Here is a 70,921-nt window from a genome sequence, read left to right on the forward strand (position 1 = left end):
CGACATTGTTTTCCTGGCTATTTAGTTGGTTAGACTGTGAAGAGGAGTACTACGAGGAAGAAGAGTACGACGCCGAATACGTAAACTAGGACGCACTCCCAGTTAGTCGCATGTAGGGTTAAGGCGCGACTTGGGCGTCCACGACGTCTGTGCCAAGTTATTTCCGCTGCTTGTTGTTGAACTAGCGCCTTCATGGCTTATGATGTAAGTCTTGTAAGACTTTAAATTCGATATTGTAATGGATGATGTATTCTGCTATCGGTTCGGTTATGTGTTCACGATGCACTGATCATGGGATCATGAATATGGATACATAACAGGAGTCTCGGGCTAGTAAGTCCGGGGCACCACATGCTACCTCAGCGACGTGGGCTTCTTCAACCGAGAGTGAGGCATCTTCCTAGACGACGAGGAGGATGACGAAGAAGGGGACCAGAACGACAACCCTGTTCGACGACGGCAGGGCGCATGCTCTTCCCGTCAGCGTGAACCGGAGGTCCAACCACCGGACCTCCTGAAGGAAGAGGCGATCGAGCTGGCCATCACCCAGAGCCATCTGGACGAGCTCGTCCAACAGCAAGGTCTCGCTATCTACCCGCGGGACTCCGCGCTGGCTCACGGAAGCCCGGTGACCCCTGGTAATAGCGTGGCGCGCGCTCCTACACCTCCCGAGCCTACGCCGTGGCCACAACCTCCTCAGGCGCCAACACTGTTAGCATCACAACCGACTCTATACTGGCCGTGGCCTTGGGCGCCTCTAGTCTTTGTCAACCTCGTCGACGTCCATAGGACGAAATTATTTTAAGTTTTTTCTGTTTTTTTGGCACTGCTTGAGATGCCCTCCAACGGCCCGACGCAAACGGACACGGACACCGTTTTGGACAGTGCGACCAAAATATGCGTCTGCACCCAGACCCAGCGGTGCGGCACATAGTGATCGGCATGTCCGCCGAGACGCAAATGAGGCCCAAATATGCGCCGCTTTGCGTCTGCGCGGACGCTGCGCGGTCGCGCCGAGTGACCTTGTATTCCAATCCGGCCATGCACGTTAGGGACAATGAAATCAACTGTGCGGATTTGCTTCCTCCTCTCCTTCTTTGCAGCCCTCGAGCGACGCTGCCACCCCACCCTCACCCCTCCACACCACCATAGTACCCGACGTCTGTTCGGGCCTCGCCGCGTCGGAGTACAGGATTGGAGTCGGGGTAGAATCTCCGTCCCCTTGACCGCATCTGTCGCATCTTTGGTGGCAACATATCTGCTGGGTGCACCGACCGTTCTCGTTGCCCAGGACCTGTTCAATCAATTGGGCTGGTAGGTTCCCAAATTCATTTTTGGGCACCATTGTAGGCCACCATTGATCCGTTGTTGGTGCCCATGCAGATCGACATGTGGTAGTTGCTCGACAACTTCCGCGTTTAGTTCATTGACTCCTCCTACTCCTCCAACGTGGAGTCCGCCAAGACGATGAAGGTCATGGCTTTTGTGGCCTCCATCTTCCAGGAGCACAATGACATGCAGATGTCGGTATACTAGGGCTCTGTGAAGGGCCACAAAAGAAACATGCCGCGCGACAAAGTCGGTGGGCACCTCCGGCTCTACGAAGACTACTTCGACCGCACCAATCCGGTGTTCCTAGAAATGTTATCCCGGCGACGCTACCAGATGTCAAGAGACATGTTGATGGTCATTCTACGGGGTGTCATAGACTACGACCGTACTTCTAATGCATACCCGATACCACAGGCGTGCTAGGGTTCACCTCCTACCAAAAATGTCCCACATCTATTTGCATGTTATCGTAGGAATTGTTGCTGATATCTTTGATGAGTATCTGCGAATGGGAGAGAGCACCTGCCTTGACTATATGTACCAATTTTTCCGAGTCGTGATTGTCGTGTTCGAAGAATATTACTTGAGGGAGCAAACTATTGAGGAGACAAGACGATTGTTGTCTATCAACGATGCTAGAGGGTTACCGGGCATGATTGGCAATATAGATTGCATGCAATGAGAGTGTAAGAACTGTCCATTTGGATGTCAGTGTCAGTTTAGAGGCCATTCTAAGAGATGCATTGTCGCGGCCATTCTAAGAGATGCACTGTCATTCTTGAGGCAGTCATATCGCAATATTTTGTGGATTTGTCATTCATTCTTTAGCATGAACGGTTCCAACTCAATGTGCTGCACCGCTCTTCGGTTTTCAACCGGCTTATGGAAGGCAAAGCTCCTTAGGTGAACTACAAGATCAATCGAAATGAATATGACAAGTCATATTATTTTGCTGATGGCATCTAGCCTGGGCAACACTGGTGAAGACTGTCCGTAATCCAAACACGAAAAAAACGAAGAGGTTTGCTAAGATGCAAGAAGAAGCGATCAGGAAAGATGTGGAGCGGGGATTTGGTGTGCTCCAAACTCCGTGGACAATTGTTCGTCACCTAGCTATAAGTCGCTGAAGACCATGCATGAGGTGACGACCTGTTGTGTGATCATGCACAATATGATCGTTGAGGATGAGCGTCCTGATAACCGCAATGAGCAATTATGTGATTTCTAGGGTGAGCTGATTGCGCCAAGCATTGTGGCATCAAATTGGCAGTAGTATCTTCATATAAATGTTAAAGTCACTGACAACAACATGTTCAAACGTCTTCAGTCGGCAGGCTGGCCATGTAGACATTGAGTAGTCATCAATATCACCTCATTTTCATGCAGACTTTAAATATTTAGATGTAATGTACTTTAAACCTGATTTTTTTTTATGTTTAAACGTTAACTTTTATGTCCGGTGCATAAATACGTCGGACGGCTGGACACCTCCGTACGCAAACGGACACGCGGTTAAACTAATCATTTTCCCATCGCGGGCTGATGCAAACAAATCTCGCGTGTAGCCACTTTAGACGTCTGATTTACATATGCTCGTTGAAAATGTTCTAGCCGAAATGGGTCCGAGATGATATGTTCACTCTACTTGCGATGGCCCATGTCTCCACGCGCGCACGCAAAGCTAGCTTGTTCCCTCTCCCTCTGGACGACAGAGACCAAACAGACCCGTCCCATTGCGCATGTATGCATGCATGGGATCTCGTTTCGCTCGTCCACTCCCACTGAAGCTTCCTATCAAACCTCTGCGACCTACCTACCTTCGAGTCAGAGGCCTACGAGTCGATCGAGAGAGGCGGGCCGATCCCTCACATCAGACTGGCAGCCGAGAGCATCTTGGTACTAGTAGCACAGAGTAAAAGAGTGGATAGCAAATGGAATATTGCATGCATGCACGCACCCCTGGAAGGGTTGGATGGAATGTTTCAGGCAGCAGCGGTGCAGGCCCCAGATGCTTCTTGCCAAAGCCTATCTACCGGCCGTCATCATGATATCTCATTACCCAGAGAGAAAGAGAGGTGCTGGATCAGATCAAAGAGCATATCCCTTGTTTGCAGCTCCAGCCATGCCCTGCGAGCTGCAACTCAAAAGTTTGTGCAGAGACCTACTAATAGCTGTTATCTCTCTTCATGTGATTAGACAGTGCATGCCCTCTAATCACTTTGACACAAAGGCAGCTATACTATAGGTAGTGTGTATGCTAGTAGCTAGGAATACTTGTAAATAGCTCAAGGACAGAAAGAACATACAGAAACTGCAAGCATCGACAAGGAAAGGGGAACAGTCAACATTTGTGTTTTTACCTCTTGGTGGATGAAATGCTGGGATCTGAGATGTGTTCCAAAGTCCACCCAGTCCCTGACATGTCACAAGCCTCTGGCATTGCAAAGAGAATAAGAGATGGAGGGTCGGGGTTGAGTGGAGTTCAAGGAAGAGAAAGGTAGGATAGGAGGGGAGCACACTCAAAGAGACATGGGTCCAACGGGGCGTGGATGTATGGTGGTACCATAATAATGCCAGTTGACAAAGTGTTAGATAAAGCTAACCGAGGATTAATTAGCCATGCAAGGCATGCATGCGAACAGTTGAGGCAGACAGATCCACTCGTCTATGTTTCTTGATTGCTCAGTCTTGTAGGAGTACATGACATTCTAGTTCTGTGTTTTTTCTTATTCTTGTGCTTTACGAATCATGCGAATCAAAGAGTCCCAAAGAAGACATGGTTTTGCATCCTTTTCTCTACTTCTACGTTTTTCCAAGTATGCAAATCAAAGAGACTAGGGCTTATTTGATCACATGATTCTTAGAATACATGAATAGAAAAACTGTGGGATTAGAATGTCATGTCTAGTTGAGGAGTCGAAACCAACATATTTTTGTAAGCAGTATCTGACGCATAGAGAAAAAACGAATTGTAAAATCAGGTTTCAGTGGATGAAATTTTTTCCTTGAAAAAATGTGTGATGCAATTCTATAAGAAAAAAAATCATATGCATTCTTAAGAATTCAATCCTACGAATCAAACGGTACACATATGAAAAATTCCAAAACCTTTAAATCAAACGAGCCCTTAGTTTTGTCCGAAGGAATTTTCACCTAGGCCAACGGGTTACCTCATACGTTCGTCAAACAATTCCATGCTGTTTTCAGATTAGACATCTCAGATCTGTCGCATCATAAGAAAAAAAGATACAAAGTAGTAGTGATTAAAGTCTGCAAGGAGCCTTTGGCATATGCCATAGCTTTCCATGGATAATAACCGGCTGATGCGTTGATTCTTAGGAGATGGCCTGTTAGGTTCAAGCCTGAAAGTGCTCTAAGACAAGTTGTGGCATACTATCACACACCCTGAAATTCTCCCGTGGTATCCTGGTTGATGGCACACGCAAAAACCTATTAAATTGTTCAGCTCCTGACGACACACCGTATCGTGCAGAAGTCAAACACGTATCTTTTCTGATCATATTCTTCAAGGCTCCAAAGTCAAAGGTCCAAGTATGCCAAAAATACAAATGCCAATGAGATCATGGAGACTCGGAAGGGATATTGGCTGATATGATGCATGGTCTTTGTTATTTAAAGGAAAATGAATGGCATCACAGGAGAAACTAGGTCTGCATGATAGATTGGTAGGAGGAGAGATCCACCCCAACCAGAAGGACATACCTCCTCAAGTGCTCCAAAAGTGAGCTTTTTGCATCGTGCCTTTCATTGTCTACCCTCTTTCGTAGCATGTACATTTTCAAGCCTGAACTCAGCGTAGGACCCCTGGTGTTGTTACTGTTGTAGTAGGTTAATCATGTTCACTAAGCAATAAGTGTACCTGGTACAAAGATACTTACATTCAAGTAAAATTTTGTACAACAAGAACGGAGAAAACTAAGTGAGGAACTTGCAATGCTTGCTAGCCAGCAATGGAATTCTCATTCAAATGGATCTTGAGTGACTCGGAAAGATAAAAGATCAGATCACTAGTTCACCTCGGACTAACTAAAGTGAAGGTTACTCTGAACAATCACAAACAAATGACGGAGCTTACCTGGAAGCGGCTCATAAGATACACAATCAAACACAATTATGTGCATGGCTAGATTTCATCTGGGATCTTGGTCAACAAAGAACAAAGCCGTAACCGTTGGAGCTCCTCTCTCTCGCGACGCCGTCCGGCGCGACGGCGCCTCGCTGCTCTCCAACGGCGCTCCCCGTCGATCCCCTGTGTCTGGCCACTTCCCTCCACCGCCTCCCACCCTTCCACCGGGTCTTCCCCCAACCTTGGTGGCCCACTCAGCTACAACCTCCAGGCGCTCCGTTTCAGGATCTGCATCTGCGATGGCGGCTCCTCCACGCGCCCTCCGACCGCCGGCGTGCGGCGGTTGGGCACCTCACCGGCTTCGGAGCGTGGTCGTCAGAAGCTCCCCCCTCGACGAGCCTTCACGCAAGGAGAGCGAGGCCATCTGCGCCTCCCTGTCTGCATGGCGTCGCGCAACGTCTTCGCCCGTCCGGGCTTCTTCTTCCGCTCCGGTTGGGATCCTCCGCGCCCCGTCCACTGCGGGAGCTCCAACGAGACAAGGGCCACGCAAATCCGTGCGTTTCATCCTGCCTGCGCCATCGTCTGACCGCGCCCTTGGGGCCCACCAACGCGGTTCGAACCGCCAAGACGCCTCATCTTCTACACGCCTCTCGGCACGCCAGGATCCGGCCGACACCGCCTCGGAAGATGGTTGGACGCTAGTTATGTCCCGCCGCGCGCGACGGGAAGCCCGAAGGGTCGCCGGTCCACTCAACGGCAGTCTTCGCCGCCTCGACTCCCCAACCCGTGGCGCCGTCCGCCCAGCTCCCCCGTCTACAAAAGCTGTGGCCAGGGTTTGCCACCGATGCAGCTCTCCTCACCATCTGGTCGCCTCCTGTTCTCGCCCACGTTGTCGTCGCCCCCAACCTCGCCCACGTCCGTCTAGCAGGCCACGACTGAAGAGTGCTCCCCGCCCTCCTCCGACAGTCATGTCCTTCCTCGGTCATCCTTCCACGCGCGAGGAGGAGGACACCTGCTTCATCGCGACTTCATACGACCTCGACCGCGAGCGTTTGGATTGGGAGAGCACCGCCATTGTGGCATGGGTCATCGCGGCGCCGTCAGGGATGGATCGCTCCGATGTTGAGGATGTATTCCGTCGCAAGTTTCGCCTTCGCGCCTCTGAGCTGATGGTGAGCGCTCACTTCCCGGAGCAATTCCTTGTGAAGTTCTCCTCCGTCGAGATACGGGAGGAGGTCATGCGCACGGAGCGCTGCAACTTCAAGATGGATGGCCTCGACGTCCACTTTCGACCTTGGCGTGCTGTCTCTCATGCCTACAATGCCGACCTACACTTCCGCGTCCATGTGGTCGTCGACGGCCTTCCCCCTTTCGCTTGGAGGCCGGAGGTGGTGGACCAACTTGTGGGACGCAAGTGCGCCGTCCAACGCCTCGATGATGGCTTTACTACTATGGAGGACACCTCCTCCTTCGGTCTATGGGCATGGACGCCTTCTCCCCACCGCATCCCCAAGGTACTATGGTGCACGCTTGTGAACAAGGGTGCGGGCGGCCTCTCCTCCAAGGTCCGCATCGAGGAGGATCGCCCGGATCAGTGGAAGAGGGGAGTCTCTTTCCGTGTCCTTCTTCACGTGGACTGCGTCGAGGACTACACTGCCGCACCGATCCTCGACGGTGGCGAGCCGATCTCCAGCTTCAAGCCAACCGTGCACTCCTTGCCGCGTTGCCATTTGGGTACCATCGACGGTCGGCCTGTGGATGTGGGTTTGGGTTCCATCCTGCCGGCCCCCATCCCAGCCTTGGGTGAGCTCGGCCCGACCTTCAATCAGCGCCTTGACGACAGCGACCGCCGCGAACGGGCACGCTCGGCTGCCACGGAAGACCTCATCAGCACACGTCGCTCTCGCCCCTGGGAGGATGATAGACGTGCGCCGAGTCGCTCCCTTTCCAGGGCCAGGACACATCGTCGCTCTCGCTCTGCGGAGTCTAAGGATCGCCGCCGAAGCCGCTCTCGCATGGAATCTCGCTGCGATGATAGGCAGCTGCGCAAACGCCACCACCGGGAGGACGACGACGACGAAGATCGAACGGAACCTCGCCGCGAGTCCTCACGCCGCTCCTCTTCCCGCTCCCTCCGCGCCAAGTTTGCAGGACATCATCGCGGCAGCAGAGAGGGACGCTCCTACGGGCATGGGGCCGACGGTTCTACTGGCCGTCGCGACGGCTACCGACGTCACTTCGTCAAAAAACATGGTGCCGCAGCCGAGCCCCTGGTTCGGCCGAAGCTCCCCTCCATCATCACATGCGACATGGACGGCAAGGATTGGTCTTCCACCCTCAAGGAGTTGCCGCCGGCTTTTGCCCGGGGGTTCTCGCGTCTGGCCTCGCCCCCCCCCCCCCCCCCCCTCAAGTGCTGCAGCAGCCGTCCCACCCCAGCTCCTGGACGGATGATGGGCTTGACAACGCAGCGACGCCCCCTTCTTCGCCTCCCCGTCAAGCATCCCCTTCCCCGACGCTTTCTCCGGTCGTGGTGCCGGACTCTTGGGAAGACGCTGAGGACGTCCTCCCTCAGGCTTCCGATGCCCCTGTGTTTGAAGTTGGAGCTCCTGCCGGCTCCGGCAACTTGTTTGCGCCTCCTCAAGTGCCGCTCCTTCCGTGCCCTACACCGGCTCCGCCTCGGCGCAAGCAGCCAGAGGTCCAGCCCTCTTCTGAGTTAAGGCGCAGCGCCCGTTTGAGCAACAAACCGAGGATGCATGCTTTAGATAAAGCCGTCCAAGTTCTTAACACAAAGATGGGTGTCTCCGATGCTGGTTTCCCTCTGATGGATGCTAGGAAGCTTACATCGACAAGTTTAAAACGCCGCTCCCGAACACGGCGATCGAGGCCCTCGCCAAGCTTTTCAAGCTTAACATCCGCAGCATGGCTGAAGCCGACGAGTCGCTCATCGCCATGGGAGGCCCAGGAGGGTGCGAGGCGGAGGCCCTTGACGTGTCTGTTTAGTTTGGTTGCTTCAGCTGCGTTTGCTTCATTCTTGTCTTCTTTATTGGACAAGTTCCTGTTTTTCGTCTTTGTAGTGCTGCTACCCCGCCTTTTTTATCTTCACTATGATCGGTCCGGACATCTCCATCGCTGATTGGAACACCCGTGGACTTAATGATCAAGCCCGTAAAGACACTGTTCACGCCTTCCTCGCTGATACCCGCTGTCATATTGCTTGCATTCAAGAGACCAAGCTTGATCACATCGACCAACAAACGGCTTCTTATATCGGCGGATTTAGGCTTCGATCCTTCGCCCATCGGCCGGCTATTGGCATTCGAGGCGGCATCCTCTTGCTATGGGACGAAGATCATGTGGAGGTCTCCAACGTCCACCTCGGCTCCTTCTTGATCTCGGCCAACATCTCCATCTGGGCTTGCGGCACCACCTTCAAGCTTACTACTGTTTATGGTCCTACAGACCACGCCGAAAAAGAAGCCTTCCTCAACGAGACCATCGCAGCCAAGCCCTCAGACGACTCCAAATGGCTCATCATTGGAGATTTCAATCTCATCTACAAAGCGGAAGATAAGAACAACAGCAACCTCAACTTCCGCCTTATGGGTCTGTTCAGAAGAGCCCTCACTACATGTCAGCTCAAGGAGCTGAAGCTGCAAAACCGCAAGTTTACCTGGAGCAATGAGAGGCAATCTCCAACTCTTGTGCGCCTCGACCGGGCTTTCTGTAATACGGCATGGGACCTTATGTTCGAGAATCATGTGCTTTTTGCCCTGTCTTCGTCTCTGTCCCGATCTTTGCCCTCTCCTGCTGTCCAACCAGAGTGGTCCGCGGAAATCGCCTGTTTTTCGCTTTGAGTCCTTCTGGATCAAGATGCCGGGGTTTATGGAGGTCGTTAAACAAGCTTGGTCTGCGCCCTCATCTCATACTCAGCCGACCCATATCATCAGCCACAAGCTTAAGACCACGGCTCAAGGGCTCAGATCTTGGAGCAAGAGTCTCTTCTCCGACAGCAAGCTTCAACTCCTTATGGCCCTGGACGTCATCCTTCAGCTGGATGTGGCTCAAGAATCCCGTGCTCTCTCCGAAGATGAATGTTGGCTCCGTGCCAATCTGAAACGTCGGGTAAAGGGACTTGCAGCGCTTGAAAGGTCCCGCAAGCGTCAAGCTTCCAGAATTCGTTACCTCCGCGACGGCGATGCCAACACCAAGTTCTTCCATCTACGGGTCAACGCGAGGAAGCGTAAAAACCACATCGCCAGACTTAAGCATAACTCCGGGTGGGCCGTGTCTCATGAAGACAAGGCTGGGCTGATCTTCGACCACTTCTCGCGCTCTCTCGGATGGCCTCCTCCTCGTTCTCTTGACTTCAACTGGGAAGTGTTGGACCCCCCAAACCACTCTCTGGAGGACCTCGGCCTACCTTTCTCTGAAGATGAAGTCAAGGCGGCTCTTGAGGACATGCCTGCCGATAAGGCCCCGGGCCCAGACGGTTTTTCCATCGCCTTCTTTCAATCCTGTTGGGATGTGGTTAAGAATGACCTTATGGCCGTGATCAACGCCTTCTCCGAGCTGTCGGCTTCTAGCTTTCACATCGTTAACACTGCCAACGTCGTGCTCCTGCCTAAGAAGGACGGTGCGGAAGCTATCTCTGACTTCAGACCCATCAGCCTCATCCACGCGGTCCCTAAGATCATTGCTAAAGCTATGGCACGCCGCCTCAGCCCGAAGATGAACGACATTGTTTCCCGAAGTCAGAGCCTTTCATCAAGACAAGAACTATCCATGATAATTTCATGTATGTCAGGAACACTGCCCGTCGGCTGCACCGTACAAGAACTCCTTCCCTCCTCATCAAACTAGACATTGCCAAGGCTTTCGACACGGTCCGTTGGGACTATATGCTGGACCTCCTTCAACGCCTTGGTTTTCCTCAGAGGTGGAGAGCCCTGCTAGTGACTCTTTTCTCCACGGCCTCTTCTAGGATTATCCTTAACGGAATCCCTGGGGAAGACATCTTGCATGGTCGTGGCCTTCGTCAGGGCGATCCTCTCTCGCCTCTCCTTTTCGACATCGCCATCGACCCTCTTCAGAGACTGCTGGATAAGGCGACAGAATCGGGCGTGCTCTCTGCTTTGCCAGGTGGCTTTCAGGGCCCCAGAGTCTCTCTCTATGCGGATGATGCTGCCATCTTCCTTTCGCCCACGAGGCACGATGTCGAAGGCTTGGCTAACATTCTGCAAAGTTTTGGGGAAGTCTCTGGCCTTGTGACCAATGTGACCAAGAGCTCCATCGCCCCCATCCAATGCGCCAGCTTAAACCTGGAGGAGGTCTTAACTGATTTCCCGGCTGCCACAACCCCCTTCCCCATCAAGTACCTAGGGTTGCCCCTCTCCCTTGGAAGACTTAGGCGGGTGGACCTCCAACCCTATATCGACAAGGCGGTTTCTCGCCTAAACCCGTGGAAGGGGAAGTTCCTAAATCGCGCCGGTTGTACGGCGCTTGTTAAGTCCGTGCTCTCCTCCATGCCAATCTTTTTGCTGACAGCTTTAAAGGCGGACAAAGGCATCCTCAAGGCCTTTGCTAAGATCAGTCGCGGCATGCTCTGGGCTTGTAAGGAGGTGGTTAGCGGAGGGAGATGCAAAGTCAACTGGCAAAAGGTCTGCCGCCCCAAGGAACTCGGCGGGTTGGGGGTTCTAGACATGGAGAAGTTCTCTCGGGCCCTTAGGCTCCGTTGGCTTTGGTATGAGTGGACGGCTCCTGAGAAACCTTGGGTGGGTACTGAAACCCCCAACGACGCTTCCGACCGGGACCTCTTCAACGCGGCTACCCGTGTCACCATCGGGAATGGGGCTAAGGCCTCCTTCTGGTCCTCTTCTTGGCTTCACGGTGCCCCTCCAAAAGACCTGGCCCCCCTTATCTTCAAGGTCTCCAGGAGGAAAAATCGAACGGTCCAAGATGCCCTCACTGATTATAACTGGATCTCGGACATCGCGGTCGAGGCCTTCACTGTCGATCACCTGGACCAATATGTCCGCCTCTGGGTTCTCCTAGCAGATGTTCAGCTCCACCCAGACAGGAAGGACTCCATTACTTGGTCTTTGACCCCAAACGGCTGCTACTCCGCCAGCTCCGCCTATAAGGTCCAGTTCCTTGCCTCCTTGCCATGCCAGTTCGGACACATCGTTTGGAAGACCTGGGCTCCTCCAAAGTGCCGCTTCTTCGCCTGGCTTGCTGTACAAAATCGACTTTGGACCGCGGACCGCTTGGCTAAACGAGGTTGGCCACATCACCCCACCTGCTAGCTATGCCGCAATTCCCCAGAGACAGCCAGGCACTTGCTCTTTGAATGTCGTTTCTCCAGGCGCATCTGGACAGCCGCGGCTTCCTGGCTTTCCTGTCCGGATCTTCTCAGCAGCATTGGTGTAGGACGGCCCAAAGTTCTGGACTACTGGTTGGCCGCTTCGAAGACCACCACCTCCTCCCCTAAAGGTCTACGATCTGCCATTACTCTGATCGCTTGGGAGATCTGGAAGGAAAGGAATGAGAGGGTTTTCAACAATAAGTCCTCCTTGCCAGCGGTGGTCATGCTCAGGATCAGAGAAGAGGGGAAAGATTGGATCCTCGCCGGAGCTTCCCACTTGGCGGATCTTTTAGGCTAATCTTTTCCTTAGGTCCGGGGGGTGGGGGCTGTTTGCCCCCGTGTTTGTTTCCTTTTTTTATGTTTTCCATGGCTCTTGCCATAACCTTGTTTGCTTCTCCTATATCAATATAAGGCAAAAGCTTTTTGCCCGTTTCAAAAAAAAAAAGATACACAATCAGTACAAGAAAAAGCTCATCGCAAGATGCTAAGTGGCTACTCATAATTCAATATATTATCTAGCTTGGGGTCGATCTTATTAAAAGAAATATTAATGTTAAGCTTATAATGACAAGAATGTGGACAATCTTCTTCTTCTAAGGATACTGCTCAATCGATTGGCATGATGTGATCGGAGCATTTGCCTAATTTCTCCTTTTTTATCTTGTGAGAGTATTCTCATTTTTTGCCATATGCATTCAAACTTGAGATTTTAAACACTGAGAAGTGATTTCTTTTCCCTATAGTTTTGGCACCTCAACTGAATGGGCAGCACGATTATCACACTTAATGACGAGCTACTCGCCATCAAAGCAAAATTGGCATCGTTCCCTTAGCAGTTTCACAAGCAAACCTCTAGATAGTAAGTTGTGTTTCGAATAGCGATAGATCACCATTATCCCATTTGTTCCATCCGCTTTTACCAATTCAAATGTTTATTTAACCTGCTTTTGCATATTTTAAGGCTAATTTTCAACATAAGATTATAAAATAAGCACAACTCAACACAGTTCACCAAGCACATTCTCAGCCTTAATACTAGATCATAGCGAACAAGCAGGAAGATGGCTAAAAGGTACTCCACTTCACACAAAGCTATCCTTTCGGACATCGATATGTTTTGAAAACATAGCTTTGACTACTAATTTCCATCATAAGATATCTATACTTAAAGTATACATTACTCTAGCCGTTCCATAATTTTTGTCATGGTTTTAGTTAGCCATCGTACCCCTTCAAAGTCTAAGGGTGTGTTTGGTTGGTGCCTACACTAACCCTACCAAATGATTGGCAAGAGTTGGCTGCCAATATTTTGGTCAAGTAATCATGGGTGTGTTTGGTTGGTGCCTACACTAAGGGCATCTCCAATCGCGCGACCCAAACGGACGCGCTGGGCCGTCTGGTTTGGGACGTTTGGGTGGCCGAGCGGACACGCCGACAGTGGCCCGCGTCCGCGTGTCCGTTTGGGTCGCGCGCTGCGCCCAACACGCGGACGCAGCGCATAATCGAAGAAAAACGAAAACAAATTAAAAGTGGCAAATTTAAACGATTTGCCCTATTTTGGGCAAATTTGTACATAGCCCTATTTTGGGCAAATAACTAACAAAAGAAGCCCCTATATGGGCTTTAAAATTTAAACTAAAAACCCTCTATTAGGGTTTGGTCGGCGGCGCGGTGGCCGCCGGTGCGCCGCCTAGCCCCTGTGGGCGTCGTCGGCGACGTCGTCATTGTGGACGACGTCCCCGGGCGGCGAGGCGCTATTGTGGCTCGACCGTGCCGGGGACTCCGGCAACGGAGACCACAGGGCCTCCTCCCAGGCCGAGTGGGGGTCCGAAGCCACCCGAGGCTGCGGCGGCGCACGGAGCAGCGCCTCCTCCCTGAGGCGCTGCTGCCTCTCCTGCCAGGCGCGGCGCCTGGCCTCCCGGCGCCGCCGCTGCTCCGCGCGGCGCCTGGCCTCCTCCCGCCGCGCCGCCTCCTCCTCCTCCCGTCGCGCCTGGCGGGCCTGGGCGTAGAGCTCCTAGCCCTCCGCCTCCTCGACCTCCCGCCGGGCCGCCTCCTCCATCTCGGAGGTGCGAATGGCCGTATGGAGGTGCGGCCATTTCGCGTCCTCCTCCGCCGCTGAGATGAGCAGCGCGGCGCGGAGGTCTGGGTCCTCTTCCGAGGACTCGGGCTTGGGCTCGAGCAGCAGACGCGGCGGTTGCAGCAATGCCGCGCCGCCGCGGGCGGCCTCTCCGATGTGGAGGCCGCCTCGGTTTCCTCCCGCAGGCCGCAGCGCCGGCAGACGACGGCGGCTGCTGCTCACCTCGTCGTCGTTGGCTCCGGAAGCGAACCGTCGCTTGGCCATGGCGGCGGTTTCGCTGCGGGAGTGGAGTGGGGACTGGAGTGGAGGGCCAGATCCCCTCCAGTCCCCATTTAATAGCCTCCCTGGTCACCGACAGGTGGGCCCAAGGGAGACGAGGCGACCAACGCTCGGACGCGAGCGGACGGCGCGTGCCATCCGCGACCACGCAAACCTAGCCCAGATTTGGGCCGGGTTTGCGTCGTTCCGGACGCCGCGGCCGTCCGCTTTTGCGGTGCGTCCCCGCGTTGGGCCGCGTTTTTGTCCGACTCGACCCATCCGGACTCGCGCGAGCGCGGTTTGGGTCGCCCCGTTGGAGATGCCCTAACCCTACCAAATGATTGGCAAGAGTTGGCTGCCAATATTTTGGTCAAGGAATCATTAGCCTACGTTTAGCCAACTATTTGGCAAAAAAATATATGAGTAGAAGGGGTGGACATCTATTGTCAGCCAAACTTTTAGCTACAAACCAAACAATAACCAAAATTTGATAGGAAGCCAATTTTTTTGGCGAGGCTACTTGGAGGACCAAACCGAACACACCCCATTAGCCTACGTTTAGCCAACTATTTAGCAAAAAATATATGAGTAGAAGGGGTGGGCATCTGTTGGCAGCCAAAATTTTAGCTACAAACCAAACAATAAGCAAAATTTGATAGGCAGCTAATTTTTTTGAAAGGCTACTTGGAGAACCAAACCAAACACACCCTAAATTAGCCAGAAGCTGTCCAAATTGGAGGTGAAGGAACATCACAATTTACATAGGTGCTAGATAATAAATTCTCCCAGTGCAGGTCATGTCAAGTCTGTACAAACAGATTAGAGACAGCCCATGTATTCTGGTAGTACAATGTGGCCAAGTAGAGATGACAACCGATTTGATTGTTTGTCTCTCTGTGTTTGCAATTATTACTCCCTTTTCCATGTCTATCTATGTCCGTGTTCTTTCTACTCCCACCTTCCCTTCCCCCATTTTATTCTGTCACTCCGTGTAAGTCCAAGGCTAGTCCTACTACTCTCTCAAATATCAATATCACGAAGTGAGAGCAATGCAATGTACAAAGGCTCACCGGCTTTTATTGTGAAAATTACATATTGGCAAAAAGGGACACACAAACTAAAAGACAGTCAATGAACAAACTCAATCATGTAAAGAGTACTTTGTAGCGTGAACGACACCTTTAAGATTTTGAGTTTATACTTAACCAGTGTAAAAAGGTGATGAAATGGATGAAATTCTATCTGTTCCAACGTACATGCAAGCATGAATCACCTGACATTGACATCCGTAGCTTTCACCCCCAAACTTCTTGCTGAGTACATATATTAGAGCACAGAATATGTCGCCGCCTGACACATCTAAATGATTTCCCAAAGACACATTAGTCAGCAAGCTTTTGCATATATTTTTTAACAGGACTTCAGCAAGAAGCGAAGTTCTACCCCAAAAGGCAAGAAGCCAAGAAAACCAAATATATAAATAATGTCCCCATCAATAGATTTCTTGTTAACTTCCTGAAGTTGTCGGCCTGCCTTCTGCAAGACAGTTTGGGTAGGTTTAAGATTAGAGTCTCTAGCTCTATATTTTCTCTTTGATCACAATGCTTGCTCCTTTTAAGCAAACAAGTAGCAGTAGCTCAGCAGACCTTCCAGAATGGAAAGATGTAAAATGGAGCTACAGAAAATTGCAAATATGCACCTAGAAATCAACAGTACAAATAGGGAAAATATTAACAGCAGCCACGAGATATAAGCATTTCATCATTTCAAGGCCAGCAAAACATGGTCATATTCTACCATAGGTCTAATTCAGGGGAAAAGAGACAACGTACTTTATGTCTCATACAGAATTCAATTGTAATTTGGACCAACGGTCCGCAATGCTGAGTTGGCAGATATTGTACATTAAAGCTAAGGTGGAGCACCAAGAACAATACCGTTCTGTAAGATTAGATTGCAATCTTGACCACTAACTAGGGGCACCTACAGTAATCAGCAGAATATGCTACATGCCTAAGGCCTGGCCATCCATCAACCCTAAGGCACAGCATGTTGCAGTTTATGCAAGAAATGAACAAAGTGGTAGATTGCTAAAGTATCTCTCTACCAGTAGGCTCTACCTAAATGGATATAGAAAATGCTAATTCTAATTAAACTACACTACTTACTTCAAATGGTCCCACGAGAACAGAAGACCTATGGCTATGAACCCATATAAGCTACAGAATATATCCTTTCCTGCAGCCCCACAGGCAAAGGGCTGCATACACTAAACTCCTTGAAAAAGCACTAAGCTTTATACCTTCTATTTGTCGTTTTCAAATCACTAACACATATATTATCAGTCCTTGCATGCTATCAGTGACCAAAATAAAAACCCTAAGATGCTAACTACGAAACCAGTTAGAACGTTGATAAGTTCCATAGATTCCCTTATCCCCCACTAACTTTTTGTTAATCAGTTAATCTTTTCAGTCCACGTCGTAAACATACCAATCATCTTGCCTCTTCTATTTTTCTTGCCTGATCTTGATGCGTTCACCTTAGGTATAATGTGCAGAAGAAGTTAAAAGTTTCAATGGAGATTATTTGGTGGACCAAAGCAAGGAAGATCATGCCCAAGATGCTCTGGATCAAGCTGATTGTGACATTAAAATTTGTGGGGTTCAGTAGTGAGGAAGGAATAAAAAGGGAAAGGCCAGAAAAGAACAGCACTAACTGCATCGGGAAGACTGGAGTGCTCATAACCACCATATATCATCATGGATTTTATTAGAAGGCATCTTGTGATTATGAAAACTGCAAGAGTACACGCCAAAAGTGAGATCAACTACGGTGAATTCAAGTCTATTAACAGATGTTGTACCCCCGCCTCAGTTTAAAGTATGTTTCTTCTGTAAACTAATGAAATTTTGTGTCAGATACAAGACTAAAGGATCGCGAAAAAATAAATATAAGGCATAAAAACGGCAATATCAAACTGATACTTCAGATCAGACAATATGTCCTTCAGGTTATTAGTAGTCAATGGAACTCTAGGCACTGATAAACCAGCATCTTGTGATAAATGTACTTTTCAAGATTGCGGATGACGAGAGAGGAATGATGCGTTCTTGCATCACAATCCTGCAAACCCCATTCATTAGTGGCCTCTGTGCATGGAAGATTCCTCACATTTTCGAGCTTTCATACCTACTAGAAGTGGGCACCTAAGTTGATCATTAGGTCTATAATATAGCATATATTTAAGTTAACACTTGTCATTAAGAAAATGGAAACACTGAGGCATCACAGAAAGGGCCCATAAAGTGAAAGGCAATAAGAGTTCCAAGTATTAGCACAGTGGCTAATAAGCAAAAGTGGCATGTGGAATTTCAATGGCATTTTTGAAGATACATCAAAGTGAACAACTAGGGGCTAAATAAATTAAAGCAGGCAATATTATAACAGAAAGTGCTTTCTAATCGTGCCATTTCGTAATTCCCAAAGTTTGTTCCTTTCTTGTATTGCTTAGTCTTGACTACTGGTATGGTAAAGAGATAGCTATAAATCTTGTTAGTCAATGATGTACAGCCATAAAATCTTTCAAGATGCTCGGTTCAGCACAATCGGAACTCAATCACTAGCATAAGAGTCGTGCGTAATATTCTGAAAAAAATTATAGGAAAAAGCAAAGATGTCAGAATAATTTAGCTTTCAGGGTTGAGGTGCTATTAGATTTGTTCAAAAGAACAACAAACCCACTAACAAAATATATTTGAGTATAAGATCAAATGCATCTACGTCTAAGTACTACGAATGGTACACAGCACTGCAACTTGATGCTCTGGGCTTTCATGTGAAAATTTAGTGTATGAACAGCAATAAAATGTCCACGGGAATGGCAAAACAGACATATGTTGAGGATATTCGTTTGACTCATTTGATATATCTTAGTAGCATTTTGTTTTATGCTGAGAAAATTCATCTATGTACTCGATATCCATACTTGATAATAGAGATTACTTGAAAAAAGTGTGTTGGCAACAAGACAATGAAGCTCTGCATTATATTTGTCTTAGTTCCACTGCTACGGTCACGAACAAACAGCGTTGGCTTGCAACCAGAAAAAAAAAACTTAACTTAATATAGGAAACAAAAAATAACCATATGACATATTTTGCAGACCCATGGAGAGATGACCCCGCCAGTCAGGAAGTTAATTTTAGTGGATGGGAGGGGAGGTGGCAGATGGACCATCACCACCAACTCCAATATCTAAATGAGTAAAGAGAAAGATATACACCTTTCTGCTAGATCAGAACATGTCAAAAAAATGCAGTCAGGGTCAAGTATGGTTCTTGCCTTATGAATTGCCGAGTCTTTCTGCTACACACATGAACAAGAAACATAACCAAGAATATGGTAAAACGAGCCGCATTTTCAGGCAAATGTCAAAATCTACTGTTCTTTGCAAAAGAATAATCCATAATAACAGAAATTTCACTAAAAGATCCATTTCCAGTTAGTGATGCACTGAAAGCTGTAGGTTGTCATTGTTCTATAATCTAGTGAACTGTGGAACATTAACAATTAAAGAGAATCACATGCCATGCACATCCAATAAATCAATAGATACCATGATACACTTAGCCTAATTATTTACTGCCAAGAACTTATTCTTCAAGTAGTCACTGTACTGTTTTGACTGCAATGGGCAGGAAGTGGGGCCAATTTGTGCTTAACCAAAGGTTTATAGTGGTTATCTACTTATCTTCTACATTTTCTGCTCCATGGTTTTCTCAAGAACGCATATGGCATTCGTAGTAGTTGTGGATGTCAGAAAATGAGTCAGAAACTATACGAGGCATCCCTGCTGATATTATAATTCTAGATACAGGAGAAATCAACGATCACTAGCTCCATTCAGGTCAAGCACCCATCAGGAATCCTACATATGAATATGGAGTAAAGAAGTTACCATCTATAAGAAGTATGAATCCATCAAGACTAAGTTGATTAACCTCTACAGAAAAATAAAAGGAGACCCTAATAGACTGGCACTTGATTATTCCAATATACTCCCTGCTTGAACTCTAAAATGCACAGCAAAGGATGCAGGCGCACAAACCCTACATGATATCACTTACTTCACAAAAGTTGATCTTATCATACAATTGGGGTAAAAGGAAAGTAGGGAACGGGAGAAAAACTGCTAGCAATGAACATTTGGTGTGTTAGACCTCAGTGCCCATTAAGTTCAAAAGTAGTACACTCGTCCAGCAAGTATAATGTTTTCAAGAAGTGAAATGCGGCAAGTGTTGGATATTGATGCAGGAAAAGAAGGAGTAATCACTAAGCGCCTATTATTTTCTTTTCAAGCTGATCGTCCTAGTTTACCTTTCATTCTCCCAACCTACTTTACTGGAAGAAACATTTTTTCTAATGGACAGTTACCATTTAGGTACAAGTATAACAAAGTATCTCAGACAACATATACACGAAGCTAACCCTATATATAAGAATTGCTTAACCAAAACTTCGCATGCTTATATGCTCCATTGTTTTAAACTATGCGTGCTCACTAGACCAAAGGTTCAGGAAACAGCTGCACATTCCCTCTAAATTCTAACCTTCCCAAGAAATTTAGGAGCCAAAATTAGGAAACAAAACAGTCTGGATTTTTCAACTGAACTTTTCATACAAAAACATCCATGTTCAGATACCAATTCTTGCTCCCTGAACATTCAGACATCAGAAGCACAGGGGGCAATTAGCAGTACATTATTATTGCAACGACTCAGTGAACTAGAAGTGGATAGGCAAATCTAACTCGTCTCAAGCTTCGAACAGGGAGATACTTCTCTACAGGCCCATTCACCTCGCGGCAGCCAAGGTCACACGCCCTCCTCTATTTGGGGATGCTGTTCCCACACCGACGCCCCCCATACGGCGGCCGGCTAGCATATTTTGTGAAGAAATTTGGTGCCGGCGCTCCCAATCGAAGCCCTTAACCTAGGGATCCTTTCGGGAGTGCCGGCTGTTTTATTGGGCTCCAAAACATGCCGGCGCTCTTTGGGGAGCGCCGGTGCGGGCACTTTCTCTCACTAGAATCCCAATAGAGCTATTGGGAGCTCTATTGGGAGCGCCGGTGGAGATGCTCTTATATGCTCCATTGTTCAAAACTATGCGTGCTCCTAGGAATACACTAGACCAAAGGTTAAGGAAATAGATGCACATTACCTCTAAATTCTAACCTTCCCAAGAAATTTAGGAGCCAAAATTACGAAACAAAACAGTCTGAATTTTCCAACTAAACTTTTCATACAAAAACCAATTCTTGCTCCCTGAACATTCAGATGTCACAAGCACGGGGGCAATTAGCAGTACATTATTATTGCAACGATTCAGTGAACTAGAAGCGGATAGGCAAATCTAACTCGTCTCAAGCTTCGAACAGGGAGGTACTTCTCTACACGCCCATTCACCTCGCGGCGGCCAAGGTCACACGTCCTCCCCGCGGCCGCCGCCGCCTGCACCGTCAAGGGACTTGAATCCCTCGGACACCGCCCGTGCGCGGTTCTGCGCCTGCCTCTCCACCGCCACGAAGTACAGGCCTGCAGATCAAATCGCGCGACGGGGAAATTAGGCGGAGACGAGGATGGGGTGGAATGGAGCACTGGGGTCTAGGGTTTGGTGGGTGCTTACTCACTGCGCTGCCGATGGCGCACATCCAGAGGACGCGCTGCGACCACCTATCGCCCACCACGCCTCGACCGCCCATCCCCATGCCGCCGCCGCCGCCGCCGCCGCCGGTGATGCGCCGCGTCTGCTCGGTTCGACCTGGGCTCGCAGCTTCGGTGACTTGCAAAGTCACGGAGCGACTTGCCCCTGCTTATCTGCCTTCCATTCTAGATCCAACGTGCTAGATTGCCTCGAATTTCGAACTAAAAAAATAGAACTGTTAAAAAAAAGTGAAATGATTCCAGTGAATCATACCTGCTCCGTTTTGTCTCTTAGAGCTCGTTTGGCACCCAGGTACTACCTCGGGACTGAAAAGATTGACGCAAAAACGTACATGCACATGCCTCCCTCCGCGTCGATTAAATCCGACCGGAGGGAGTACAAATGAAATGAATACATGAATTCATTTCATTTTGTATTGCAATTCCAAGAACACGCACATGTTTGGCTGCCACACGAAATTGCAAATGACTCTAGAATTGAAATTTTTTTTTTTTTTGCGAATTACTCTAGAATTGAAAATGGAATTGCTATATTATCACATCGATGTGAGCATCAGATGATCTGCAACAAGTATTTTTCATAACCTCTTGAACTCAAAACACACACTCAGATACTAAAACATAGATTATTATTATAGGGCGGGGCAGAGGGGCGCTCGCCCCAGGCCCTCAACAGTTAGGGCCCTAGTCCAAGATTTGTTTGCACACTTACTACACTTATATTTATACTCTTTAGGCGGTAGAGTTTGAAATAATTCTAGAAAATATAGAAGGCTGAAGTTGTAGCTTAAGGTGCCTATACTCCGACTCCTTCTCAAATATGCAGAACATCACCGACCCTCATAACTTTTTCTGATTATTTCTATTTCTCGCAAACAATACACATGTACACAAGTAGAAATAAATAGTTTCAAACGTCTTCACCAATATTCGGAAGACCATGGATCTTTAAAAAGTAAATATTATTTAGTTTGTTATTGCATTACCTTAATATTTATCTTGCTGAATAATAATATTTTAAAAAAAAATGTGTGACCAAGTGGTGAAGCTTGACTGAGATAGTTACGGGGCCTAGAACACCAATTATGCTTAAATTTTAAGTAAGATATATAAATTTAGCATAAATGGATATCTTTAAGGAATTTTTCAGAGTAGGGGGCCATCGCCCCCTGCCCTAGAAAGCTTAGCCACTATGAACAAGGGGCCCTTTGTGTTGTTTCGCCCTAGGGCCCCCGAAATCTATGGACTGGCCCTGATTATCATTCAAAGTATGATCCATAATATGACTCCACCAATTCTTTAGCACCATCTAACATTGTTCATTCATAATTGTTCATTGACGACAAAAGCATCAGCGTGGCGACCACCAGCACTTCCCGCATGGGAGAGCTATGATCCAAGACTCTTCACGTCCCACGGTTGACCACCAACACTTCTCGCAGGGGGAAGCTATTATTCAGGACTCTTCACGGTAGCACGAGCTTCCACGGCGAGCTGGCGTCCGTCTGGATCTTGATCGGGAGAAGAGGATAGGTGGAGGGAGGGGGCGGGAGGCATCGAGATCGAGGGAGGGAGGTGGGAGGCGGCGAGGTGGAGCGATGGAGGCGGCAAGGCCGATAGATCGAGGAGGAGGTGGCGAGGGAGGCAGATGGGATCGGGGAGGAGGAGACGATAGCCAGGTTTCCAGACAAATGACGGGTCGGGGACGTCAATCATGGTTAGGCACCGGGTCATTCGGTCGGAATTTCCAAATGAAATGACGCTACGATTCAGTGACAGCCAAACAACATATTTCTGGAATTGCCAAATGAAATCCGCGATTCCGGGATGAATTCCTGGATACCGAAGAGCTTTAGAGAGTTTCATTCCATTTGAATCACTGGTTCACCAAATGGGATGAAACTCTCAAAACACAAAACGAAATAAGTATGGTTTACTAATTTTTTAATTTTTTTTTCTAAACAGTACTAATTTTTTTGTTTGAAATTTGAGTCAATCCGATTTTCAACCAAGTGCTGGAAATGAGCCTTGGAAGTTCGATTACGGCCCTAGGCTCTGCTAGTATGATTGATAAAGAACATCTATTGTGCCTTATGTCGAGTTTGTTCTTTAAACAATACATCGATTTTTGTAATATTTGTCCGAATCCATAAAGGATGATTTTTTTTTGTCACAAAAAGACATCAAGAAAAAGAAAAGAATGAAAGCAAAACATACATCCAATCCCTCTCATTTGTGTTAAGGTGCTGCTCAAAAAAAAAAATTGTGTTAAGGTAATTGAACAATCTATATTTTCTTGACGGCATGACTAAGTACAAAAAGTAGTTACTAAGAGCATCTCCAGTCGCGTCCCCCAAAGCGTCCCCCAAAGGGATTTGGGGCGCGCCGGATAGAAAATGCGTTCCAGCCGCGTCCCCCAAAGCCCTTTTTTGTCCAGCGCGCCCCCATTCGGTGTCCGGCGCCCCGAGCCCGTCCCCGTCCCACAGGGGACGCTCCGGGGACGCCGGACACAACGAAAAGCGAGGCGGGCTCCCACATGTCGGCGACTATTTGCATAAACCGTTGGTTCGCGCCTCTTTTCTCGTCGCTCCTTCCTTCCCGCGCCTCCCACCCCACCGCCGCCGCTGGATTTCCCGGCCGTTTGGGCGTCCTCGATGCGTGCTGCGAGTCAGCACCGTTGTCGCGCCGGGGGCTCCCGCCGTGCCGCCGCCGCCGCGTCGCCGCGCCTCCCGTAACGCGCCGTCAAATCCGCCCCACCTCCGCGCACGAAGGTGCTCGACGACTTGCTGTGTAGGCGCGATTGGTCGCTGTTTGTTGCGTCGTACGCCTCGGCGCAATTTTAACCATTGATTTTGCTTTAGCCATGGACAGCGACGATGAGATGGTTGCCCCGCTGCCGGAGGACGAGCAAGCGTTCGACGACGACTGCGGGAGCATTTGCCGATCATCGCGTCCCTCCAGGGCATGCTTGACGCTGAGGCGGAGAAGAGGAAGAGGCCGCGCCGCGGAGGATCAAGGCCGGGAAGAAGGAAGTCGAAGCCCCGGCAGAGGATGGAGGGGCATGCCATGCTGCAGAACGACTACTTCGCCGACGGGGCAACACATGCCGACAATTTTCGGCGCCGGTACAGGATGAGCAAGGGCCTGTTCATGAATATCCTCCACGGCGTTCGAGAGTTCGACCCCTACTTCAAGCTCAAGGTCGACGCTGTAGGCGTTCTCGGGTTCTCATCCATTCGAAGTGCACCGCCGCCATGAGGATGCTTGCATACGGAGCACCCGCCGATACACGGGACGACTACCTTCGCATGAGTGAGTCTACTGCCATTGAGTGCATGTACAAGTTTTGCCGAGCTGTGGTGGGAAAGTTTGGCAAATACTACTTGAGAGGGCCAACGAGGAAGAGACTGCAAGGATCATGGCACAAAATGCTGCCGGAGGATTTCTGGAATGCTTGGAAGCATCGATTGCATGCACTGGGCATGGAAGAACTGCCCGTTTGCTTGGCAAGGTATATACAAAGGGCGTCATGGATATTGCAGTGTGGTGCTTGAAGCTGTGGCAGATTATGACCTGTGGATTTGGCATTCTTTCTTTGGCATGGCGGGATCACACAATGACATCAACGTGTTGCAGCGGTCTCCGGTGTTCAGCAGACTAGTGGAAGGGCATGCTCCACCATGCAACTATGAGATCAATGGCCACCAATATACCAAAGGCTATTATCTAGCCGATGGTATATATCCAAAATGGGCCACTTTTGTCAAAACAATCTCGAATCCATCAGATCTGAAGAATTCTCACTTTGCTACACGACAGGAGGCTTGCAGGAAGGATGTCGAGCGGGCATTTGGTGTGCTTCAAGCACAATTTGCCATTGTCCGGTACCCTGCTCTAAGCTGGTCTCACGACCAAATGTGGGAGGTGATGCAGGCTTGTGTGATCATGCACAACATGATCATCGAGGATGACCGCAAGAATCATGTTAGGTCACATGTTGGTCCCTATGAGTGTCAAGGCCCTCTCGCGGAGGTTGATCATGAGTTGCCTGCAGATTTTGCTGATTTTCTCGCCATGCACGCAGAGATCCGTGACAGCAATGTGCATGAGCAACTTCAAGCTGATCTCGTTGAGCATTTGTGGAGGATCAAAGGAAATACCGTGGCACCTTGATGTATCATCTAGCCCTTTTTATTATATTTGATTACTTGTTTTATTGTTTGTTGTAATTTAATTTGAAAACAATCCTCGAAAACATTTTTTTTCATATGCTACATTTGATATAAATGGTTTATGTGCTAAAAAAAGTATTTTAAATGTTTGGGGGTGGCGTTTGGGGGACGCGGCTGGGGAGCGACGTCCCCCAAACGCGGCACGAACAAAACACGTCCCCCAAACGCTCAATCCGGCGCGGTTTGGGGGACGCGGCTGGAGATGCTCTAAGGAATTCTAGTGTGAGTGCCTAAATAAGATATATAGATACGTAAGGAGTACAACATCCGTTCTGAATTATATTAATATAGGTTATAATACAGATTCAAATGAGTGAACAGATACACTAAAATACATATAATGTTTAAAAAAAAAACTAGAACATCTTATTATTCAGAACGGAGGGATACATATCTAAGTTCATTTGGAAAGAAAGTACCAGAAAACATAGTATTAGATCATGATATAATCGCCGGGGCTTCCATTCAAAGCTTATCACACTTCTCCTTCAGACCTTCAACAAAGTCCTATGTTTTTTTAACAATCAATACCATATATATTTAAAGTACCAAATAATACATGGTAGATATACATGTGCTGAATTCAGCGATTACAACAATTGATAGACCTGGTACGTGCCGCTTTTCCTTATCAAAAGATAGAAGAGCACCCCTTCTACCCAAGTTCCATGGTTATTTTACTGAGTTCCTTCGATATGGTTCTCTCAACACACTCTAGCAGCCTAGTATACTCTATTTGTAGGCAGCGAATGCAAGTGGATAACCAGCAAAACCCTTCAATTCTATTCTCATATAGGGAAAACTCTCATTTGCAACTAGTTGAACTCGCACCCGCACTCTCATATAGGTGGTTTTTTTACTGGACGTACATATCGCTTATTTTTGCCTATGCATATCAATTATTAAAGTGTCATGATCTACAGGTTAGGTTAACATAAATACTCTGAACATTTGATGGACAGAACTAGTTAACAGCATACATTCAGAAATAGATACACCAAAAGCAACAATACAAAAGAACCGCCAAAGTTCAAGATCTCATACATTACTTTACAGCTCCACGATGGAAGGAATAGTTGTTACGGAGAACAATGCTTATTACAAAAAAAAATCATATCACAAATTTGTGAACATTTCACAAGGTTAGATTTCTGCATAAACCAATGGTAACTACTCTTACTCTACATTGGAGATGCTGAGACGGTAGGAAAGGGCAACATCCACAAAAAACAGACAATAAAATATGCACAGCGAACAAAACTTGCAGAATTACGCAGCGGGAACTCTAAGAATACGCATGGCATGTGCACTTCGCAGAATAACTGCCTACCATTTTCTCACCATATTTTTTTCTGAACTGTCCCAACATTTCCTCTTCAAGGCGAAAACCCCGTGCCAAGTTTCCAACATTGCTGTTGACCATGATGGACAAGCATACATAAATGAAAATTATTACCTGAAAGCACAAAGTGAGAAGCCCATTTTGAAGTTGCTTGGTAACAAGCATCATAAGATCCCATCCAGTTGATAGCAAACACCGCTCCAGTGAATAGTGCAGCAACTAATATATTGCCACAAAGAAGCAGCCCAGCCTATTCAACCAAGATGAGATTATGATCCATCCCCGCAGCCACTTGTATGACCTCTAATCCTTCCAGATTATCGATGAGACAAGGCTCTGCCTCATCCATTGAGCTGCCCAAACCTAGCCTGCCATTTCGGCCAGATCCCCATGCCCAAACTTCTCCGTTCGACATGAGAACAATGGAATGCACCCGGCCAGCTGCTGCTGATACTGGCTTCTCACCAAGCAGATAGTCGACTAATCCTGGGGTGTCCTCCTGGCCAGGTCGTCCGAGTTGGGAGCTGCAGTTCCATCCCCATGAGAGGATACCAGTTTCAACATTGGCATTGCTTTTGGTTGATACATGGCACAGTGCAAGAGAGTGTCCAGCACTTGCTGACACAGAGAATGGATTGTAGCTTATGTCGATAGGGAGAAATTTGGACAAGCCTGACATCCTACCAAGTTGTCCATAAGTGTTGTCTCCACCACTCAGTACAGTACCATTAGCTGGGCAATGCATAAACCACATGAGAGGAATAAATAGAATGGACATTGAAAAGGTGAACCTCCAAAGTAGTACACTTTTAGATGATTTGATCATTATGAATTTGCACTTTTGATCATCATAGCAGGGCAACTCCTAGCTTTCTATGATAATACAATGAACAAAAAAAACAAGAATTCTTAAATAACCGACGATGGAAATGTATATTTACCATTCATTAGTGAGAGGGAGCATAAATTGTAGATGCAACAATGTACCATGTCTTATTAACACGAGAGAGGGAGGGAGGCACGAGAAAAACATTATCCATAGCAAGTGCGCACAAGAGCTTCAACTTTGTAGGTGAAAAGCAGTGTTCAAAATATCGACCGTTCTATCGTGACTCACGGCTGACCGATAAGGTTACAGCATACTGGCCGAGTTTATCACCGGAGCCGATTTATCAGTCTGACAGCCGATTTATCAGCTGATTTAGCTCGAATTTCGCCATTTATCGGGTATCTTAGCTCGATTTATCGGTCTGACAGCCGATTTATCAGCCGACAGTCTTGTACTATAGAACTGTACATTAGCTCAATTTTTCCATTTTTGTTGATTCAAAGACAAAGAATCAAGGTACTCCATAACACTTCTGTCCAATACTCCAATGTTGTTTTTGCAGCAAATTTTAGAATTTTTAGTTCCGGAACTTAGGATTTACAAGAAAGCTAGCCAATAAATAGTAGACCGATAAAATCGATAAATCAGCCAACAAACAATTATTCTCTAACCAGAGGCTGACCAAGCAGTAAACGATAAACCATATCTTGAACACTGGTGAAAAAAATACTCACAGAAGAGAATCAGGGAATGATCAAGCCCACATGAAACATCAGACACCTCAAGATCAGTAGCTTCACGAACAAGAGAAGGTTCCCAGATGATGGGCATATTGTCTTCACTCCGAATTTTCTCAGCGACCATCTTTTCAACAGCCTCTAGCATTGAACTAGAATACTTATCCCCTGATTTGTCAATGTATTCTTGTGGAGATGGTATCTGGGTACTTTGGCCCATTTCTCCTAATCTTCCAGTCTCTGAATAACCCCAACCAAATAGCCCTCCATCTTTTGTCAATGCCATGGCATGTCCCCATCCAAATGATACCTACATTCTTTTTCAATTAAAAACCATTGTCTCCCTAGTGAGCAACATCCAATTTCTTAATTTCAGGGAGAAAGTTAGAACCTTAACAACATCATGACAAGCAAGTGCCTCCACTCTAGAAGGCACTGCAGCTTCCACAATGTCCTTGCCAAGGCCAAGTTGGCCACGCTTTGATCTCCCCCAAACCCATAAAGAGCCATCACATCCAATTGCTGCTGAAACAACTCCTGAAGCGGATACAGCTCGAACTTGAACATTCTCCAGTCCCCTCACCTGTTCTGGGTTGCTCCATGTATTCCTGTCATTCAGTAAAATGGTAAAGCATTTGCACTTATCTATACCTAATAATAAAGGGAGGATTGTTTCCGTCGTCCAACACTTTTTTGGACTGTTTTTCCCTCCCACCAATTCTACATAAAAGAAAATTATTAGAGCGGCCCAAAAAAAAAACCTAGGCAACCTCCGTCAGCTTGCGATCGTTTCCATCCATAAAAGGCATGCACGCAAACGCAGTTAACCCCAAGGATTAGGGTTTGGCGCAAGATCGCCGCCCACGACTACGCCGAGAATTGCCACCGGCCACCAGCCACCAGCCGTCCTCCAGGTCGCCAAACCGCCACCGATCGTTCTCCTCAGTCGCCAGCCGCAGCCCACGACTACGCCGAGAATTGCCACCGGCCACCAGCCGTCCTCCAGGTCGCCAAACCGCCACCGATCGTCCTCCTCAGTCGCCAGCCGCACGGAAGAAAGACTAGATCGAGTGGCCTTCTTACGTTCTCCTGTACCCAACCTGAATCTCCAACGCCAGCTCGGCACGGCGTGCCGCCGCCACGCTTAAGATCGATGGTTACTCGATGCCAAACAGTCGTGGACCTCACGAGAGATACGACTCCAGGCAGCGGGCAACACCTCCGGGAGTGGCGGGGGAGCTGGCGGAGCAGAAGCTGTCGCCAAGCGCAGCCGCGCGCGGGGAAGCAGGGGGCAGGCCTTGCGGCAGACATGACGCTGCTCCGATAAGCTGCTTCAAGTTCCGAACCATTGGTACCGACCTCCTGAGATGAACAACGAGCCGCAGTGAGCCACCGCATCACACATTCACACCAGGCTGAAGCTACCATCAAGCGCGACCTCCCAGGAGACCTCCACCACGCTGCCCCTTTCCTTTGACGGAGGACACTGCAGACTCCGGCTTGAGATGTCGGCGCTGCTCAAGATCCGCCTTCCGGGATGCCTTGTTGCCGAACGAGGGCGAGTCCCTAGCGATGCCCACTACTGAGCGCTGGAGCCGGAACAGCCAGCGACTACGCGCACTGAAATAGAGGTATTGAGATCGAGCCATCGTGGGCGAACGCCGTGGCGCGCCAATCATCCCCAGCTGACTTGCCACCAGCGCAGGCATTCCCGGTGTCACTGATGGCAGGCAAGGCATCATGGAAGTATAATTGGTGTAGAAGTATACTTTGAAACTGATGGCAGTACTTTGACATTGCTCAAAGACTATGTAAGTCTAAGAATCTTTGATGAAGATCAGTTACAGCCACGATAGTAGGTATGATCGAGTAAAACAATACTTTCCCAGCTGCAAGGCTGTACACATACTTTATGTCCTTACAATGTTGAGATTATGTGTCAACTTTGCGACGCTAATTAAGCTGGCAATATAACACGCGTTTTATTGAATTTCGGGAATATGCAAAGTATCACGTGCTGATGGAAATTATGCAAAGCCTCTGTTTTTTGGTGGTGTACAAAATATTTAGACCTGTTTAGTTAGGAGGTGTACGCACAATAGACATTTCTCAGTTTTGATATCGACGAGGGACATGTATGTGATAATTGAAGACGACTATCCGCCATTGTTGTCCTTCGACGCCGAGATGCAGTCTTTCGTCTCAGGTATCTTTGAGTCTGCCGGGTCCACGACAATGCTTCAGTCTTGATTCTGAATTTTGAAATTGATGTACCGTGTTTTCTGATTCTGAATGCAAATTCCCTATGATCAGTAGTTTGCATCTTTTGAATTAAATTGATACATGGCTTGCTCAGACAGTAGGGATGGCTAGACAAGAGGAGAGGGTATGTGCTGGGGCTACTCGTGGCGTCATGAACAGGATCACCACAGTCTACTGCTGCCCCTGTCGTATTTGGTTGCTGCTGCTGCCCCTGGCCCCTTATGCTTGCTGGTTTGCTCCTTAATCACTTACATTTTTTTTAATCTTCAGAAATTGTATTTTCAAAATAAGATTGTTGTGCTTTTGTGGGTACTGAATTTAGGATGTCCTACTCTTAGTATTTATCTGTCTCATAGCTGATTGAAATTGTCCTGCAGTATGTGTGGTTACTGGTTAGTGCTTATTGTTGTACTATTTATGAATCAGAACTTATAGTTTGTGGACTGCAGAATAATTGGTATTATGTCTTTCTTAGTTGCATACACTTTCACATGTAGAAGGAGAAAATTTGATAGATGGACTCTTTCATCATTTGAGTATGAGGTTCTTGATAAAGGGATTCTTAGCCAACAACTAAGTCAGTAACATGGTTTAGGATAAAGTGTGATTTTGGAGTATGAAATCATATCACTTCTTACTTTGTTAGGATTTATTCAACACCTATTGGATATCATATACCTACTAATCATCTAATTGTACTTTGTTGATTAATATTTCTTCATTTCCCCTTTCCAATTAGGATGCCATATTCCTTCATGACATGATAGTATAAATGTATGATACTTTACTCTTCGGTATCAACTGAATAAAATTGTATGACAGTAAAACATAATACTGAAGAATAACTATTTGGTTAGCATAATTTGTTAAATCCCGATTCATCGACTTATTAGTAATTGATGTTTGTTCAGCGACACCAAATGTAAATTAGACGGTGGTGTTCCCCGTTGTCATGACAAGTCCGCGGAATTATAATGTTTGGATGTAGCATGCACCAAGTTTAAATTACATATCGTGTGGTATACGCGATAAGCTATCTCAAACCAATCAAAAATCAAGTTGAAATTACATAGAGAAGGCACACAAAATCATTATAAGCATGCGGTATTACAAGTCGGTGCAGCGAGGGCCTCGCAAGCTCATCTTCGTTGGATGAATCATGAGCAGTGTTTCATTCGCGAGAGCGTTTGAGTTTTAGTTTATCCCGGTGCATCGCACGGGTGCTTTTGCTAGTATCCTTGGTAAGTAATGTTTATTTTATGAGAGTGGCCATGGGTCCAGATTCCATTACCAAAGGATTTGGGGTAACCATGGTAAGCATTACTAGAACAGACAAGAAAACCATGGTTGGGTCATACCTGTTTGGATGATGTATGCTCAGTGTTAAGGTTTGGGGTTCTGACTACTCAATATGAAAACTGAAACCAGTACAGGAATGGTGCGTGTGCGGCATGCATACGGAACTACGGAAGTGTCCATGTTATCTGAACCATTCTTATGCATCTTTTTATGATGTATCTAAACGATCAAATTCATCTGGGCCAGGAAGCAATCGTGCTGCAAACTGGGGTATATAATTTATCGCTATGGCATGCAGATCAACTGCACCTGATACCTGTCCAGTGTCCATGATACTCGACAGACTCAAGTTAGTACTCACTGGTTAAAATTTGATTCGGGTAAGTTGAAGTCTGAAACCATGCGCATTTTGTTCATTTTCAGACATAGAATTTCTTTCTCGCTCAATGTCCTTGGCTACAAGCACGAATAAGCAGTGTCGTTGTCGCTAAAACGTTCAAGCATCGGTACGCACTTATATTCTAGAAACGTCTAAGAGAGGAAACATGGAAGGGGGGAGTGAAGGGGAGAGGGTTAGATCACCTCGGTGCGTGGAGCCCGCGGCCGAGCTGGCCCTCGTCGTTGCGCCCCCATGCCCAGACCTCCCCGGCCGCGGAGACGGCGAGGGAGTGGTAGTGTCCGGCTGCGACCGAGGCGACGGACGGCGGGAGGGAGGGCACGGGCGTGGGGACGTACACGTCCGCGGCCGGAGCAGGCTGGCCCACCGCTCCGTGGCTGTTGTCGCCGAACCCGTACACCGCCCCGGAGCGCGGCGGATGGGGCGCCCCGCCCGCGGCGAGCGCGGAGAGGAACCGGCGGCGGAGGCAGGAAGCGGAGGGGCGCCGCGCGCGGAGGAGGTGAAGCATTTGGGCAGCCGTCGAAGAGAGGAGACGACGATGGCTGCGTGGTTCATGATCTAACCGTGAACCCCTGAAAAGCAAGCCCAACCTCAGCGCAGCGTTTTGGGCCGGCCCAATTTAGAAACCACAGCCCACACAGGTGGGTGGGTGGATTTTAAATTTTGTGGTAGACCTTCCGAAATATCATGAAAAATTATCTCTTTTTTTTAGAATTTCACTTTCTCTTTTCATATAGAATGATAGATAAAATATTTTCGTCAAAGGCCAAATAATTGCACGTGCAGTGTAAGTTCGTTGAGGAGCGGGTGAACCGGTGAAGACACAGAAAATTGCTGAAGATGATCAGAGATGCAATGCACTAAATTAATAGCACAATATAGATATTACAAGCATGCGCAGAGCACGCGTACAAATTTACATTTCACACCCACACCCTTGCATATATACCTCTCGCACGCACACAGGTATACCATGCACAGGACGACGATGCTTTTGGCCTAGTGGAACTTGAGGCTGGTGAGGATGTTGTTGTTGACGGGGTCGGACAGGTGGTCGAGGAGGTTCTGGAAGGGGCCGACGCCGGTGAAGATGGCCTGGAGGGACATGCCTAGGAAGGCGAGCATGGCGAGGCGGCCGTTCTTGATCTCCTTGAGCTTGAGCTCCTTCATCTCCTTCTCGCTCTTGGTGCCGAACCCGAGCGGGTTGAAGATGGGGCCGCCGGGGTAGGCTGGGTCGCCGGAGCCGCCGAGGTACTTCTCGAGGCCCAGGAAGTACTGCTTACCCATGGAGCCCGGGTTGTACCAGTCCTGGAGCCGCCGGTGCTCGGCGAACCCGATCAGCGCCATCTCGAACACGAATAGCGTGTAGGGGTCAGCCCAGTACTGGTAGGTGCCCGCCGGCGGGATCGCGCCTGCCTGGAACCACGGGATGGCTGTCTCTGAGGGGACAAGACCCACCTTGCCCAGGGCCTCCGGGGCGATCATGCCCACCACCCCCATCATCGCCGTCCGGCCGTTGAAGATCTCGCCGTAGGCCAGCCACCTGGGCTCGATGAAGCCGCCGGTGCCCTCTGGGTCGGACAGACCCAAGGGGTCGAAGCCAAAGTCACCGGGCAGACTGCAGAACCACAGAAATCTCAGTTAGTTACCGGAAAAACCATCGTGTTAGAACTTAAACCATACAGTCTTTGCGTCGGGTCTTACGTGCCGTCAAGGTAGGTGAGGGACTGCTTGGACGCGAACCATAGCTGCCTGTCACCTTGCTGAAAGAGAAAACAGAGGTAAACCATAGTTAGTAAATAAGCTCCGGTGACACTAGAAAACATAAAGAGCAGCATAACTAGAGATGATCGAACGGACCTTGGCAGGGGGAGAGGACGATGCCCTGACGATGAAGGAGGACTTCCGGGAGGAAGACGACCTGGAGATGGAAGACTGCAGTGGCCTCCCCAGCAGCTGCCTCCCTGACAGAAGACCCTGAGCCGCCATTGTTCCTGCAACCTCCTCCTCCTGCTGCTCAGAGAGAGATGATGAGGCAGGTGCGGTGTGTGGTGAGACTGAAGATGAAAGTGTGTGCTCCAAACTCGTCACTGCTACAAAAGGAGAGAGGAACGTGTGCTTGTGGCTGGGCAGCAGCGGGGCCAGGAAAATCTAATTCAGATGTGAGGTGCAACCGGAGCGGATGAGGGCATCTGTGGACCCAGTAGAAGTTCGCCATGTGGCGAGTACGGTGAGATAAGGGGGCCTCTCAACAGCTGAGGTTGCATACTTCCATTCCCTTGGCTGAGATTTTTCAGACTCCAAGCACAAGCAGGCTTGTGGACAGCACAGACTGGTACAATTTTGGGTCTACAGCATACATTGCTTGGGAGATATGAGATCCCATGGCTGCTCTAATGAGCCTATCATGTATCGCCATGTAGATAAGGGAAGAATTTCTGGAACTAAATCCTGAAATTTCTTCACTTAAGAAACTACTTTGGCAGTTAATGTTGTATACGGTCATATGAAGCCAAAATGAATTTCGCAAGGCAAAAAAGGGTGCATGTTTCAGTTCTCCACAAAAGTAATACAAATCACTGAGCTGCCAGTCTGTTACATTCCGATGAAAATTAAAATACGGTGGATGAGGTTTGCACCTGTATGTTCTACTGGTAACCCATTTGATCCTACCGAAAAAAGGAAGCACAGTGTATCCGCCAAGGCTATACTGTAGTTAATAAACTTTAGCCAGCTTCCAGAAGTGCACATTTTACATAACAAATGGGAGCCTTCATTACATTAGTCTCCGCTCTCATGTACCTGATAGACAAAAGGTTACAGTCAGTTCTCTTGCATGTGCACTGAACTAATGTTTAATCAGATTTTTTCAGTTGTTTACAGTTTTGTGCCTTCTTGGCGTTCTTCTTTTAACACGAAATGGCATACGTTTGAGCAAAAGAACTATTTGATCTGTTTTATTATCGACATGCAGCTTCTAGTTTCTCGTGGTGTGTATTAAGCTTGATGGCTAAGCTGGTTTCAACAGTTCGTAATCAGACTTTCCTGCATTGTGGGTTCCCAAACACCAAGGAATGAAACTAATGATTCATATGTATATTTATTATTTGACAAGGCTGACAGAAATTTCACAAAGTATGGAGCACTGATCACTTTAGACCATGTATAATAATGTAAGCATTTTATGAAACATGTAAAAATCATGAAAATAATTTAATTATTTTGAGTTTTAATTTATTTATTTTAGTTTGCCCACATGCGCGAAATACATGTAAGTACAGAATATTTGTTTAAATTACAGCAAAGGGAAAGACTTAAAGATTTTCTGTAGAACATTATACAATGCCAAACTAAAATATAAGCTTTACCATAATTTTGATATTTCTGCGAAAATCGATACAAAGCCTTCACAACAGAACCGTATTTAATTGAATTCAGTGAACCCATATGCCTGCACACACAACAAAATATGTTTTAGTACTAAATAAAATAGTAACGTGAATAAGGATAAATTGAGAACCAAACAATGGCTTGGTGGCTTGAGCTCGGGATGTTGAGCTCACCCACCCGGGTTCGAATTGCAGGTGATGTGTTCGGACTAAACAGGGTGCTATCCGAGTGAAAAATTGCTCGAGAGGTCTCACCTATCTAACAACGTATAGCCAACGGAGGGAGCATTCCCGCGTTAGTCAAAGTTTTGGTGAATAAGGATAAATCAATGAGCTGCTGAGTGCACACAATCACCCCTCAGCCTCAGGTGGAATAGTTTTCCATGTGATTTGAGCAAGTTCATTAAACTTGCTTACTATGAAAACTGGTGGGAATTTTATAAAGGGAGGAAAAAAACTTACATAATCTCTGTGAACCGTAATCTCCATACAGGAAATCCTAAATGACATCTAACAGGACCATACACAAGAAGAAGATCAGGTTCTGGCCCACCACTACCTGATGGAAAGACTGGAATGGTAAGTGCTAATCTAGAATTGTGATATACAGATTCCTAATCATTTTAAATGAATAGGGCAAATATAATAAGAATTTGGAGGAGATGATTTTTCAGAACATACCCACTGCTCTGAGTGCACTAGCCATGTCAGCTTCGGTAAATGCAATGGCATTCTTGTTGTGTTCATGAGTATCGCAATTGCAGAAATTTGAGCACAGTAAGTTTGCTGCTTTAGCAATGCCTTCCTTACCATCAGAACCAGAAAGACACTCTATATGCATCCTTCCATGTGCATTAAGATCCTACAGGTTCAGATGAGTGATACAACAGTTATAAGAGTGATGTGTCTACCAGTCAAATAACGGTTAACAATCACCCTGGTCCATATTTTAGACAGTAAAATGGGCCATCAGAATTCTGTATTAAGCAACTTACTAAATAACTTGACTTCTCATCTCTTGGGGCATCTATACCAGGTTCAAGCAATTCCTTCAGTACTCCTGTAGAGCATTGTCAAATGGTCAGTCATATCTCTCTGCACCGTTGATTGTACACCAATCATTGCATGAAGCTGAGAAGTAACAGGAAACATGGTAATTATCTTGGCTTGTTATGTTATTTCAAAAAGATCTGGTATATTGACATGTTCCCTTTCCATTTTATTTGGATGTTAGAAAGGTTACAGGTTCAGTGATTTTCTACATTCAGATGCACAGTTCAAACTATTCGAAGTAGTATCATATAAAATTCATAAATTATGAAGGCTGTTCTTTTCACGGTACAGAATTGCAGAAGATAGCTTGAAGGGCAAACAAAAAAAAAGCACCCAATGTTGTTATCCCATATTGTCAATAAACTTGTTTAATTTCTGCCTTTTTTCACCATAAAGGGCAGGCGCTCAGACACATTTCATTAAGAAATAAGAAGAAAGAGTTTTGTATACAGGTAAAATATAGGCCCATATGGCTAAAAAAGAATAAATCATATCTACTCAAACAAGTAAGCATGTGGCAAATGTTCATTATCACACCTTCAATGTCATAGAGAACTACATGCTTAACGCCAATAGTTGAGAGCCACTGTAAAAGCTGCTTGATCTTCAAAATATTATTTGCTTCTCTTCTGTCAACTACAATGCCCACGTACTTAAGTCTCTCAAAATGAATATTTCGGTACTTGGGCAGCAACTCGGACGAAATAAGATAGCATTCTAGATAATTACTGAGATGCAACCACAAATCAAAAAGGCTGATCAGCAGGTGGATGAGGTACCATAGCAGCCCTAAGATGAGCTCTACTATCGTGGATGACCAAGATATCTGCATTTAGCCAAGATAAAGTACCACAGCTTTCTGTACACTTCCCTGAAAATTCAACATGAAATTACTAACATCATTAGTTGCCTCCAGTTATTCTACCAGATGGATGGTCATGGGATAGGAATAATAGGATCAACTATGTCATGTTTGTCTAATAGTATGAAAGGAAAAAAGAATAAATTAATATATATTAATCACCTCAATTTGTAACAACTGATAATCATTGACATGTTTTCCTATACATCCTAGCATTTTTCTATCTTATCTAATCATGCAGGCAGATGGTGAGATGGAGAACATGCACATGCTTGGAACAAAACCAGCAAAGACATAGCTGCGCTTAGTCAGATTTATTCACCGAACACACGTCTTCAGTTCATAAATAAATAGACAACCCCATAGAACCAAAACAATGCAGGCCCAGCTAGCGCAAACGCATAGAAAGTACCATGTTACTAGCCAAAGATGTGTTCTCTTAACATAGCATTGCATGATATTAACATGTCTGATGCATTCAATGCTAAAGGTCTTTTTTCGCGAAAACGCAAAAGACTTGCGTTTCGATGCATTGATAGATAGGGAAAAAGTTATATGTACAAGTCCACGAAGGGACCAACACCCCGCACTACAACTCGACCCAAGAAAGAAGACCTAGTCTAGGGGATGATCTGGCGGACACCCCGGGCCCCCGCGCTCACCCACTGTTGCGCCTCGGTCTTGATGTCGTTGAGCAGGGAAGGCACCGAGGGTTGTGCGTTATCAAAGATCGCAGCATTCCGGTGCTTCCAGATCCACCACGCCGTGAGCATGATGACCGACGATGTACCTTTGCGCAGCTGGCGGGGAGCGGTCCGCACCGCCTGCGACCACCACTCCACGAAGTCCCCCTCCGAGTCCGGAGGCCCTGAGGTAGATCGGATCCACGAGAGGACCTCGAACCAGATCGTCCTGGAGAATGAGCATCCGGTGAGTAGATGCGCCATAGTCTCCTTCGATTGGTCACACAGCGGGCATCTGGGCGCATGTGGTAGACCACGACGCGCCAGCCTCTCACCCGTCCAACACCTGTCCAGACAGGCCAACCATAGAAAGAATTTCACCCTAAGAGGCGCCCAGGATCTCCAGTTCAGCTCCCATGATGCTGAGGTGATCCCCCCCTGGAAGAGCGCCTCATAGCAAGAATGGGAGGTGTACTGGCCGTCCGCCGTCCACAACCAGGACATCGCATCTTGCTCCTCCGAAAGTTGGACATCCCTCAGTCTGACCCATAGTTGCACATATTGCCATAGTACTAGGGGACTCGGCGCTCCAGCTATGTCGGGGATCCAAGTGCGGTCTACCAGTGCCTGACGCACCGTACGCACCTTCCTGCGCCGTTTAGGAACTAGCGCAAACACCTCTGGCGCCATCTCCTTGATGGACCTGCCGTCCAGCCACCGGTCCTCCCAGAAGAGCGCGGACTCCCCATTACCCACAGTCATCGAGGTGGAAGCCGCGAAGATGTCCAGCTCCGCCCTCGAGAACTGCATGTCCAGCCCGCGCCATGGCCGTTGGGGGTCCGTGCGCATCCTCCATAGCCAACGCACCCTAAGGCTTATGGCCATCCGTGCAAGGTCGGGGATCCCCAACCCCCCTAGGTTAAGCGGCCGGCACACCCTAGCCCAGTTCACGTGGCAGTGACCTCCATTGGCCTCTGCCCGGCCCACCCAGAGGAACCCTCGCAGGATCTTGTTGATCTGTTTGAGGGTCTTTTTGTTCAGGGCCAGAACCATTAGCTGGTGCAGCGGGATTGCCGCGAGCACCGCTCGGATCAGCGTCAAACGTCCAGCTTGCGGCATCATGGATGCCCGCCATGTCGGCAATTTGTCAGCTAGCCTGTCCAAAAGCGGCTGGAAAGTCTCGGCCGACAACCGCCTAATAGACAGGGGAATGCCCAGGTACTTCACCGGAAAAGGCGCTAGCTGGCACTCCATGTGCCCCGCCGCAGCCACAGCTACCTCATCCGAGCAAGCAATAGGGGACACCGAGCACTTAGCGAAGTTGGTGCGTAGGCCGGAGGCTTGCCCAAAAAGCTCCAGGATCCCGCGGACCGCACCCAACTCTGCCTCATCCGGGTGACAGAAGATCACCACATCATCCGCATATAGCGACACTGAGGTCACCAGGTCCCGTCGCGCCAACCGTCGCAGCATACCCAGCTCAGCTGCCTTAGCAAGCACCTTGTTGAGCGAGTTCATCACTAGGACAAACAACGATGGCGACAGGGGGTCCCCCTGTCTCAGTCCCCTCCGATGCCAGATCGGGGGGCCTGGCTCGCCATTGAGCATCACCCGGGTACTGGCCATCTCTCGGAACCTCGGCCCAAACCCTAACTTCTGGAGAACCTCCATGAGGAAGCCCCAGGATACTGAGTCGAAAGCCCGAGCGATGTCCAGCTTCAGCATCACCCTCGGCTCCTTCCCTCTATGTAGGAAACGAGCTGTCTGCTGTACCAACATGAAGTTGTCATGGATGCACCTTTTGCGAATGAAGGCGCATTGGTTGCGATCCACCAGCGACTCCATCCGAGGTGCCAGCCTAGTAGCCAAAGTTTTCGCCACCAGCTTGGCGAAGATATGAATCAAACTTATCGGCCTGTAGTCGCCTAGCGCCATGGCGTCCGGGCGCTTGGGCAGCAGGACCAGCAGGGCTTGGTTAAGGCCTTGGAGTCCGCGCCCACACATCGTATAAAGCTTGTCGAAAGCCGCCATGAAGTCAGCCTTGACCACCCCCCAACATTTCTGGAGGAACTCAGCCGTGAACCCGTCGGGGCCGGGCGCCTTGCTCGGTGGCAGGTGTCTGATTACTTCCCACACCTCCTCCTCCGTGAACGCTACCTCGAGCTCGGATAGGTCCTCTGGTGTGGTGCCCAAGAAGTCCAAATCCAGCGAGTGCACCCTCGCCACCGAAGTGCCCAGCAGGCCCTCAAAGTGCGCGAAGGTAGCTTCAGCCATAGCCGCGTGGTCGGAGAGAACAACGTTATCCACCCTCAAGCTATGAATCACGTTCTTCTGGCGCCTGTAGGCCGCATGCTGGTGGAAGAAGTCCGTGTTGGCGTCCCCCTCCCTTAGCCATGCTATCTTTGCCCGCTGGCGAGCCATCGTCCGCTCGAGTGAGGCCAGCCCTAGGTAAGCTTGCTTGAGGTGCGCCCGGAGTCGACGCTCATCGGGGGTGAGCAGTCGGGATTCCATGGCGGTGTCCAACCTCAATACCACCTCCCGCGCTATCATAAGCTGCAGTTTGATGCATCCAACCTTTTTGTCGCTCCAGCTCATAAGACGGCGCGCAGTGAGTTTCAACTTAGCGGTGAGCCGCCGGAAGGGGTCAGTGTCTCCTTGGACCACATCCCAGGCGCTCTGGACCACCTCGTCGAACCCATCAAGCCGCAGCCAGAAACGTTCGAACTGGAACCTCTTCCGCCCCGCCGACTGTGTGGTGCAGTCGAGGAGGAGGGGGCAATGGTCTGCCACAACCGTCGCCAAGCAGCGCAAGCTGCAGCTACTGTGGAGCTCCTCCCAAGCCACCGTGACAAACACCCGGTCAAGCCGAACAAGCGTGGGGGTTTCACGCTCGTTCGACCATGTGTACCGTTGACCATGCAGGTAGATCTCCTTCAGCTCGCAGTCGTTCAGGAAGCGGCGAAATCTGCCCATCATCCTATGGTTTAGATTACCGTTGTTCTTGTCCTCTGCCCGGTAGATCATGTTGAAGTCCCCACAAAGCGCCCATGGGCCTTGGTGGGTTCCGCGAATATCGCGAAGCTCATCCAGGAAGGCGATCTTGTCCGCCTCCGCCTGTGGCCCGTAAACACAGGTAAGCCACCACCATGGTTCCCCTCCCAAGGGTGCCACCCTAGCAGTGATACTATTAGCACCTATGTGGGCGCTGTCGAGCTGCACCACCCTGCTTATCCAGGCCACAATCACCCCACCCCGAGTACCAGACGCAGGCAAGCAGAAGTACGCATCAAAGTCCGCGCCAAGCGCTTCCATAACAATGGCAGGGGTTACAACTGATAGCTTTGTCTCCTGGAGACAGACAATAGACGCACCCGTAGTACCTACTACACTCCTGACACCCGTACGCCTCGCGCGATCATTAAGGCCCCGCACGTTGGCCACCATCACCTTAGGTTCGTACAATGCTAAAGGTCTGATGCATTCAGTGCTAAAAAAACCGTGTATGATGCATCCAGCTTGACAACGATACTGACATGTTCCAGAGAAGGCCAACATTGCTCTAACCAAAGTTTCAGACCATAATTTTTTTAACCACATTCCCTAACGGGAGCCACCAAATATGCCGGTTAGCATGGCAACACAAGTAGGATTAGACGAGTAAATAAGTTTTACAGCTTTCATTTACATGCCTTTAGATAGTACTACTGCAAGCAATGCAATGGCATAATGTGTCACATGGCCGCAGGGGCGGATCTAATGGTGTGAGGGGTGTGCACCCAAGATTTCTGGAGGTCAACGGGGTTTGACTAATTCACTGTACGGGAAAAGGCTCATACCTCGACAACCAATGTCCAAGATCGCACGGGTGCCCTAGATTTGAGTATCCATCCAGGCGAGAGAGATTGAGATTATAGTGCTCACACCGAGATCAGTCCGAGCACGGGACCCCGGGTAAATCCCCAATCCACGGCTCCACGCCAGTCCCGTAGACCGTCTGGGAAGGACGAGGGGATGCCGTCAGAGCTAGTTGCCGCCGCCGGCGCGAGGGAGAAGGAGAAAGAAGAGGGGAAAGTTCTTCCCACGCGGGAATTCAGATGAGGAAATTTTGTACTGCTAGTTTCGACTCTAGACTTGGGTAAATTGCGTCTAACAATGGAGGTCCTAAATTTCTTAGAATCTTTTTCCCCCTTAAACACGAGGGAGAAGATTTAACTATTCCATCTATAATTAAAAAACCTAAACGCTAAAAAGTGCACGGTGGCCTGTTTGTCGTGGCGAGCCAACGATTGCTGGCCGTTGGATCTCGGATGGAGAACCTGATGTATCTGCTCTGTTCCGACCGTCCCCACCTGAGGGCCCCCACCGTCACCGCGACCGCACCACGCCTGAAGGGACATCCTCGTCGCGCGCGTGCGAGGAAGACGGTCGAGAAACGTCTCCATTCGCTCGATCCCCATTTCTGTCGTGAACTCCGGCCGGCGATTCTCTAGGGTTCGGATGAGCGACGGCGTGCTCGTCGGCGCCGCGATTCGCTAGGGGTCCAGGGGGTGAGGGGTAGGTTGCTCGCTGGCGCTCGATTCGCTTCCGGGGGAGGTCCTCGTGAGCTCAGTAGGCGTAAGGAGCGGGAGGTCGACGGCGGTGGGGGCGAGGCGCGAGTGCGCTTCGATCTCCGCGACGGAGATCGACCTTTTCTCAGGCGGGTGCAGTCGATTCACCGTCCAAGAGCTTCATCGCCGCCGTATTAGTGGCCGTACACTCGGCGCGTGGTGTTTTTCGCCTAGATCGTTAACGGAGATCGTCACGTGAGCGTTGACGGAGATCAGTTGCAGATCCAGCTACTCAGGTAAGCGATATGTGCTCAGATTCCCCCAATACCCCAGTAGGACTTGATTTCCTGGTTCAATTTTGTTCCCATTTTGATGGTGCGGGATTTTTGGAAGTAGATGGATGGCAGTGCATGGACTCTCCCCTGTATATCCACTTTTTGTCCTTGTTCTATGGTTCTTATGGTCTCCTGTAGAGCATGTTTTTGGAGTAATTTTGTACTTGTTGTTATGGTTCCCATTGTTTCCCTGTTGATCATGGTTGGAGTAATTTGTACACCCGAAATTAGATGATGCTACTACAGCTTTTATGTTCTCAGTTGTTTATTAGACCTTGTAGGTTCTGCATGGATCATGTAGAGTAACTTTTGCTGTTGTGTTTGATACTCATTCTAGTCTAAGTTGTTTTTTGCCATGCTAGTGCACCTGCCTGATATAGGCTACCAATTTTAGATGATACCAGTACTAGCTTATGATGCTGCTTATTAGTGGTTATTTTTGCTCTTTGGAACATTCTAATTCATATGAGGCTGCTTATTGAAGTTTGCTGGTGGTTCTTATTGAAGTTGATTTGCCATGCCATGAGATGCCACAAGTTGGCGATTATTCGTGTTTGAAATAAGTTGTTACGTCATTATAATTAAGTTGTCAACTAGGAGTCATTAAGTTGGCTCGTCGTTGTTACTTAAGTTGCTTTTCAGAATTTTTCATGCCATAAACGATGCCACGAGTTTCCGTTGTCCATGTTTTAACTTGTTTTGTCATTATGATCAAGTTGTCCACTATAAGTAATTAAGTTGGCTGGTGGTTCTTAATTAAGTTGATTTTCTGTTGTTTTACATGACATGAACGATCCCTTTGAGTTTGCCCATTATCTGTCTTAAACAAGTTGTTCTTGGAAATACATCTAGTTGTGTAACTTTTCCAAATACATCTAGTTGTTCCAAGTAAAGCAAAGTTGATGTCTGCTTTCAGTCATGTTTTGCTTAAGTTTTAGCAGAACAGAGCTTTTGTATGTTTTTGTATGACCATGTAGACTAACTTGCATAAGTGGTGATGCAGAGTTGCATTGTACATTTTTGTGTGCGTATGTAAGCATGTTAATTTGATTTTTGATTTTCTATTCATCAACAGGTGTAGGGAGATGACTAAGAGGTTTCCGTGTCTACAACTACCAGATGGAGCAACGGGCAGACCTGCAGTAACAGGCGTGCAGCCTCGCCAGCAGGTATATTCAACATAAGTAAGGACAAAGTAATGTCAGAACAACTCAATTTACTTCCAAAAAACAACTAAGGCATGCTATCAAAAGACAACTCAAAATACTTTCAGATAGCATGCCTTAGTTGTTTTTTGGAAGTAAATTGAGTTGTTCTGACATTACTTTGTCCTTACTTATGTTGAATATGTTGTTCTTTTTTTCAGGCTGCAGTTGCGGATAATCCTATGAACATGAATGGTCCGAATCCTGTACCCGCTACTAATTTACGATCCCGTGGTGCTACTTCAGGTGGTGGTAATCATGCAGAAAATGTTGTTGGACCTTCTGCAACTGTGGTTGAACCTAAGAAAAGCCGTGCATTCCTGTCGGTATGTCCAATTCATACTTCCTCGCTTGTGTGTTTTCTTCAAATATGTGTATTAGTTTTCTTATGTTGTGTGTGAAATTGTCCTGAATTACTATTTGACCTTTTTTTCTCCTTATCGTGGTGTGCAGCTTGGTAGGAATAAAGCGTCTCCTGCTAGACTTGTGAAGCTGAATGAAATTTTATCAGGTGATCAGAAGACGTTGATCACAGAGTGGGGGTGGGGAGGAATGTTGATGGTTAAAGCTACTGAGATGCCTGTTGATCTAAGCATGTGGGTCTTGGCATGTTTTGACCCAATTAGAAGTGAGCTAGCTATACCAGGGAGGGGGACCATTCCCGTCGATGCAGCAAGTTACAACAAAGTCTTTGGGCTACCCAATGAAGGTTTGCCTGTACGGTATGAAATGGAAACTGAACCTATAGCCTTCATGAATGAAGAGTACAACATTCAGGGTGGGTCTGCTCCAGGTTTCAAGCAATGGCGCAAGATGATTCAGGAAATGGGAGGGGCAGCTGATATGAAGTTCCTACGGGCATACTGTGCTGCTGTTGTGAGATGTTTTATTTCACCATCAACAAGTGCCAATATCAGTCCAAGGTCATATCCAAGTCTAGTGGATCTCAATGTCATGAAGAAGTCTAATTGGTGCCAGTTTGCAGTTGATCAAATTGTTCAAGAAGTGAAAAAGATGGGAGTCAAAAAGAAATCTGTGTGTTGCAGTTTACATCACCTCGTGGTACTTGATCTTTTTTACCCTTTTCGTGTTTTCGGCCTTGTTTTTTATGTCATAATAAATGTTGCAACATGTGTTGCTTTTTTTTCAGGAGATCTTACTCACTGTTTCTTTCCCTTTACCTTTTTTTGTAGATACTATATCTTGACTCTCTTGATGTTGATGAGCCTGCGCCATCTGTTGAGGAATGTCCCATACGTGCTGCCGCATGGGATGACAAATTAATTCAAGCTGTCATGCGCAAAGATATGAAGTCAAATTGAGAGTTTGGAAAGATGAAGGTATTTTTTAACTACTTAAGTTTTGCTTTACTGGATTGATCTAAGTTGTTTTTAAGTAGATCATCTGTGATGTGGCCGGATCATTTTTCCAAAGCACTCTTACTTCATCATCTAAGTTGTCACATTAGCCCTTCTATTTTGCTTTTTCCACAAAATGTATCTTAGTTCTTGCTTTTTCTATTTTCATATATCTAAGTTGTTTTCTCTGTATCATCTAAGTTACTTGCCATTATAGCTAAGTTGCTTTTTATTACCCTGATCCAAAATTGCTTCATACTCAATACATATGTTGTGTTCCTAAGCTGCTTACTAGCCACATCTAATTTGTTACATATTAGTACATCTAAATCGCTCATACAAAATGTACCTTACTTCTTCATTCTTCTGTTTTTCGTATATCCAAGTTTTTTCTATGTGTCATCTAAATTACTTGCCAAAATAACTAAGTTGTTTTACTGCACTGGTCCAAATTGCTTCATATTAGTACATATGTTTTTGTGTTCTTAGGCTGCTTACTAGGCACAACTAAGTTGCTTTAGTTTCGAGGTGTAAGTTGTTCCAGTGATTCATATAAACCGCTCATAGTTCAGTTCAAAATGCACACTCATGCTAACAAATTATGACATTTCCTGATTTTTTACAGTTGAAAGATGGGGTGGGGGTGACTATTAGAGACGGTCTTTTTGTCGGGATGACGAGATTAGAAGAGTTCGTATCATCAAGGTTGCCTAGGAATTACCCATGTCAGGTAATTTCATTTTTCCTTTTTCCCACTTTTTATTTTTCTGTTTTCTCAAAATGTACACAGTGATTTCATACAAAACTAAATAATTATCACTAGTTTTTTGCTTTTGTATTTGCTGAGCAGAAAAAGAGGGAACTTGCTGTGATGATTGGGGAGCTATGCACAGATATCTCCAACGGGTTGGGCACTTTCATAGAACAAGTAGGGGACTTTGAACAAGCAGAAGAGAGTGTGATGTCTACTTCCCCCTCCTTTTCCTGTAGACAGTGTTGGGCCTCCAAGAGCAGAGGTTTGTAGAACAGCAGCAAGTTTTCCCTTAAGTGGATCACCCAAGGTTTATCGAACTCAGGGAGGAAGAGGTCAAAGATATCCCTCTCATGCAACCCTGCAACCACAAAGCAAGAAGTCTCTTGTGTCCCCAACACACCAAATAGGTGCACTAGTTCGGCGAAGAGATAGTGAAATACAGGTGGTATGAATATATATGAGCAGTAGCAACGGTGCCAGAAAATAGCTTGCTGGCGTGTAGTTGATGGTGGTAGTATTGCAGCAGCAGTAACACAGTGAAATAGCAAACAAGCAGTAGTAACGCAGCAGTAGTAAACAAGTAGCGATAGCAGTATTTAAGAACAAGGCCTAGGGATTACACTTTCACTAGTGGACACTCTCAACATTGATCACATAACAGAATAGATAAATGCATACTCTACACTTTTGTTGGATGATGAACACATTGCGTAGGATTACACGAACCCTCAATGCCGGAGTTAACAAGCTCCACAATAATGTTCATGTTTTAGTAACCTTATAGTGTAAGATAGATCAAAAGACTAAACCAAGTACTAACATAGCATGCACACTGTCACCTTCATGCATATGTAGGAGGAATAGATCACATCAATACCATCATAGCAATAATTAACTTCATAATCTACAAGAGATCATGATCATAGCATAAACCAAGTACTAACACGGTGCACACACTGTCACCTTTACACACGTGCAGGAGGAATAAAACTACTTTAATAACATTGCTAGAGTAGCACATAGATAAATTGTGATACAAACTCATATGAATCTCAATCATGTAAAGCAGCTCATGAGATCATTGTATTGAGGTACATAGGAGAGAGATTAACCACATAGCTACCGGTACAGCCCCGAGCCTCGATGGAGAACTACTCCCTCCTCATGGGAGCAGCAGCGGTGATGAAGATGGCGGTGGAGATGGCAGCGGTGTCGATGGAGAAGCCTTCCGGGGGCACTTCCCCGTTCCGGCAGCGTGCCGGAACAGAGACTCCTGTCCCCCAGATCTTGGCTTCGCGATGGCGGCGGCTCTGGAAGGTTTCTGTGGGTTTCGTCGAACGCATCAGGGTTTTCGATCCAGGGGCTTTATATAGGCGAAGAGGCGGCGCAGGAGGGTCGAAGGGCTGGCCAAACCATAGGGCGGCGCGGCCCCCCCTCTGGCCACGCCAGCCTGTAGTTTGGTGGGCCTGTGGCCCCCCTCTGACCTCTCTGGTGTGTTCTGGATGCTTCCGGGGATTCTAAGATCTTTGGCGTTGATTTCGTCCGATTCCGAGAATATTTCGTTACTAGGATTTCTGAAACCAAAAACAGCAGAAAACAGAACCGGCACCGTGGCATCTTGTTAATAGGTTAGTTAGGAAAATGCATGAAAATGATATAAAGTGTGAACAAAACATGTTGGTATTGTCATAAAACAAGCATGGAACATCGGAAATTATAGATACGTTGGAGACGTATCAGCATCCCCAAGCTTAGTTCCTACTCGTCCTCGAGTAGGTAAACGATAAAAGATAATTTCTGAGGTGACATGCTACCAACATAATCTTAATCATACCATTGTAAAGCATATGAGATGAATGCAGCGATTCGAAACAATGTAAATGCAATGAGTAAACAAGTGAATCATATAGCAAAGACTTTTCATGAATAGTACTTTCGAGACAAGCATCAATAAGTCTTGCATAAGAGTTACTCATAAAGCAATAAATTCATAGCAGAGACATTGAAGCAACACAATGGAAGATTAAGTTTCAGCGGTTGCTTTCAACTTGTAACATGTATATCTCATGGATAGTTGTCAATGCAAAGCAATATAACAAATGCAATAAGCAAGTATATAAGAATCAATGCACAGTTCACACAAATGTTTGCTTCTTGAGGTGGAGAAAGATAGGTGAACTGACTCAACAATAAAAGTAAAAGAATGGTCCTTCAAAGAGGAAAGCATCGATTGCTATATTTGTGCTAGAGCTTTTATTTTGAAAACATGAAACAATTTTGTCAACGGTAGTAATAAAGCATATGTATCATGTAAATTATATCTTACAAGTTGCAAGCCTCATGCATAGTATACTAATAGTGCCCGCACCTTGTCCTAATTAGCTTGGACTACCGGATCATCACAATGCACATGTTTTAACCAAGTGTCACAAAGGGGTACCTCTATGCACTGTACAAAGGTCTAAGGAGAAAGCTCGCATTGGATTTCTCGCTATTGATTATTCTCAACTTAGACATCCATACCGGGACAACATAGACAACAGATAATGGACTCCTCTTTTATACATAAGCATGTAACAACAATTAATAATTTTCTCATATGAGATTGAGGATATATGTCCAAAACTGAAACTTCCACCATGGATCATGGCTTTAGTTAGCGGCCCAATGTTCTTCTCTAACAATATGCATGCTTAACCATAGGGTGGTAGATCTCTCTTACTTCAGACAAGACGGATATGCATAGCAACTCACATGAAATTCAACAATGAATAGTTGATGGCGTCCCCAGTGAACATGGTTATCGCACAACAAGCAACTTAATAAGAGATAAAGTGCATAATTACATATTCAATACCACAATAGTTTTTAAGCTATTTGTCCCATGAGCTATATATTGCAAAGGTGAATGATGGAATTTTAAAGGTAGCACTCAAGCAATTTACTTTGGAATGGCGGAAAATACCATGTAGTAGGTAGGTATGGTGGACACAAATGGCATAGTGTTGTTTGGCTCAAGGATTTGGATGCATGAGAAGTATTCCCTCTCGATACAAGGTTTAGGCTAGCAAGGTTGTTTGAAGCAAACACAAGCATGAACTAGTACAGCAAAACTCACATAAAAGACATATTACAAGCATTATAAAACTATACATCGTCTTCCTTGTTGTTCAAACATCTTACTAGAAAATATCTAGACTCTAGAGAAACCACTCATGCAAACCCAAATTTTAACAAGCTCTATGTATTTCCTCACTAATGGGTGCAAGGTATATGATGCAAGAGCTTAAACAAGAGCACAACAATTGCCAAGTATCACATTATTCAAGACATCACACCAATTTCTACATGTAGCATTTTCCAATTCCAACCATATAATAATTTAACGAAGCAGTTTCAACCTTCGCCATGAATATTATGAGCTAAGAACACATGTGTTCATACGAACCAGCGGAGCATGTCTCTCTCCCACACAAGCATTTATTCAAACACAAACAAAAACAAAAGCATACAGACGCTCCAAGTAAAGCACATAAGATGTGACCGAATAAAAATATAGTTTCAAGAGAAGGAACCTGATAATTTGTCGATGAAGAAGGCGATGCCTTGGGCATCCCCAAGCTTAGACGCTTGAGTCTTCTTGAAATATGCAGGGATGAACCACCGGGGCATCCCCAAGCTTAGAGCTTTCACTCTTCTTGATCATAGTATATCATCCTCCTTTCTTGACCCTTGAAAACTTCCTCCACACCAAACTCGAAACAACTCATTAGAGGGTTAGTGCACAATAAAAATTAACATATTCAGAGGTGACACAATCATTCTTAACACTTCTGGACATTGCATAATGCTACTGGACATTAGTGGATCAAAGAAATTCATCCAACATAGCAAAAGAGGCAATGCGAAATAAAAGGCAGAATCTGTCAAAACAGAACAGTTCGTATTGACGAATTTTAAAATGGCAGCAGACTTGCTCAAATGAAAATGCTCAAATTGAATGAAAGTTGCGTACATATCTGAGGATCATGCACGTAAATTGGCTTAATTTTCTGAGTTACCTACAGGGAGGTGGACCCAGATTCGTGACAGCAAAGAAATCTGGAACTGCGCAGTAATCCAAATCTAGTACTTACTTTTCTATCAATGGCTTTACTTGGCACAACAAAACACAAAACTAAGATAAGGAGAGGTTGCTACAGTAGTAAACAACTTCCAAGACACAAAATAAAAACAAAGTACTGTAGCAAAATAACACATGGGTTATCTCCCAAGAAGTTCTTTTCTTTATAGCCATTAAGATAGGCTCAGCAGTTTTAATGATGCACTCGCAAGAAATAGTATTTGAAGCAAAAAGAGAGCATCAAAAGGCAAGTATGAAACAAATTTAAGCCTAACATGCTTCCTATGCTTAGGAATCTTGTAAATAAACAAGTTCAAGAAGCATAATGCAACAAGCATAGAAAGATAAAACAAGTATAGCTTCAAAAATTTCAGCACATAGAGAGGTGTTTTAGTAACATGAAAATTTCTACAACCATATTTTCCTCTCTCATAATAACTTTCAGTAGCAACATGAGCAAACTCAACAATATAACTATCACATAAAGCATTCTTATCATGAGTCTCATGCATAAAATTATTACTCTCCACATAAGCATAATCAATTTTATTAGTAATAGTGGGAGCAAATTCAACAAAGTAGCTATCATTATTATTCTCATCAAGTGTTGGAGGCATAGTATAATCACAACAAAATTTACTCTCCATAGTAGGTGGTACCAAAAGACTACTATCATTATAATCATCATAAATAGGAGGCAAAGTATCATCAAAGAAAATTTTCTCCTCAATGCTTGGTGGACTAAAAAGATCATGCTCATCAAAGCCAGCTTCCCCAAGCTTAGAATTTTCCATATCATTAGCAACAATGGTGTTCAAAGTATTCATGCTAACATGTTCCATGGGTTTTTTAATTTTCGCATTAAACCATTCATGTCTTGACTCAGGAAATAGTACAAAGAGCTCACAGATGTTTTCCATTATGCCTAACTAGTGTAAACAAGAAACAAAAAGTTGCAATTGCAGGATCTAAAGGAAATAGCTTCGAGTACTTACGATGGCGGAAAATAGCTTGGTAGCCGAGGTCCAGAGTGTGAGTACCTTTTACCTTTCCTCCCCGGCAACGGCGCCAGAAAAGTGCTTGATGTCTACTTCCCCCTCCTTTTCCTGTAGACAGTGTTGGGCCTCCAAGAGCAGAGGTTTGTAGAACAGCAGCAAGTTTTCCCTTAAGTGGATCACCCAAGGTTTATCGAACTCAGGGAGGAAGAGGTCAAAGATATCCCTCTCATGCAACCCTGCAACCACAAAGCAAGAAGTCTCTTGTGTCCCCAACACACCAAATAGGTGCACTAGTTCGGCGAAGAGATAGTGAAATACAGGTGGTATGAATATATATGAGCAGTAGCAACGGTGCCAGAAAATAGCTTGCTGGCGTGTAGTTGATGGTGGTAGTATTGCAGCAGCAGTAACACAGTGAAATAGCAAACAAGTAGTAGTAACGCAGCAGTAGTAAACAAGTAGCGATAGCAGTATTTAAGAACAAGGCCTAGGGATTACACTTTCACTAGTGGACACTCTCAACATTGATCACATAACAGAATAGATAAATGCATACTCTACACTTTTGTTGGATGATGAACACATTGCGTAGGATTACACGAACCCTCAATGCCGGAGTTAACAAGCTCCACAATAATGTTCATGTTTTAGTAACCTTATAGTGTAAGATAGATCAAAAGACTAAACCAAGTACTAACATAGCATGCACACTGTCACCTTCATGCATATGTAGGAGGAATAGATCACATCAATACCATCATAGCAATAATTAACTTCATAATCTACAAGAGATCATGATCATAGCATAAACCAAGTACTAACACGGTGCACACACTGTCACCTTTACACACGTGCAGGAGGAATAAAACTACTTTAATAACATTGCTAGAGTAGCACATAGATAAATTGTGATACAAACTCATATGAATCTCAATCATGTAAAGCAGCTCATGAGATCATTGTATTGAGGTACATAGGAGAGAGATTAACCACATAGCTACCGGTACAGCCCCGAGCCTCGATGGAGAACTACTCCCTCCTCATGGGAGCAGCAGCGGTGATGAAGATGGCGGTGGAGATGGCAGCGGTGTCGATGGAGAAGCCTTCCGGGGGCACTTCCCCGTTCCGGCAGCGTGCCGGAACAGAGACTCCTGTCCCCCAGATCTTGGCTTCGCGATGGCGGCGGCTCTGGAAGGTTTCTGTGGGTTTCGTCGAACGCATCAGGGTTTTCGATCCAGGGGCTTTATATAGGCGAAGAGGCGGCGCAGGAGGGTCGAAGGGCTGGCCAAACCATAGGGCGGCGCGGCCCCCCCTCTGGCCGCGCCAGCCTGTAGTTTGGTGGGCCTGTGGCCCCCCTCTGACCTCTCTGGTGTGTTCTGGATGCTTCCGGGGATTCTAAGATCTTTGGCATTGATTTCGTCCGATTCCGAGAATATTTCGTTACTAGGATTTCTAAAACCAAAAACAGCAGAAAATAGGAACTGGCACTGTGGCATCTTGTTAATAGGTTAGTTCCGGAAAATGCATGAAAATGATATAAAGTGTGAACAAAACATGTTGGTATTGTCATAAAACAAGCATGGAACATCGGAAATTATAGATACGTTGGAGACGTATCAGAGTGCAAAAGGTGTTTGTGGAAGAGTTAGGAAGAGGCAAAGGCCTGAACCTTCTATTGTTGTTGATGAAGAGGATGCTGAGGATGCGGATGATGAGGATTACAATGCAGATGGTAATGACGATGACGAAGAAGATGAAGACGCTGATGACGAGGATGATGAAGGCGATGACGACAGTGACAATGAAGATGGTGCCAGCAAACAACAACCTTCAAATGGACAGCACATTGAGGATGATGATTTCCAAGACCGTGATGCTCGTTTTGATAATACACCAAGGAGATCTCCTCGTTTCGACAATACACCAAGGAGATCTGCTAGGTTGGGAAATGTGAACACTCAATCAGTTGGGGCAGCAAACACTCCATTGCCTGGACTGAGCCCGTTCTCAGATATCAGAGGGTTTGCGGCATCCAGAGGCAAAGACATTGACATGACAAACAACCAGGGCCCAAAATTCTTTGATATAACAGAGAAGATATACCCCAATTCCATATTCATGGAGGAGATAGCAAGGTCTCAAAGGGGTTCTCCTACAACAACACCACCACTGGATCAGTTCAGCAGGGACACTGTTGTACAGAAAGTTCAGACAGAGTGCATTGCATTTGATAAGTTAGCAATCAGGGGTGATAAAGGAGTCCAGATGAAACAAAAAATGGTTGCGCATCGTACCAGACCTTTGGATACAAATGTGCAATCTGAAATAGTTCAGGATCAGGTCACAGTACAGTCTGCCAACCAAACTGTAACTCTGTTGGGACCAAAATCAGCTATGGCAATGTCAGACACAACTATGGTCGATACGGCAGCAACTTCAGCTAATCAAGCGCCTGTTTCACCTCGAAGAGCTGCAACTAGTTCAAGAATAGCAGCCCACAACACAGGTGCAGCACCGCAACCTCCTCCAGACGCAAGTCATGCAGTTTCACTAACAAAAAATCCAGCACAAGCTCTTTTCATTCGTACGTCTCCACGCCGGAACAAGAATACTCCAACATCTCCTGCTACGCCTTCTACTTGTCAAGGATCGCAGACCAACAGTGCCGCCAAGAAATCAACGGTTCCAACTCATCAAACTTGTCCACCTCCGCGAGCTAAGGATCCTAGATGGGAGAAGGGTTGTGACCCGCCATCTTTCAGCCTTGGGTTTGATAGTCCACAGAAAAGCCAACAACAAACTCCTGTAGTTGCAGCATATGATGGGACAACACCACAATCTTTTAGGTCCTTTGGGTCTCCAATTTTCGATGACTACGACGATGTTTGGAGTCCAGAGATGGAGGAAGAAGCCATTGCTTTATGTACCAAGGTTGAAAGGGAGAAAGGCTACCTGACAGACGAAGCAGATACTATCGGTGCAGGACATCAAAGTGAAGCTGAACTCCAAACACCAACTCCTGTTGGCAACAAGGTCACTCCTTCCATGGATGGTTCTGGAAGCAACTCAAATGCAGCTCCTGGCCGGATCATCCGACCAGCTGCATGTTATAAGTCACCGTACATAGACTTTTCAAGCAAAAATACATATGCATGCTCTGCTGATGTGAAGGAAGTTTATGATCTAGTTATCTCAGGTGGCAAACGAAATGGAAGGGGTCAGCACAAGGACAACACCCCAATCATTGTCAACTTCGAGAAGTTTTTTGTGTCCCATCAGGAACTGGCAAACTCAATGATGCCTTGTGCTGAGCTAGATAACACAATATTCGAACTAGGTCTCGAATCAATTATGCTGAGGAAAGATAAGAATGACAAGAAAGTTGTGATGCCTTTGAGATTTATGGTTAGCACCCCAACACCTTTTTTTGTGTCTGTTTTTGTTCTGTTTCTTTTTACTTGTCAAGCACAGATATTCGAAGCAAAACTAACTGCACCACCTGGGGGATTCCTCAAATCTTTTCTGTAGACATTACTTCAGGAATATGGTTGGAATCACAAGCATGTCAAGAAGTACTTTGCGAAGAAGGATGCGCATCTTGACAAGAAAGACTTGGTAATCTTTTCCCCCCTTTCTTTTTCCTTTTTTGTGTTCATTCATATTCTGGACCACGGTCATTCTAGTTGTGTTTTGCACCTGATTTCTTTGTTATCTGCCAACCACACGAACAGGTGTTGCTTCCAGTGTTGGAAAACATGAGCGAAGACCCAAGTGTGAAAGTGAACCACTACTGGTTGCTTGTTCTCAACATCAAAGATAGAAGATTCGAAGTTCTTGACTCTATGAGGACAATAAATGATAAAAAATTGGGCCTGCTTGTGAAGAATCTTCAGGAAGCAATAACATCTCTATGGAATGAAGAGTACCCAAAATCACGCATCAAGCTTGAGAAGTTTGACGTCAGCGACATTTTTGCTCCAAAGCAGAAAACTAAGTAAGCACATAAAAACACTCATTCAGATAACTTGCTTTTATTAGCATCTAAGTTTTGCTCCTACTGCACATCTAAGTTGCTTTCCAATAGTAGCCAAATATGTTCTTTTTTTGCTTCACCTTACTGTGGACACCCTAGTTGCTTCCAGCAAGTACTTTTGTTGTTTCACTAGCAACAACTTAGTTGCTTCTATAAGAAGGTTTCCATAGTTCAAATTTAACACTAATTTGCTTTTCAACTTATACCATAGTTGCCTACCTTTTTTTGAGCTAAGTTTGCTTGTGTGCAACTTCTCCTTACATTAGTTGCTTCTGAACAGATGATATGCATCAGGAAGCAATTCTGTGATTCAATAGTTGTGTTTTATGCATCAGGCACTTCTATAAAAACACTCCTTCAGATAACTTGCTTACTGTATACTGCAGTTGCCTGCTTTTTGCAGCTTTTGTTTAGTTCCTTTTTGCTGTCCAAAGTTAAGTTATTACCTTACTTTCTTAGCATCTAAGTTTGCTCCTACTGCACATCTAAGTTGATTTTCAGTAGTAGCCTAGATGTTCTTGCTTCACCTAATTGTGGACTCCCAAGTTGCTTACAGCAAGTACATTTATTTGTTTCACTAAAAACAACTTAGTTGCTGCTAAAAGAAGGTTGCCATAGTTCAACATGAGTACTAATTTGCTTTTCAATTTATACCATAGTTGCCTACTTTAGGTTTGCTTGTGCTAGCCTCACACAAGTTCTTCTAAAAAATGTGTGCAACTTCTCCTTACCTTAGTTGCTTCTGCACAACCCCATTTTTGCTTCCTCTCACATGTGTTTTTTGCTCTCCAGTAGCATGTGTTATTTGCTCTCCAGTAGCATCTAAGTTGCTTAACCAGCATGCTCAAAATAGTTTCTGGGGGGAAGTACTTGTACTAAAGTAGGCTAAGTTATTTTCTTTGCTATAGATAGGTTGCTTCTTACTAGCTTCATACAATTTCATTTCCAATTCCTTTTCCAAATAAATCTAGTTGTTCCAAACATAATAGCTAAGTTGCTTACTTCGTTTGTGCTAATTTGATTCACTTGTTCTTCTGTAACTCATATAAATTACTTGCTCGAATACATAACTTATATACCCACTTTTTTTCTCGCAGCAAGGATTGTGGTGTCCATGCACTTATGAATGCTGAGCACTGGACAGGAAGGTCTCTCCCAAACTATGGAGGCAAGGACATATCAAATATTAGGAAAATCATGACTCACACATGGGTTACTTCCATCCACAACACCATCGACTGGAGGAAAGCTCTCAAGAAGAAAGGAAAATGATGTATATTCTCTCCTTCTAACTACTTGCATTACTGAAATTCAATTTGGGAAGCACAAATTACATTGCAGTATTGAAAATTCAACATTTCAAGCACAATTACATCTTATAATTGTAGACTGTGACATAAGTTGTTGTGTCTTGCAATACTTTCCGATCTTACACACACAGAGAAAAATGACCTTGAGCAGACATAATTTAAGTTCATCCTTTCAGAGAATTTTCACACGTTGCTGAATTATGTCCAGGCAATCCGCACAACGTACACAGAATTGTTCTTTTTGCTTGCAACTCAATCCCACCAGGGTATCGATTCTTCTTTCTTCCTTTTGTATTCGACCTAGGAGGATCAAGAATAACCATAGCTTCTTCACTTGCCCCAACCATGTGACTTGCCTGTTGCACATATGGAATGTCAGACTCTACGCTTTTCTGCTTCTTGTTTGGACGACATTGGCGAGTAGGGGCGACGGTGTCTGGCTGTCCTTGCCGGGAAGTTGTCTTGGTGCGGGTTTAGTTGTTGGTGGCACATCACATGTAGTATGTGCTGTTGGCACATGCCCTGGAGCTGACCGAGGTGCCTGCTGCCTGTTTGATGTTGTAGGTGGAGGTACTGGTCGCGTTCGGGTAGGCGCTGAAGATGTTCTCTGATGCGTAGTAGGTGCTGAAGTAGATGTCCTATTAGAATTAGGATTTTCTGACTGTTCAGGTGCTGAAGTAGTTGGTTTCCTCTTCCTTTTTACCTTGTTTAGTTGTGCAAACTCAGTTGTCATTTCTCTGATGTGTCTACGAGCAATAGCATCATGCTGGTCTGATGCACTTGCTAGTTTAGCCAAAGCAACAAACTTAGTTGACAAGTTTGCAAACCGCAATTTCTGCCGTGATTCTTCAGGCATAACATCATCTTGTGCTGGGACAGTTGGCTGAACCACAGTTTGCAATGCAGCTGGAGTCCATCTTCGTAATATGTATTGATCTGGTATAGCATCAACACCAATATGCGTAAACACTTTTAAGACATGACAACATAGCAAACCGTCACGCTCAAACTTGCAGCACTCGCAGTTGAATTGCCCACCATTAGCATTAACCATGTAGTACCTTCCACCATAAGGATAGCACTTCTCATTGTTAGGAACTAGCTGGTACAAATTATTGCCCTGTGGTTGGACATTATAACAGCCAATGAGCGCGAACTCCTTCCTGAACCGATGGTAGATGGGACGTGTGTACACAGCCAAGGCTTGCTTCTCAATAGGGAACGGCGACCATGGATCTGGCTCAAGCTCATCCGTGCGGAAATCATTGTGGCCCTCCTTACCCAATATCCGTTGCTGTAGCTTCTCATATTGTTTAACAAAATGCTTGATTGAGTTGTGAGGGTTGATGTAACGTTTTAGAACAGCGTTAAATCCCTCACTCCTCTGAGTTGATTGCAAAAATTGGAAGAATCGATGTCTGTAGTAGCATGGAACCCAGAATTTTGCATACTTATTCAACCATAAAAATGTTTCATGCTCAGCTAAATCCCACTTTGCAATCATTTCTGCCCATCTTGCTTCAAATTCATCCTCACTCATACTTTCATTGATGCATTCATTGAAGTCTTCAGTCAAACCAGGGTGCCTACCCAGGAATGGCCCGAGCTTCTCATTTGCTTTCTTCATAACGTGCCAGCGGCAGTTGCGGTGACAAGTGTCAAAGAAAACTTCTCTGATTGCATTCCTCATAGCCACGTCCTGGTCTGTTATAATATTTGTTGGCTGCAAACCATGCATAGCATCAAGGAACTGGGTGAAAAGCCATGTAAACTCTCCTCTTTCTCATCCCTTAGGAAACCACAGCCAAGCATGAAGGACTGTCCATGTCTGTTTATCCCAACAAATGGAGCAAATGGCATATTGAACTGATTAGTCAAGAAAGTTGTATCAAATGACACACAATCATGATATGCTTCTGTGTAAGCCTTCCTTGCAGCACTGTCAACCCAGAAAATGTTTTCAACCCTGTGCTCTTCATCAAAAGAAATTCGAGAGTAGAAACCCGGGTCCTTGTCCTTCAACTCTGCAAAATAAGCCACTGTCTCAGCAATGTCCCATTCCTTCTCCTCCTTCCTCAAACTTGTTCGCAGATTTGTTATAGCTTTTGGATCATAGGGGACGAAACATTCTTCAGCATAAAAAGAAGACATCACTGTCATCATACGCCCAGTTTCTAAGTTGCAGTCATGTAGGCATTTCAGGAACTCCCTTTCATCTCTAGATATGCCTTTGTGTGATCTCAGGTACTTTGTCAGTGAAGGTTTCACAAGCATGGGGTGATTGTGTTCTGCAATAAAATATGTCACTTCATATTTGTTGTTAATCAACTTCACACACATTTTTGTTGGACACTTGGTTTGCTTTATTTTTTCCCTTTGCCGCTTAACTCCTGCAGTTTTTGGTTTCTTGGACGGTCCAGCTTCTTCTCCATCCCCGTCTTCATCATCTAGCTGGACAGGGCTAACCTCTTCTACAATTTTGACTCTCTCCTCTTGAATTTGCTCTTCTGTTTTCGGTGCCCGATACTTGTTGCACACAAATTGTTGCTTCCGCACCACCTTACTGAAAGGTTGCCTCAGTGATGTGTTTGATTTGATAGAAAACCCCGTTCTTTTTGAGTAAGCATTGTAGTGCTCTCTGGCATCTTCGATTGTGTCAAATCGCATACCAAGGAAGGGTTCTTGAGGACCAGATGCAACTTCTTCATTAGGAGCAACTCCATTAGCACCATGATCCGCCAACTCAGGGTTAGAAGAACCACAAAGGGTTGTAGTAGGCATAGTCGTTGTGTTTATGTTTTCAGTGCTAGGATTTGCTGGAGGTGGTGCTGCATTGAATTGCTGCCCTCCACCACTGTGCACATCAGAGTCGCCACCTTGTCCACCATGCTCAGCAAGGAGTGGGTCCTGAGACTCATCGACAACCTCCGTCTGGGCAGCTTGAGTGCAGAAAAAAGGGGTCACTGCCATTTATTCTTGCATCTTCCATGTTGACATCGTCTGGTTCTAGGTTCAGGTCCAAACCACTCATCTGCAAAACAGAAAGTAATTTCATTTTGTTTGTAAGTAAACTTGAAAACTTTGTTTTATGGATGCATCTAAAGTTGCTTCTCTGATTCATCTAAGTTGGTACACTAACGCCATCTAAGTTGTTTTCCCGAATTGCATTTTTGGTTCAGATCTGCATGACATAAGATACCAAAGTTTATGGTTGTCACCACCATTCACACCTTCTCACAAACTTGCTTTTTTCAGGTACTGGAGGCTAGCATGGACCAGATCAAGTGTCAAATTTTGCTTCATCGATCAGCCACTATGTAATTAGCACTATGACGGAAGAAACTTTTGCTGAGCATCTCAAACGGTAGCTAAGTCGATCATTTTACTGCTTAGCTTTGTCATGTGACAATACTAGTTCTTGTTGAAACATAGTTTGTTCGTCAGTGAACTGGTTGTCTCGATGGTTTCGACAAACTAATGGTACCTAATGCTACTATAGAACCTTCCCAGTACTATGTGACCATATAAATGCATTGCTACTCCTTCCCATTTTTTGTGGCTTATTCTATGGTTAGTATGCATCAGATCATCTAAATTAGTTGCTTGCAAGGTGTTGTCTTGAGTATAATCTGAACTGAAAAGCAACTACCTTGAGGATCCCACCAAATTATAACAGGTTTGTGCCCTCAAAGTTGAGTTTTTTTATCTACATGTGTCTTGTTACAAGTTTATGCTGCTCTTTCTATGATATACAAGCTTGTTTTGCATTTTTCCATGAATTTGTATGCATGAGGAACATACTTATGCATCAGGAAGCAATTCTGTGAGTCAATAGTTGTCTTTTATGCATCAGGCACTACTTGGTTCAGATAAAAATGGATCTGACCATGTAGATCTGGTTTTTGTTTGTGTTTTTGCTCAAATTGTGTTTTTTTTCTGGGAAGAAAACTTGTAGATCTGGTTGCTGATACGTCTCCGACGTATCGATAATTTCTTATGTTCCATGCCACATTATTGATGATATCTACATGTTTTATGCACACTTTATGTCATATTCGTGCATTTTCTGGAACTAACCTATTAACAAGATGCCGAAGTGCCGATTCTTTGTCTGCTGTTTTTGGTTTCAGAAATCCTAGTAAGGAAATATTCTCGGAATTGGACGAAATCAACGCCCAGGGTCCTATTTTGCCACGAAGCTTCCAGAAGACCGAAGAGTCAACGAAGTGGGGCCACGAGGTGGCCAGGAGGGTAGGCGGCGCGGCCCCACCCTTGGCCGCGCCGACCTGTCTCCTGGGCCCCTCGCGACGCCCCCTGACCTACCCTTCCGCCTACAAATAGCCTTCGTCGCGAAACCCCCAGTACCGAGAGCCACCATACGGAAAACCTTCCAGAGACGCCGCCGCCGCCAATCCCATCTCGGGGGATTCAGGAGATCGCCTCCGGCACCCTGCCGGAGAGGGGAATCATCTCCCGGAGGACTCTACGCCGCCATGGTCGCCTCCGGAGTGATGTGTGAGTAGTCTACCCCTGGACTATGGGTCCATAGCAGTAGCTAGATGGTTGTCTTCTCCCCATTGTGCTTAATTGTCGGGTCTTGTGAGCTGTCGAACATGATCAAGATCATCTATCTGTAATTCTATATGTTGTGTTTGTTGGGATCCGATGAATAGAGAATACCATGTTATGTTGATTATCAATTTATATCTATGTGTTGTTTATGATCTTGCATGCTCTCCGTTACTAGTGGATGCTCTGGCCAAGTTGATGCTAGTAACTCCAAGAGGGAGTATTTATGCTCGATAGTGGGTTCATGTCTCCGTGAATCTGGGGGAGTGAGAGAAACCTCTAAGATTATGGATGTGCTGTTGCCACTAGGGATAAAACATTGATGCTATGTCTGAGGATGTAGTTATTGATTACATTACGCGCAATACTTAATGCAATTGTCTGTTGTTAGCAACTTAATACTGGAAGGGGTTCGGATGATAACCTGAAGGTGGACTTTTTAGGCATAGATGCATGCTGGATAGCGGTCTATGTACTTTGTCGTAATGCCCAATTAAATCTCACAATACTCATCATATCATGTATGTGCATGGTCATGCCCTCTCTATTTGTCAATTGCCCAACTGTAATTTGTTCACCCAACATGCTATTTATCTTATGGGAGAGACACCACTAGTGAACTGTGGACCCCGGTCCATTCTTTACATCTGAAATACAATCTACTGCAATTGTTCTACTGTTTTCTGCAAACAATCATCATCCACACTATACATCTAATCCTTTGTTACAGCAAGCCGGTGAGATTGACAACCTCACTGTTTCGTTGGGGCAAAGTACTTGGTTTGTGTTGTGCAGGTTCCACGTTGGCGCCGGAATCCCTGGTGTTGCGCCGCACTACATCTCGCCGCCATCAACCTTCAACGTGCTTCTTGACTCCTACTGGTTCGATAAACCTTGGTTTCTAACGGAGGGAAACTTACTGCTGTACGCATCACACCTTCCACTGGGGGTTCCCAACGGTCGCGTGCTGTACGCGTGTCAGTTGCCAGGTTCAAAAGGTTGAACAAATTATAGCAAAGGAGGAGATGGGAGGGGGAGGTAAGCATCTGTGCAAATCTAACCTTGTTTGTCCAGCCTCTGAAGAACTTGCTGTTTGTTTGCTGTCTTTGTGCTGACTGCAATGGAGATTTCTGCTGGTACTTGTTGTCTTTTGTGTTGACTGCAATGGAGTTTGAAGGGAAAGGGAGAAGAAGTTGCAGGCTGGGGAGGAACAAGTTGCAAGCTGGCTGTGGAGGAAGAACTTGCTGGCTTTTTTTGGAGAGGAAGAAGCTGCAATGGAGATCTGGATGAAGGAAAAGAGATCTGGAGGAGGGACGGGGAGGAAGAAGAGAGAAAGGAAAGGGAAGGGAGCGTGCAGCTGTACGGGGAGGAAGAAAGAGAGAAAGGAAGGGAGCGTGCAGCTGGGGACGGGAGGACGGTGGGCCCGACTAGATTTTGGCGGAATTTGTTGCGATCCGGGCTGGGGGGGTTCAGTTTCCTTTTCTGGAACGTTTTTGTCAGACGGGGGTGGGAGGAAGGAAACTTTCCTTTTTTGGCCCGATGGCTGGCTGGAACCAACGAGCCAACGTTTGCTCGCTAGATGCGTCCTTAAAAAAAGCAAATTTTTCTACTGTGTAGCAAATCGGCAGATTGGCACATTTTGCAAAATACACCGCATCACTAAAAATGAACAGTTTGACACATTGCTGCAATGTGGTATGTTCTCACAAATGTGATATAAAATTATAATTATGATGATACATGCTAAAGATGCAATCGGGCGGTATGTTTCACCAAACGCCATAAAAATAATGATATTATGTAGCAATTTTTCCCAAAAATAAATGGTGGCGAGAGCCAATAACGGAATGGTCAAGCATATTTTCTCTTTTTTGATGGGTTCACCCACCCTCCTCCACCATTACCACTACACAATCAAAAATCAACAGGGCATCAAACCACCCAGCCTCGCACCTTTACTGGAGACCAAAAGTCTTGATTGATAATGCTCCATCTCTTTATCGGAGGTGAAAAAGCAACCATTATGTGCCTATACACTAGTTGTTTCACTCGACACATCAACGCCAACATCAAATACAACCTCATCGCCCACACGACACAAGGTCAAAGCTTTCAAAGTTGCCAAACTCTCGAGGTCAGTCACCCCGACTTTCATCACTCCGTCGTGTCGTAAGCGGAATATTGAAACCACCTCCTGGGGAGCTGACCAACATACAACTGTTGGATAACGTTGCATAGAAAACAAAAAATTTCCTACCGCGAACACGCAATCCAAGCCAAGATGCAATCTAGAAGACGGTAGCAACGAGGGGTTTATCGAGTCTCACCCTTGAAGAGATTCCAAAGCCTACAAGAGGAGGCTCTTGTTGCTCCGGTAGACGTTCCCTTGCCGCTTGCAAAAGCGCGTAGAAGATCTTGATCACGATCGGTTCCGGCGCCACGAACGGGCAGCACCTCCGTACTCGGTCACACGTTCGGTTGTTGATGAAGACGACGTCCACCTCCCGTTCCAGCGGGCAGCGGAAGTAGTAACTCCTCTTGAATCCGACAGCACGACGGCGTGGTGTCGGTGGCGGTGGAGAACTCCGGCGGAGCTTCGCTAAAGCTACGCGGGAGATATGGAGGAGAGGGGGGCGGCTAGGGTTTGGGAGGGGGTGGCCGGCCTCAAGGGGGTGCGGCCAACTTGTGGCTTTGGTGTGGCCGGCCCCCTCCCCTATGCCCCTCATTATATAGGTGGAACCCCAAGTGTTGGTATCCAAGTCTTCGAATAAGACCCGAACCAAAAACCTTCCATATGGAGGGGAAACCTAGCCAAGCTAGGACTCCCACTAGAGGTGGGAGTTCCACCTCCCATATGGGGGGGGTGGTCGGCCCCCTAAGGGGGAGTCCACTTGGGACTCCTCCCCCACTAGGGTTGGCCGGCCATGGAGGTGGAGTCCCATGTGGACTCCACCTTCCTTGGTGGTTTCTTCCGGACTTTTCTAGAACCTTCCATAGAACCTTCCGCGACATTTTAATTCACATAAAATGACATCCTATATATGAATCTTATTCTCCGGACCATTCCGGAACTCCTCGTGATGTCCGGGATCTTATCCGGGACTCCGAACAAATATTCGAACTCCATTCCATATTCAAGTTCTACCATTTCAACATCCAACTTTAAGTGTGTCACCCTACGGTTCGTGAACTATGCGGACATGGTTGAGTACTCACTCCGATCAATAACCAATAGCGGGATCTGGAGATCCATAATGGCTCCCACATATTCAACGATGACTTTTAGTGATCGAATGAACCATTCACATACAATACCAATTCCCTTTGTCACGTGATATTTTACTTGTCCGAGGTTTGATCTTCGGTATCACTCTATACCTTGTTCAACCTCGTCTCCTGACAAGTACTCTTTACTCGTACCGTGGTATGTGGTCTCTTATGAACTCATTCATATGCTTGCAAGACATTAGACGACATTCCACCGAGAGGGCCCAGAGTATATCTATCCGTCATCGGGATGGACAAATCCCACTGTTGATCCATATGCCTCAACTCATACTTTCCGGATACTTAATCCCACCTTTATAGCCACCCATTTACGCAGTGGTGTTTGGTGTAATCAAAGTACCTTTCAGGTATAAGTGATTTACATGATCTCATGGTCATAAGGACTAGGTAACTATGTATCGAAAGCTTATAGCAAATAACTTAATGACGAGATCTTATGCTACGCTTAATTGGGTGTGTCCATTACATCATTCATATAATGATATAACCTTGTTATTAATAACATCCAATGTTCATGATTATGAAACTAATCATCCATTAATCAGCAAGCTAGTTCAAGAGGCATACTAGGGACTTCTTGTTGTCTACATATCACACATGTACTAATGTTTCGGTTAATACAATTATAGCATGATATATAAACATTTATCATAAACATAAAGATATAAATAATAACCACTTTATTATTGCCTCTAGGGCATATCTCCTTCAGTCTCCCACTTGCACTAGAGTCAATAATCTAGATTACATTGTAATATACCTAACACCCATGGCATTCTGGTGTTGGTCATGCTTTGCCCTAGGGAGAGCTTTAGTCAACGGATCTGCTACATTCAGATCAGTGTGTACTTTGCAAATCTTTACTTCTCCATCTTCGATGTACTCGCGAATCGAGTGGTAACGCAGCTTGATATGCTTCAGCCTCTTGTGTGACCTTGGCTCTTGTGCATTGGCGATGGCACCCATGTTATCATTAAATGATTAATGGGTCCAATGCACTAGGAACCACACCGAGCTCTACAATGAACCTCTTCATCCATACCGCTTCGATGAAGCCTCCGAAGCCGCTTATGTACTCGATTCCGTTGAAGACTTCGCCACCGTGCACTTGCTTCGAGCTTGCCCGACCATCGCAGCACCATTCAATATAAACACGTAACCAGATTGTGACTTAGAGTCATCAGGATCAGTGTTCCAACTTGCATCGGTGTAACCATTTACAACGAGCTCTTGGTCACCTCCATAACAAAGAAACATATCCTTAGTTCTTTTCAAGTACTTCAGGATATTCTTGACCGCTGTCCAGTGTTCCATTCCTGGATCACTTTGATATCTGCTAGTCAAACTAACAGCATGTGCTATATCCGGTCTAGTACATAGCATGGCATACATGATAGATCCCATCGCCGAGGCATAGGGGATTTTACTCATCCTTTCTCTTTCTTCTGTAGTAGCCGGTCCTTGAGTCTTACTCAAGACTTTGCCTCGGTAACATAGGTAAGAACCCTTTCTTACTTTCGTCCATTCTAAACTTCTTTAGAATCTTGTCCAGATATGTACTCTTGTGATAGCCCTATTAGGCGTCTTGATCTATCTCTATAGATCTTTATGCCTAATATATATGATGCTTCACCAAGGTCTTTCATTGAAAAACTATTATTCAAATAACCTTTAACACTGCTTAATAGTTCTATATCATTCCCGATTAATAATATGTCATCTACATATAATATCAGGAATGCTACAGAGCTCCCACTCACTTTCTTGTAAATACAGGCCTCTCCATGACACTGTATAAACCCGAAGTCTTTGATCACCTTATCAAAGCGTCGGTTCCAACTTCTCGATGCTTGCTTCAGTCTATAGATTGAACGCTGAAGTTTGCATACTTTGTCAGCATTTTTAGGATCGACAAAACCTTTGGGTTGTACCATATACAACTCTTCCTCAATGTCTCCATTAAGGAACGCCGTTTTGACATCCATCTGCCAAATCTCATAATTGAAAAATGCAGCTATTGCTAACAAAATCCTCACAGATTTTAGCTTCGCTACAGGTGAGAAAGTCTCATCGTAGTCAACACCTTGAATTTGTCGGAAACCCTTTGCGACAAGTCGAGCTTTATAGACAGTAATATTACCTTCAGCATCTGTTTTTCTCTTGAAGATCCATTTATTTTCGACAGCCTTTCGGCTATCAGGTAAGTCTACCAAAGTCCATACTTTGTTATCATACATGGATCCCATTTCGGATTTCATGGCTTCTTGCCATTTGTTGGAATCTGGGCTCATCATCGCTTCTTCATACGTCGCAGGGTCCTCATCATTGTTATCCACAATCATGACATTTAGACAAGGATCATACCAATCAGGAGTGGTACGTTCCCTTGTCGATCTGCGAGGTTCAGTAGTTTCCTCGTTCGAAGTTTCATGATCATTATCATTAGCTTCCTCTCGTTGCCGGTGTAGGCGTGATCGGTACAACTTCAATGCTGCGCTACTCGATCAACGAGTATAGATTCATCAATCTCATCGAGTTCTACTTTTCTTCCAGTCACTTCTTTAGTGAGAAATTCTTTCTCAAGAAAGGTTCCGTTCTTAGCAACAAAGATTTTGCCTTCGGATCTGTGATAGAAAGTGTACCCTATAGTTTCCTTAGGGTATCCTATGAAGACGCATTTCTCCGCTTTGGGTTCTAGCTTGTCCGGTTGTAACTTCTTTACATAGGCTTCGCAACCCCAAACTTTCAGGAACGACAGCTTAGGTTTCTTATTAAACCATAATTCATACGGTGTCGTTTCCACGGATTTTGATGGTGCTCTATTTAAAGTGAATGCGGTTGTCTCTAATGCATAACTCCAAAATGATAACAGCAAATCAGTAACAGACATCATAGAACGAACCATATCTAAGAGAGTTCGATTACGACGTTCGGACACACCGTTTCGTTGAGGTGTTCCCGGCGGTGTCAATTGTGAAAGTATTCCGCATTTCTTTAAATGCATGCCAAACTCATAACTCAGATATTCACCTCCACGGTCAGATCGTAGAAATTTAATCTTCTTGTTACGTTGATTTTCTATTTCACTTTGAAATTCCTTAAACTTCTCGAAAGTTTCGGATTTATGTTTCATGAAATAGATATACCCATATCTACTCAGATCATCTGTGAAGGTTAGAACATAACGATAACCACCGCGCGATGCTACGCTCATTGGTCCGCATACATCGGTATGTATGATTTCCAATAAGTCAGTAGCTCGCTCCATCATACCAGAAAATGGAGTCTTAGTCATTTTACCCATTAGACATGCTTCGCATCTATCAAGTGACTCAAAGTCAAGTGATTCAAGTAATCCATCAGTATGGAGTTTCTTCATGCGTTTCACTCCAATATGACCAAGACGACAGTGCCACATATAAGTAGAATTATCATTCAATTTAATTCGCTTAGCATCAATGTTATGTATATGCGTATCACTACTATCGAGATCTAACAGAAATAAGCCATTCTTTTGTGGTGCTCGACCATAAAAGATATTATTCATAAAAATAGAACAACCATTATTCTCAGACTTGAATGAATAACCGTCTTGCATTAAACAAGATCTAGATATAATGTTCATGCTCAACGCAGGTACATAATAGCAATTATTTAGGCTTAAAACTAATCCCGAAGGTAGATGTAGAGGAAGTGTGCCGACTGCGATCACATTGACCTTGGATCCGTTTCCAACGCGCATCGTCACTTCATCTTTCAGCAGTTGTCGTTTATTCTTTAGTTCCTGTTTCGAGTTACAAATATGAGCAACCGAACCAGTATCAAATACCCAGGTACTAGAACGAGAACCAGTGAAATGAACATCTATAACATGTATATCAGATATACCTTCTTTCTTCTTCTTGACAAGGCCGCTCTTCAGATCAGCCAGATACTTGGAGCAATTACGCTTCCAGTGTCCCTTCTCCTTGCGATAATAGCACTCAAGATCGGGCTTAGGGCCGTTCTTAGGTTTCACAGGAGGTGTGGCAGCTTTCTTGCCACCCTTCTTGAATTTTCCTTTAGACTTGCCCTGTTTCTTGAAACTGGTGGTCTTGTTGACCATCAACACTTGGTGCTCTTTCTTGATCTCAATCTCAGCAGCTTTTAGCATGCCAAAGAGTTCAGGTAACTCCTTGTTCATGTTCTGCATATTGTAGTTCATCACGAAGTTCTTGTAACTTGGTGGCAGTGATTGAAGGACACGATTAATCCCCAGTCTGTTAGGAATCACTATTCCCAAGTCACTGAGTTTCTTCGCATGCCCGGTCATGGCGAGCATGTGCTCACTAACGGAGCTGCCTTCTTCCATCATGCAGCTGAAGAATTGTTTCGATGCTTCATAGCATTCCACGGCCGCATGAGTCTCAAAAATAGCTTTCAGCTCTTTCATCAACTCATGAGGATCGTGGTGCTCAAAACGTTTTTGAAGATCGGATTCCCATCGCATAGGATGGCACACTGAACTTGAGAGTACCGTATTTTCCGAGTCTCGTAAACAGCTTTTACTTCATCGGTTTCAGTTTCTGCAGGAGGGTCACCTAGCGGTGCATCAAGCACATATTGCAGATTTCCGCCAGAGAGGAAGATCCTCACATGACGGAACCAGTCGGTGAAGTTGCTACCGTTGCTCTTAAGTTTCTCTTTCTCTAGGAACTGATTAAAATTGATTGGGGACGCCATCTCTACAACATATATTTGCAAAAGTTTAGACTAAGTTTATGACAGATTGAGTTCAAATTTTAATTCAACATAATTAAAAATCTAAGTGAACTCCCACTCAAAACAATATCCCTTGCATTGTCTTAGTGATCACACGAACCAAATCCACCGCACCTAAACCCGATCATCACGAGAAAAGGTGTAATTTCAATGGCGAACACTCAAAGTGTTCATCATATCAACCATATGATTCATGCTCTACCTTTCGGTATCACGTGTTCCGAGACCATGTCTGTACATGCTAGGCTCGTCAAGGCCACCTTAGTATCCGCATGTGCAAAACTGTCTTGCACCCGTTGTATGTACTTATTGAATCTATCACACCCGATCATCACGAGATGCTTCGAAACGACAAGACTTGGTAACGTTGCTACTAAGGATGAACACTTTATTATCTTAAGATTTTAGTGAGGGATCATCTTATAATGCTACCGTCGCGATCTAAGCAAAATAAGATGCATAAAAGGATTAACATCACATGCAGTTCATATGTGATATGATATGGCCCTTTTGTCTTTGCGCCTTTGATCTTCATCTCCAAAGCACGGACATGATCTCCATCATCTTCGGGCATGATCTCCATCATTGTCGGCGTAGCGTCAAGGTCAATGGCGCCGTCTTCATGATTGTCCTCCATGTAGCAACTATTACAACTACTTTGAAAAACTACTCAACATGAAATTTAAAGACAACCATAAGGCTCCTGCCGGTTGCCACAATACAATAATGATCATCTCATACATATTCATCATCACATTATGGCCATATCACATCACCAAACCCTGCAAAAACAAGTTAGACGTCTCTAATTTGGTTTGCATATTTTACGTGGTTTAGGGTTTTCGAGAGAGATCTAATCTACCTACGAACATGAACCACAACGTTGATACTAATGTTTTCAATAGAAGAGTAAATTGAATCTTCACTATAGTAGGAGAGACAGACGCCCGCAAAGCCTCTTATGCAATACAAGTTGCATGTCGAACGAGGAACAAGTCTCATGAACGCGGTCATGTAAAGTTAGTCCGAGCCGCTTCATCCCACTATGCCACAAAGATGCAAAGTACTCAAACTAAAGATAACAAGAGCATCAACGCCCACAAAACCATTGTGTTCTACTCGTGCAACCATCTATGCATAGACACGGCTCTGATACCACTGTTGGATAACGTTGCATAGAAAACAAAAATTTTCCTACCGCGAACACGCAATCCAAGCCAAGATGCAATCTAGAAGACGGTAGCAACGAGGGGTTTATCAAGTCTCACCCTTGAAGAGATTCCAAAGCCTACAAGAGGAGGCTCTTGTTGCTGCGGTAGACGTTCACTTGCCGCTTGCAAAAGCGCGTAGAAGATCTTGATCACGATCGGTTCCGGCGCCACGAACGGGCAGCACCTCCGTACTCGGTCACACGTTCGGTTGTTGATGAAGACGACGTCCACCTCCCGTTCCAGCGGGCAGTGGAAGTAGTAACTCCTCTTGAATCCGACAACACGACGGCGTGGTGTCGGTGGCGGTGGAGAACTCCGGCGGAGCTTCGCTAAAGCTACGCGGGAGATATGGAGGAGAGGGGGGCGGCTAGGGTTTGGGAGGGGGTGGCCGGCCTCAAGGGGGTGCGGCCAACTTGTGGCTTTGGTGTGGCCGGCCCCCTCCCCTATGCCCCTCATTATATAGGTGGAACCCCAAGTGTTGGTATCCAAGTCTTCGAATAAGAC

At 46.0% G+C, this 70,921-nt stretch overlaps 5 protein-coding genes across 6 annotated transcripts; all 5 read right to left on the reverse strand.

Moving 5' to 3' along the window:
* Nucleotides 1-20,377: 20,377 nt before the first annotated feature.
* On the reverse strand, nt 20,378-20,989 carry LOC127307605 (uncharacterized). Its single transcript, XM_051338336.2, has 2 exons — nt 20,803-20,989; nt 20,378-20,711 (listed from the first exon to the last, which is right to left on the reverse strand). The coding sequence occupies exons 1-2, from the start codon at nt 20,882-20,884 to the stop codon at nt 20,599-20,601; spliced, it is 195 nt and encodes a 64-aa protein (XP_051194296.1). The 5' UTR covers nt 20,885-20,989; the 3' UTR covers nt 20,378-20,598.
* Nucleotides 20,990-26,040: 5,051 nt separating this feature from the next.
* On the reverse strand, nt 26,041-32,488 carry LOC127307606 (ultraviolet-B receptor UVR8). Its single transcript, XM_051338337.2, has 4 exons — nt 32,124-32,488; nt 28,372-28,588; nt 27,978-28,290; nt 26,041-27,146 (listed from the first exon to the last, which is right to left on the reverse strand). Exons 1-4 carry the CDS (start codon nt 32,444-32,446, stop codon nt 26,665-26,667), a joined length of 1,335 nt encoding a protein of 444 aa, XP_051194297.1. The 5' UTR covers nt 32,447-32,488; the 3' UTR covers nt 26,041-26,664.
* Nucleotides 32,489-32,769: 281 nt separating this feature from the next.
* Nucleotides 32,770-34,038, reverse strand: LOC127307607 (chlorophyll a-b binding protein 8, chloroplastic). Its single transcript, XM_051338338.2, has 3 exons — nt 33,799-34,038; nt 33,643-33,701; nt 32,770-33,556 (listed from the first exon to the last, which is right to left on the reverse strand). The coding sequence occupies exons 1-3, from the start codon at nt 33,925-33,927 to the stop codon at nt 32,938-32,940; spliced, it is 807 nt and encodes a 268-aa protein (XP_051194298.1). The 5' UTR covers nt 33,928-34,038; the 3' UTR covers nt 32,770-32,937.
* A 422-nt stretch (nt 34,039-34,460) lies between these two features.
* Nucleotides 34,461-42,114, reverse strand: LOC127307608 (uncharacterized). Of its 2 annotated transcripts, none has more exons than XM_071821851.1 (7): nt 41,762-42,114; nt 36,918-37,273; nt 36,323-36,387; nt 36,009-36,189; nt 35,790-35,886; nt 35,307-35,389; nt 34,461-34,740 (listed from the first exon to the last, which is right to left on the reverse strand). In XM_071821851.1, exons 2-7 carry the CDS (start codon nt 37,210-37,212, stop codon nt 34,733-34,735), a joined length of 729 nt encoding a protein of 242 aa, XP_071677952.1. In that variant the 5' UTR covers nt 37,213-37,273; nt 41,762-42,114; the 3' UTR covers nt 34,461-34,732. The 2 variants fall into 2 exon arrangements, with proteins under 2 accessions (XP_071677952.1, XP_051194299.1); XM_051338339.1 differs by having other exon boundaries at nt 36,918-37,251; nt 41,762-42,113.
* Nucleotides 42,115-57,079: 14,965 nt separating this feature from the next.
* On the reverse strand, nt 57,080-59,558 carry LOC127310391 (protein FAR1-RELATED SEQUENCE 5-like). Its single transcript, XM_051341072.1, has 4 exons — nt 58,431-59,558; nt 57,585-58,311; nt 57,292-57,524; nt 57,080-57,226 (listed from the first exon to the last, which is right to left on the reverse strand). Exons 1-4 carry the CDS (start codon nt 59,556-59,558, stop codon nt 57,080-57,082), a joined length of 2,235 nt encoding a protein of 744 aa, XP_051197032.1.
* Between the last annotated feature and the right edge of the window lie 11,363 nt (nt 59,559-70,921).

This window comes from Lolium perenne, chromosome 6 (assembly GCF_019359855.2).
Source record: "Lolium perenne isolate Kyuss_39 chromosome 6, Kyuss_2.0, whole genome shotgun sequence".
In the NCBI taxonomy this organism is placed as follows: Eukaryota; Viridiplantae; Streptophyta; class Magnoliopsida; order Poales; family Poaceae; genus Lolium; species Lolium perenne.

Coding starts and splice junctions, on each gene's coding strand:
- LOC127307605 (XM_051338336.2), bottom strand. CDS start 20,884: ATGGGGATGGGCGGTCGAGGCGTGGTGGGCGATAGGTGGTCGCAGCGC. Junction 20,712..20,802: donor CGCCATCGGCAGCGCAGTGA/GTAAGCACCCAC, acceptor TTTGATCTGCAG/GCCTGTACTTCGTGGCGGTG.
- LOC127307608 (XM_071821851.1), bottom strand. CDS start 37,212: ATGCAGATATCTTGGTCATCCACGATAGTAGAGCTCATCTTAGGGCTG. Junction 36,388..36,917: donor AGTTCTCTATGACATTGAAG/GTGTGATAATGA, acceptor AATGCTCTACAG/GAGTACTGAAGGAATTGCTT. Junction 35,887..36,008: donor TAGTGCACTCAGAGCAGTGG/GTATGTTCTGAA, acceptor TCTTTCCATCAG/GTAGTGGTGGGCCAGAACCT.
- LOC127310391 (XM_051341072.1), bottom strand. CDS start 59,558: ATGGCAGTGACCCCTTTTTTCTGCACTCAAGCTGCCCAGACGGAGGTT. Junction 57,525..57,584: donor CTGCAAGTTTGAGCGTGACG/GTTTGCTATGTT, acceptor ATGCTATACCAG/ATCAATACATATTACGAAGA. Junction 57,227..57,291: donor AGTTTGCACAACTAAACAAG/GTAAAAAGGAAG, acceptor TAATTCTAATAG/GACATCTACTTCAGCACCTA.
- LOC127307606 (XM_051338337.2), bottom strand. CDS start 32,446: ATGCTTCACCTCCTCCGCGCGCGGCGCCCCTCCGCTTCCTGCCTCCGC. Junction 28,291..28,371: donor CTTGTCATGATGTTGTTAAG/GTTCTAACTTTC, acceptor AAAAGAATGTAG/GTATCATTTGGATGGGGACA. Junction 27,147..27,977: donor TCATTCCCTGATTCTCTTCT/GTGAGTATTTTT, acceptor TGCATTGCCCAG/CTAATGGTACTGTACTGAGT.
- LOC127307607 (XM_051338338.2), bottom strand. CDS start 33,927: ATGGCGGCTCAGGGTCTTCTGTCAGGGAGGCAGCTGCTGGGGAGGCCA. Junction 33,702..33,798: donor CGTCCTCTCCCCCTGCCAAG/GTCCGTTCGATC, acceptor TTTCTCTTTCAG/CAAGGTGACAGGCAGCTATG. Junction 33,557..33,642: donor CTCACCTACCTTGACGGCAC/GTAAGACCCGAC, acceptor GTGGTTCTGCAG/TCTGCCCGGTGACTTTGGCT.